The sequence below is a fragment of the Pelophylax lessonae genome (assembly GCF_965119305.1).
Source record: "Pelophylax lessonae genome assembly, chromosome: 4".
NCBI classification, from domain to species: domain Eukaryota; kingdom Metazoa; phylum Chordata; class Amphibia; order Anura; family Ranidae; genus Pelophylax; species Pelophylax lessonae.
Genome location: NC_138771.1, coordinates 551,220,288 through 551,292,376, shown reverse-complemented (window position 1 = coordinate 551,292,376; position 72,089 = coordinate 551,220,288). Strand labels below are relative to the sequence as shown.

The 72,089-nt window shown below is 40.6% G+C and overlaps 1 protein-coding gene across 7 annotated transcripts; it reads right to left on the bottom strand.

The window, feature by feature from the left end:
- Positions 1–21,345: 21,345 nt before the first annotated feature.
- On the bottom strand, positions 21,346–62,046 carry PAX8 (paired box 8). Of its 7 annotated transcripts, none has more exons than XM_082255587.1 (13): positions 61,967–62,046; positions 60,040–60,146; positions 46,434–46,484; positions 45,228–45,393; positions 41,784–41,984; positions 40,223–40,305; positions 39,554–39,679; positions 36,166–36,341; positions 35,962–36,082; positions 34,073–34,261; positions 29,422–29,520; positions 24,437–24,526; positions 21,346–21,577 (listed from the first exon to the last, which is right to left on the bottom strand). In XM_082255587.1, exons 2-13 carry the CDS (start codon positions 60,062–60,064, stop codon positions 21,501–21,503), a joined length of 1,404 nt encoding a protein of 467 aa, XP_082111713.1. In that variant the 5' UTR covers positions 60,065–60,146; positions 61,967–62,046; the 3' UTR covers positions 21,346–21,500. The 7 variants fall into 7 exon arrangements, with proteins under 7 accessions (XP_082111713.1, XP_082111715.1, XP_082111714.1 ...); XM_082255589.1 differs by having other exon boundaries at positions 24,437–24,523; XM_082255588.1 differs by having other exon boundaries at positions 41,784–41,981.
- Between the last annotated feature and the right edge of the window lie 10,043 nt (positions 62,047–72,089).

The window sequence follows — 72,089 nt, the reverse complement described above, 5'->3', positions numbered from 1 at the left end:
TCCCTTCAAGCCCGGGGCTCTTCCCACTGATCCTGGGGCTCTTTACTCTCGTTGCATGGCCTTTTATTATGGTCCCGCAGCAGGATCCTTTCACAAGTTCTGCAGTGGGCCCCCTTCCTGCAATCTTGGGGCCTCCCCACAGTGGTGCAATGCCAGGGCCCGGTCGCAAGTGTGACCTTTGAGATCCTGGAAGTTCACCCACTGGTTTGCTACCGGGCCCCCTGGAGCATGGGGCCCGGTAGCAATTGCAACCCCTGTAGTTACGCCCCTGCTGGGCACACCCCCTAGGTGTACACCAATAACCCTATCCAACTCTATGAGACCTCCATCTTTTGCTTGTGTCCTTTGGCAATAGACCTCTTTACCTCTATGGATAATTTTTCTGATGAACCAGTGCTATTTTATTTTGGATTCTTCAATCAATTGTTCACTGTCATTTACTATAATAATAGAAGCAGCACATCCGGATCAGTGTAACCTCATTAATCCCTTTTTTTTAAAATATGTACCTACAGGTAAGCAGGGCTTCTGATAGAAATTGCAGTGCCTCGTACAGGCTACCTGACAGCCCCCCCCCCCTCCCCCATCCAAAGAAAATATTAAAGCTATATTTTGATAAAAATACAATAAAATCATTATTAGCAGACACAAATACAACATAACTCACAGAATTCCTGCTAAATCTAAAAGATGAAACTGAGTTGATAAATAAATCAGTGTGTGTGTGAATGAGATCTTGGGGCTCATGTACAAGGGTGCTGAGTCGACCCGAATATAAGCCGAGGCACCTAATTTTACCACAAAAAACTGGGAAAACGTATTGACTCGAGTATAAGCCTAGGGTGGGAAATGCAGCAGCTACTTGACCACCACGAGACCCAAAACAGTGGCTGCGGGCACGGTGCAGGGGCTGCGAACATGGAACAGGAGATGCAGGGCTGTGGGCATGGTACAGGAGATGGTACAGGCATGGCACATATATAGCACTGATGGTATAGGAGATGCAGTGCTGCGGGCATGGTACAGGAGTCTCACTTACCTTTACCTGCAGTGCTGCAGAGGAGTCTCACTTACCTTCCCTCCTTACATTTAAAAATGGCGCCAACACATCACTGCGCATGCGCCGTCTGCCTGGGAATAACCAAACATATATGGGCTTTCCCAAGTGGCAGCAGCGCATGCGCAGTGACGTGTTGGCGCCGGGTGGCTCCATTTTTAAATGTAAGGCAGAAAACCGGGGAAAAGGTAAGTGAGACCGTGACTCGAGTATAAGCCGAGGGGGCCTTTTTCAGCATGAAAAACATGCTGAAAAACTCGGCTTATACTCGAATATATATCGGTATTTAGGTTTCCCCTAAATATCATTTGCCTTTTGTTAAAATGTCTTTAATATTTTTAGGAAGCAAGTCATTTAATGCACAACAGAATACTTTAAAATTGTAAGGAGATAGATGTGTGCAGTGTGGCAAAATAAAATCCTTAGACACAACTTATTACAGCATGTTTAAATATATCAAAGCCCAGTAATAGGATTTAATAAAATCACTTGTTATCCTAACGACTGTGCAGAGGATAAGGGGACAGATTGGTGTGGATGAGAGAAGACTTCACCTTCAATTTGGGGAGGGGTTCTTTACAGTAAATGTGGTTAAGCTGTAAAGTACCCTACCACATGAAACAATGAGGATAATAAGTTAGGAAGCAGGTTTTCTAGCTACAGCTGAAGGGTGCAGAGCATGGGGCAAGACAAAAAAGTAGTAAGCTTAAAAAATGACCCAAACCACCCTAAAACGTGTTATCCTAACGACTGTGCAGAGGATAAGGGGACAGATTGGTGTGGATGAGAGAAGACCTCACCTTCAATTTGGGGAGGGGTTCTTTACAGTATATGTGGTTAAGCTGTAAAGTACCATACCACATGAAACATTGAGGATAATAAGTTAGGAAGCAGGTTTACTAGCTAGAGCTGAAGGGTGCAGGGCATGGGGCAAGACAAGAAAGTAGCAAGCTTAAAAAAATGACCCAAACCACCCTAAAACTTGTTATTGATGAGAGTGCTCAGAAAAACAAGAAAGCACATCGGGAAACCAGATTATCTGGTTCAAAAGCAGATGGGTGGTAACGCATTTGAGAAATCCTCCTTTTCCTAAATATTATGTATATTTGGTAATCTTTATCTAACTGAAACTGTAACATGCCATTCTATCCATCATTCAGATTGTTTTTGCCACTGCGGTTATGTTATCAGTGCCCGAAATGACTGTTATACATGTAATCACAAAGATGTTGACACGCTGAGTTCTTATGAAAATGTCTCGATACTGACACTTGCATTTTTTGGAACATATGCTTGTGTGTTAACCCCTGCACTGCTTGCAGTACATGGCAGATGAATGTTTGGTAGCAGAGGAACGTCTGTGCCCTTACACTTCTGTCTAGTGACAGGGAGAAGAAGTCATGACGAGAGACAAAGGAAGGCTTTGTTTTTGAGCATCCAAGCGGGTGACAAAAGCTCCAGGAGGTGAAAGCAGTTGTACAGAGATGCTGAGTGATGTTTTGCGGTATTTGGAGGAGTAAGCGTTCCTGGGCCCATCCGTGGCATACAGCAGAGACACTGGGGAGACTTACGCTATTCACCATGGCTATGCTGTTATTTAGCAATTGGGGAAAATTTAAAATCACATTTGCTCATTTTACTACAATGTGTATCATTTACAATAGCAATTGTGTAAGGATTAAACACTTTGTACATTAGAAATAAGGCATTTTTTTTTTTATTGACAAATTGTTAAACTCTGTTGGAATTATTCCCTTTACCCATAAAAATCTCATATACATTATTACTAGTTATATTACAGGCTGTTTGATCCTTGCTCTATCTCACACATATCATGTTGTTTTGGCAGAGCCAAGGGTATTCTTTCATCTGTATGCACCATCATATTCTGCAGTGCTTTGCAGAGATAATTGAAGCACTCTGCTCATTACTTGTCCATAGGCGCTCACAGGCCAGTGCCCAAAACAAAGGGACCCTTTACTCCGATGGGCTTGCCTTGCGTCAACACATATTGTAATATCTTTGCTTATTTATTTTCTATGGGTTCCCAATGAGCATCCACACACTAGAAAACCTACCTGAGTCTTTTCTTCTTATCCCGACACTAAACGGTGCGTGCTCTTTTGTTTCTTAATTTTGTTTTTTTTACAATCATTTTTATTAGAGTTTTTGCATTTATGCAAACAAACTAGGGATAGACCGATTATCTGCAAGGCCAATATATCGGTGGCCGATATGCACTTTCCCCGATATATCGGTATCGGCTCTGAAACTGGCCGATATTGCCAATATTTTTGTGACATCATTCTTAGGCCGCCTCCCTCGCCTTAGACAACCTTGTCTGGAGTTGGGACTAGTCTCGCGGGAGTGTATCACAGCCATACACCCACCCACAGCAGCCCGGTGCCAGCCAGCCACCCACATCCACAGGCCCTGTACTAGCCAGCCACCCACAGGCACTGTACCATCGAGCCAGCCAGCCAGCCACCCACAGGCTCTGTACCAGTCAGCCAGCCAGCCACCCACATGCACTGTACAAGCCAGCTAGCCACCCACAGGCCCTGTACCAGCCAGCCACCCACAGGCACTGTACCAGCTAGCCACCCACAGGCCCTGTACCAGCCAGCCACCCATAGGCCCTGTACCAGCCAGCCACCCACCACAGGGTGCCAAACAGCCAGCCACCCACCACAGGGTGCCAGACAGCCAGCCACCCACAGACAGGGTGCCAGACAGCAAGCCACCCACAGGCCCTGTGCCAGCCACCCACCTACCACAGGGTGCCAGCCAGCCACCCACCACAGGGTGCCAGCCAGCCACCCACCACAGGGTGCCAGCCAGCTACCCACCACAGGGTGCCAGCCAGCTACCCACCACAGGGTGCCAGCAAGCCAGCCATTATGCATTAAACAAAAATGAACATGTTCAGCACCAGATTTGTGTCAAAAATTGTCTTTATTTTTCAAAACTTTAAATGTACAAAATATCGGCCGATACCGATACGTTGTGACCAAAATATCAGTATCGGTATCCGCTCTGAAAAAACCATATCGGTCTATCCCTATAACAAAGAGTAGAACAAAAACTAAGTTAAAAAAAATAGCAAAAGTGGAAGAAAACATTGTTCATGGTCAGACCACTCGCAAAATATTCACATACATGTGGACTTCCAGCCCTACAGTAGCTATGTTTGACTTAAACGGTTAACTATACCAAACTCAAAGAGGAGTTTTTTTCTCTTAGATGTATGGTTGTTGTAGGCCAGGTGCATTATTTACTAAAGGGCAGTGCATTTGGACCCACCAGATATGAAGGGGAATGCCCTAAAAACTAATTCAAAACAGGTTTGACCTACACACATTAGGTATGAACCCATCCTAATTCCAGGTCTACATTTTTAGGCCTAAGCCTAATTAATGGGTGAACAAAAAGGGGGGGTACCCACGCGCTATCACACTCCAAAAGATAACAATCTCTATGGAACAGCTGCAAACACCGAGAATGGCAAATTCCCAATGCCAAAATATGCAAATGAATAGAGAGGGGATGGTGCTGCGCTATTCAAAATATTGTGCTGAATATCCAATTTTTATTGGATATTCAGCACAATATTTTGACTAGCGCAGCACCATCCCTTCTCGAATTAATGGGTATTTTGTCAAAAAAAGTTTGAGGAGGAAACAAATGAAGATACAACGAGAACATAGGAAATATATGTGTACAAGGCCAAGAATGTTAGAATTGCAAGACTGGCCAGTGAGGAAATGCTATCCAATGCCATGTGTTCAGAATGATTACTGGCAAAGCTCACGTTTATACCTACTCTGTAGACAATGAGCCTGATGTATGGACTGGTAACAACTTTTTAGGCCAGTAGATATTTATTCAGGATCAAAAGGCTGGAACAAAAGATGAGATCTGTTAGGTTGAGTGGTTGGCCTTGTTTGACCTATGCGGGGGTTCTTATTGCTGAAAGAGCCAATGAAGGGGTCTTACATTACATTACAGTTGTATCTTCCATCTGAGGGCTTATCTGTCAAACTTAAAAATCAGTAATGGCCCACAGATAGGCTAATTATCATCACAGTTGGTTTAAAACTGTCTCTTTCTGCAGGTGTATGGCACCTTAGGGCATCCATAATTAAAAATAATACAACTTTCAGCTCTGTAACTGAATGAGAAGTCTGCTTTATAATATGGGGACATTCCTTGTTTTGCTGCCAAGGGTCCCAGGAGACTCACCCTTTCACCACAGAGAGAGGGCGGACGGAGCAATGATCCTGAAAATTGGCACATCTGTATGATTTGCTTTTTTATTTTCTGCTTCGTGAACTTTTATTTGCAAATCCTCACCCTCCCCAACCTTTCCTCTTTATCCTACTCTCCTGGGACCCCCGGATCCCCGTACCCAGCCTCTGACTGGCTGTGCAGGTACTCTGCTGCCATGTATCATTTGGCGTCTGTCTATTCGGTGAATACAGTTAACTGATGTCTCTCTCTCTCTGTTTGACCAGCAATCTATTTCAGAAACTGCTGGAAAGGATAGAGTTAAAGGTGTTCTTTTCCTGTGCAGTTTCCCTGCAAATGAGAGGCAGTGAGAAGGAGCAATTTGGCTTGTGTGCATTCATCCTCCCCATCATGATCTAGGAGGAGGTAGAATATTCAGGGTCTTAGGAGAAGTGGGAGGCACTGGGGTATGGGAGGGAGAGGGGGGGGGGGACATTGCTGAACACTGGGTGTACTGTTTCTGTTTCCTGCTGTTACTGGTTTGATTTATCCCTAATGAGTTCTGAGCACTTGAATGATCACAGCTCTCCAAGGAGTCTGGCCCATAATGCAGCATCCTGAGGCTGGCAGACACCTCCCTGAAACCGGCTGCTTGCACTCTATTCCTGACACGCAGCGCCTACTGCTGGTGTAGCACAAACATGGCCAATGCTTGCTGTTTTCTCCACAGTAGGAGCTATTACAGTATAAATACGACTCCTACTTCTTCGCCACCACAAACCGATACATCGTCTGCTGTTTAGATAGAGACATTACATAGGCACAACTCTTTTGCTAACCATATGGTTGGCAGTTTGTGGCAGCCTTCCAACACTTTCAATCTTCCATTTTTGAACTAGCAAATGACGCCGGTAAAAAAAGGAATGTTTTCCATTGAATTCCACTCCAGTGTTGATTGGTTTCTCAAAACCAGGAAAAAAAACTAACCCCCTAGGTCAGGGGTATCCAAACTATGGCCCTCCAGCTGTTCAGGAACTACAATTCCCATCATGCCTAGTTTAGTCTGTGAATGTCAGAGATTTACAATGCCTCATGGGATGTGTAGTTCCGCAACAGCTGGAAGGCCGTAGTTTGGACATCCCTGCCCTAGGTGAAAGATTGCTGTAGATGTTGAATCCAATGTCATACATTTTAATGGAATACTTCCAAATTTGCCATAAATTTGTACAGTATATGGTCAACATCAGTTCTATGATCCCATAAACAAATGTGGTCTTATGTTACAACTAGCACCTTGCTGGGATACAGGAGACCCCAGAGGCAGTACATGTAGAGTGAAGGTGCTGAGATGGGAATACTGCTTGAGTATTGAAAGAACAGGATCTGTCTTCAGATGAGAGAGAGAATGTCCTTGGCTATTCAACATATTGAAGATATTCACAGTGTCCTGTCTGGCATGCAAAGAACTTCAGAGTATTCCATATAATCCAAGTCACTCCGCTTTTTTTGTGTCCAGCACATCTCAGTACCCACATAAAGCGCTCAGGAAATTGAAGTTTTGGCTATCTACTTTTGTAAAATCAAAATTTTTAACCATTTCAATACCGGGCACTTTCACCCCCTTCCTACCCAGGCCAATTTTCAGCTTTTAGCGCGTTGCATTTGGAATGACAATTGCGCGGTCATGCACCACTGTACCTAAATCAAATTTTTGTCATTTGTTCCCCACAAATAGAGCTTTCTTTTGGTGGTATTTGGTCCCCTGCAAGGTTTTTTCTTTTTTGCTAAACAAACAAATAAAGACCGAAAAGTTTAAAAAACAAAAAAGTTTTTTTGTTTGTTATAAAATTTTGTAAATAAATATGTTTTTTCCTGCACTGACAGGCACTGATGGGGTGGCACTGATGATGAGGCACTAATATGCAGCACTGATGGGCACTGATATGCAGCACTGATGGGCACTGATATGCAGCATTGATGGGCACTGATGGGCACTTATAGGCGGCACTGATGGGCACTGATAGGTGGCACTGATGGACACTGATAGGCGGCAATGAGGGGCACTGGTGGGTGGCACTGTCAGATGGCAATTATGGGCAGCACTAATGAGGAGGGCACTGACAGGCTCCCTGAGCACTGATTGGCATCCCTGGTGCCCATGGGTGGGCAATCCCTGGTGGCTCTAGTGGCATCCCCCAAGGGCCTGCACTGGTAATCGATGCTCTGATTACCAGCACAGAAACCCCTCGTCCCCCGTCAGGCACAAACTGAAGAAAGCTGATCAATGGCACTTCCTATTTACTATGTGACCAGCTGTGATTGGACACAGCTGATCACATGGTAAAGAGCCTACGTCATAGGCTCTTTACCGGAATCAGAGATGCGGTGTGTCAGAGAAACGCCTGGGAGAAGTGCCCGGGGGTGCGCAGAGCGGCCTATCCTGCTGGACCTCATATGACGCCGAGTAAGGATGGGACAACCACTTTGCGGCCGTCGTTTTGCTATATGACGGGCAGGAAGTGGTTAAGATAACATTTTTTTTAATTTTATTAACATGCAACAAATAAACATGGCGACAAGCGTTCCAATTTAGAACAGCAAATAACATCAAGGTACACAGTACAGCATACAAGAAGATAAGTACATAATAAGGAACAGGAGGATAGAATCATATGTACCGCCATACATAGCCATGGGAAATAATAAAAAGGGATACCAATGGCTGCTAACAAAGCCAAAACTGAAAAGGAGGCATCAACTACACATTGCTGGTAATAACAAAACACAAATCTGAGCTATGTTCACAGGAAGTGATCAAGAGCATATATATTGCCTTGAAAAAGTATTCATACCCCTTGAATTTCCACATTTTGTCACGTTACAACCAAAAACGTAAATGTATTTCATTGGGATTTTATGTGGTAGACCAACACAAAGTGGCACAGACTTGTGAAGTGGAAGGAAAATGATACATGGTTTTCCCATTTTTTTACAAATAAATATTTGAAAAGTGTGGTGAGCATTTGTATTCAGCCCCCTTTACTCTGATACCCCTAACTAAAATCTAGTGGAAACAATTGCCTTCAGAAATCACCTAATTATTAAATAGAGTCCACCTGTGTGTAATTTAATCTCTAATTTAATCTCAGTATAAATACAGCTGTTCTGTGAAGCCCTCAGAGGAATGTTAGAGAACCTTAGTGAACAAACAGCATCATGAAGGCCAAAGAACACACCAGACAGGTCAGGGATAAAGTTGTGGAGAAGTTCAAAGCAAGGTTAGGTTATAAAAAAATATTCCATGCTTTGAACATCTCACAGCACACTGTTCAATCCATCAATCGAAAGTGGAAAGAGTATGGCACAACTGAAAATCTACCAAGACATGACCGTTCCCCTAAACTGGCAGGCCAGGCAAGGAGAGCATTAATTATAGAAGCAGCCAAGAGGCCCATGGTAATTCTGAAGGAGCTGCAGAGATCCACAGCTTAGGTGGGAGAATCTCTCCACAGGACAACTATTAGTTGTGGACTCCACAAATCTGGCCTTTATGGAAGAAAACCATTGTTGAGAAAAAGCCATAAGAAGTTCCGTTCGCAGTTTGCGAGAAGCCATGTGGGAAACACAGCAAACATGGAAGAAGGTGCTAAATGTGTGACAGAATGCAATGTGTGACAGAAAACTAAAACTGTACATCACCCTGAACACACCATCCCCACTGTAAAACATGGTGGTGGCAGCATCATTATTGTGTGGGGATGCTTTTCTTCAGCAGATACAGGAAAGCTGGTCAGAGTTGATGGAAAGATGAATGGAGCCAAATACAGGGCAATCTTAAAAAAAAAAAAAAATCTGTTAGAATCTGCAAAAGACTTGAGACTGGTACTGAGGTTCACCTTCCAGCAGAACAACGACCCTAAACATACAGCCAAAGATACAATGGAATGTGTTCAAATAGCCAAGTCAAAGTCCAGACCTAAATCCAATTGGGAATCTGTGGCAAGACTTGAATATTGTTGTTCACAGACGCTCTCCATCCAGTCTGACAGAGCTTGAGCTTTTTTTGCAAAGAAGAATAGGCAAAAATGTCACTCTCTAGATGTGCAAAGCTGGTAGAGACATCCCCAAAAAGACTTGCAGCTGTAATTGCAATGAAATGTGGTTCTACAAAGTATTGACTCAGGGGGCTGAATACAAATGCACGCCACACTTTTCAGATATTTATTTGTAAAAAATGTTAAAAAGAAATGTATCGTTTTCATTACACTTCGCAATTATATGCCACTTTGTGTTGGTCTATCACATAAAATCCCAATAAAATACATTTACCTTTTTGGTTGTAACATGGCAAAATTTGAAACATTTCAAGGGGTATAAATACTTTTACAGGGCACTGTAAAAGAAAGAACATACGCATAGGAAAACTTCAGTGCATCAAAGCAAGGCTTAAGGGAGGCGTCAGGTCAACATCAAAAGAAGAATATACTCAATTGTTAAGTAATCAAATAGAGTCACAAGTCAAATCATACAGTATATCAATTTCTCCAGAGACCAAAGTGAGCCACCCAGACCAAATTTTGCCAAACGTCTTTGGACAACCTCTAGAAGTATAGGTCAATTTAGACATAGGTAAAGACATATTAATTAGGTCAATCCAAAACTGAAGAGTGGGAGGTGAAGAATCTTTCCTTTGAAAGTGTTAAAGCTTTTTTAGCATTAAAAAAAAACAATATCTAAAGCAACGTTTTCTGTGAGCCACTCATATCCTCCTCAGCAATATCATTCAGCAGGCACCTAGATGGAGTGCCAATATTTGGAAGTGCTAGTTTTTCCTCCAAGAAGCAAAGAATAGCTGAATAAAAAAAAAAAACAACTCTGGGACATGCCCAAATTCTATGAAAAAAATCTCCCACACCCTGATGCCAACGTAGGCTTTTCGGGGAATCCAGTTTCCCCATTTTAAATAACCTTTTAGGGGTATATTAAATTCTATGAAAATATTTTAGTTCAATTCTCTTTTGTCCCTGACTGACTGCAATTTAACTATATCTGTCTACACCTCTTCAATCTAGAAAGGAATATCAGCTTGCCATCGCCTAGAGCAGTGGTCCTCAACCCTGGCCTACAGGGCCCACTAACAGGCCAGGTTTGCAAGATAACTGAAATACATCACAGGTGATATAATTTGCTGCTCAGTGATTGCAGTATTCTAGTCTGCATCCCCCAAGGTAATACTTAAAATCTGGCCTGTTAGTGGGCCCTGAGGACCGGAGTTGAGGACCACTGGCCTAGAGGTTTTCTCCATTCTAGTGGATGAGGAAGAAAGCAACATTAAGTAATATCTGGAGACTATCTTAGAGTGATCATCTTATTCCCCGTACACACGCATCGATTATTGGCCGGGAATTTTCGGCCAATGTCCGATCGGCCGATTTTCGGCTTGTTAGTATGATGCTTTCGACAACCGACTCCGACTTTTCGGCCGAATAAAATCTGGTGTGCAGGCTATAAAATTTTTGTTGGCCGTCAACACAACGGCCGATTTTTCGTCAGTCAGTACAGATTTCGTCAGACAAAAATCTGATGAGCAAAACTGGGCATGCTCAGAGAAGAAAAAACACACGGAAAGTAAACCAGCACATGACATCACTTCTGAAGTAGATTTTTGTTGGCCGAGAAAATTTGTGTGCAGTCTAGGCACATTCCAACCAACAAAACACCACTCTGGACAAAAGTCGGACGATCGGTCGGCCGATAATCGTTGCGTGTGTACGAGGCATTAGAGTGATCATCTTCTATCAGAAGAGCCTCCAATTTTGACAGTTGTAGAGATACTGTACATCTTTCATCCCAAACTGTGCCGTTATTGCATGGCGTAGCTGTATATAAGGTAACAAAAAAGTATTGGGAATACTTTTGTACATCTTTAAACCTTTTACTTGGACGTATTCAATTGTTGTGGCATTCTTTGTCCTTTGAAAACCTTATCGATTTTTCCAGGGGCCCTTGTGCATTATACAATGTTGATGAAGAGCAGCCTCCAATAGTCTTACCCTTGTATCATTGAATCTTGGTCTCCCTGGAGCCCAATGTTCCTACAACACACATCTACTTATGTCACAACTGAGGAATAGAAAATCTGTCGCACACTTCACGCTCAGAAAATAGAAGAAACATTGTACAACTGTCAGATTTCATGTGACCTCTGACCTCTAGTAGTGGCAGATACATATTTTTAGCTCAGCAGATTCCTTTGAATTCAATGTCACCCAGCAGAGCATTTTTGTATTCTATTGCCAGCGCACTAATATAAGTGATATCTACTCCCTACATCATTTTTATTTCCCAATCTTTTGCTTTTATGCTATGATTGTATCCAGTGTTTGTAGCCCTCCTCTTCCTGTATGGTGTTTATGGTATTCGGTTATGGGGGTTGTGCTGTGGTCCTATGGTCTAGCTCCTAGCACTGGCTTTACACATAAAAGTCAACTTTGTTGACTTTTAATTTTAAAAAAAAGTAAAAAAAAGTATTTTAGGCTTGTAGGTTATGTTTTTGTCTTTTTGACAAATGGCAGCACTAAGGTCAGTTTTCTAGGTTCTAAGTAAAAATGAATGACCATATTTCCTTATTAAGCTAGGATATCATGAGAATCTGTATTATTTAGATGGGCATTGGTCTTTGATTCTCCCTTTGAAATCTAGCAGAGTCCAAAATGTGCAAATATCCACCTGTCATGCGAATCTTCACCTTCAAATCAGCAGTTGAATTTTCTGAAAATGTATTCTTCAAGCTTTTACACTTAGCTCTTGCTCTCTATCCTCCCTATAGGTTCTTTCATGAGATGTGTAGCCTTATTAGCTAATAGCAGGGCTGCTGATAGGGGGGGGGGGGGGACCACCAGTCCTCGTGTAGGGGGCCCAGGCACACAGGGGGACCCAAACTGCATGGTGAATTGGTGCGGTTGGGCAAATACAGAAGGAAGCCCTGTGCACCTCTCTGCAGCAACTAAAAGCCAGTTTCTCCCCCTTCCTGCCAGCTTTCACCTGCTGCAGGGAGAGACACATGGCATCATTCCTGTAATTGTTTCTCCGACACCGATCCCCCTCCATGTTCTGCCTGCTTCTGATCTCCCCTTCCAGTGTGCCCCCCTTTCACTGTGCTGCCCCCCTCCCGCAGCGCTGCAGGCTTCCCTGTCCTGTAAAAAAATTAAAAATAAAATAAAAAATAATTAAACATTAATAAATCATTTAAAAAATTTGTAAAATAATTGTTAACATTTTTTACATTAAAATAAAGTTATACTGTACATTTAAAAAAAAAATGAAAAAACAATTAAAAAAGGGCTAATTCACACAGGTTCTCTGTTATGTTTGCGTCCGCTAATAATGATTTTAGTGTAAGACCCCGTTCACACTGGGGCGATCCGACTTGCCGGGGCGACCTCACAGGTCGCGGCGTGCAGCTCGCACCGCGACCTCGGAGCGGCAGGCACGGACTTCATAACATTGAAGTCAATGCAGGTCGCCGCAAAGAAGCTCCGGACCCTTTTTCTAAGTCGGAGCGACTAGTGTTGCTCCTATTAGAACGGGTCCACAGCTTCTCTATGGCAGGCAACCTACGGCGACCTGTCAGGCGACCAGGTCGCCTGACAGGTCGCCCTAGTGTGAACGGGGTCTTAATTTTGTGAAAATATTGTCTTGATAAATTCGGGGAAGGGAAGCCCTGCCAGGTAGGCTGTACGGGACACCGTGATTCCTAACAGCAACCCTGGCTAATAGCAAAGCGCAGACTGCTATATCTCTGGATCCACCGATCGTTTTAGCATGTGGTGTTGAATGAAGGGAACCTCTGCTTAGGTATTACTATTTCATATGCTCAGTTTGCAATTCCCAGGTTTATAACAGGTTTACTTTTGTATTAATATCATATATTTTTGTTATGTTTAATTTCGGAGTATATGTATGTTATCCTAAACTCTTCCAGCCCAAGGACGTCATATGATGTCCTGGAATTTGAGAGGGGATATCTGAATGATGCCTGTAGGCGGCGATTCCCTTCACCATAAGAACAATCATAGCTGCAATTCAGCCGCTTGATCATTCTTACAGACAGCGGGAGGGAACGCCCCCTCCCACCACCCTCCCGCTGCCACCCTAATACTGAGGACCAGATGGTACCCGGTAGTCTCTATGACTTTCGGAGGCCGGGCGCAATGTTATGACGTCACGCCCAGCCTGGCAGTTGTAAATACTGCCGAGATCTCGGCTGGAAAGGCTGAGATGTTTTTTTTTTTTTATCTCAGTCTTTCCTGCCTAGAGGAGAGATGTGGGGACTTAAAGACCCCACATCTCCCCATAAAGAGGACCTGTCATGCCCTATTCTTATTACAAGGGATCTTTACATTCCTTGTAATAAGAATAAATTGATCAGAAAAAAAAAAAAATGTAAAAGGAAAGTGTAAAATTATGAAAATTAAAATAAAATAGACAATTAAAAAATTTTTGTAAAGAGCAATCGTCCCCACGTCCTCGGACGCAGAAGCGAACACATACATTCATCGCCCCCACATATGTAAACGGCGTTCAAACCACCCATTGAGGTATCACCCAAGACCTCCCCTGTAACTCTAAACTGGTAACCTGTAAACATTTTTAAAGCGTCACCTATGGAGATGTTTAAGTACCGACATTTCCACGAGTGTGCACAATTTTAAGCATGACATGTTAGGTATCTATTTACTCGGCGTGACATCATCTTTCACGCTATAGAAAAAAATTAGGCTAACTTTAGTGTCTTGGTTTTTTTTTATTCATGAAACTGCTTTTTTTCCCCCCAAAAACGCATATGAATAATTGCTGCCCAAATACCGTGTAACAAAAAAAGTTGCAATGACCGCTATTTTATTTCCTAGGGTCTCTGCTAAAAAAAAGCATATTTAATGTTTAGGAGTTCTGAGTAATTTTCTAGCAAAGAAATTATGATTTTTATATGTAGGAGAGGTGTGCCAAAATAGGCCCGGTATGAAAGTGGTTGAAAGGTATTTAATATTGATATCTGTATATGGATAGGTTAAGTAGAGTAGGTAGGAGCTAGGACCCCTGTCAGGTCTTTATTGCCATCTGTATCCCTTTTGCAAAATTTACATCACATCCTGTCTGCTGAAGCCATTGTCACTGAGAAAGAAAAGCCAGGTACACATGTACTGAGCTGAACCAGTCAAATTTTGCTCTGTTCAACAGAAGCCAGTCTAACAACCGACTTCTGTGGAGCGTTTCTTCTAGAAAACCAGAATTCTGAACTGAGAATTTGTCAACAAGGTACATGGATTCAACTCAAAGCAAGAAGATGTTGTTTTATGATTTATATATGGTGATTTATGATGTCACATCCTTCTTCACTTGTAAAGCAACTGCAGAGGCTATTGAGATTCTTGGCAGTCAAACAGAGGTCGAACCATACCAAGTATGTTCCTTGCTGGATCTTGGTCGTAACATCACCTATTCAAGTACAAGTATAACTTCTACAGAAAGAAACATGGGTGTCTTGTGGGATTGCCTGTAGCTAACCTGTACATGGAGGAGGTAGAGAAGAGAGCCTTGAAGTCTTTTAGGGGAATAATACCAAGCAATTGGTTTAGGTAAGTGAAAAAAAAGTGGGTCAAGTTTATAACATCAGATATACCACATTTAGGCCCCGTTCACACTGGGGGCGACGCTACTTCCCGGGGCGACCTCACAGGTCGCGGCGCGCTGCTCGCACCGCGACCTCGGTCCAGGTCGCCTGACAGGTCGCCCCAGTGTGAACGGGGGCTGAGTGAACAGATTAACTCCTGTGGACCAATACAAAACATTTATACAGTAAATAATAATAACAAACTACTATATTTGGACTTCCTGTCACCTAGAGGAGTGACTTGGACATTGAGGTCTACGGAAAACCTACCCACACAGACCAGCATCTGCTTTTTGATTCCCGCTGCCCACTGGAAGACAAACTGGGGATAATAATTGGACTCTGCAACAGGGGGCTGAGATGGTAACAACACATAGAAAGTCTAAAGACAAAGAGCAGAAACATCTCAGGAGTGCTTTGAACATTTGTGGGACATCCACAAGGTCAAACAAAAACACAGGATCTTCAAACAAAGGGGAGATGCAGAACACATGGAGTATTATAGCCATCCTATAGATAGCTGGAGTTTAAGAAAAACTCTTTAAGAAATTACTGTGTCCTTCAAGCCTAACAATACACTTAATCCAGCAATAGGTTGCTCGAAATTCGGCTGAATTTTGATTGATCTATGGGCAGGCTGGTTGTACAGAAGTCTATCTCTCTTTCAATCTACTTCTGTACATCCAGCCTGTTGGAAATCTTTTGCTTGATCAGTGCCGCTGATGACAGTATTCTGACAGCGGGAAGCCTCTATGCTATCAAAATACATTAGCTTCTTGGGAGGGATTCCCACTTCTACTCACTGGTTGAACAAAAGAAAATGAATCAGGTATGGCCTTAGACAGAAGCTTGTACATCCTAAAGAACCAACACCCAAACACAAGAAAAGTGCCTTGGTGTATGCAGGACAGTTTAGTGAGAAATGCAAAGAACTGTACATTGCGGATAGAGAACAACCTCTCCATAAATGAATGGCCAAATATATGAGGGCAAGTTCTACAAGCCAAGATTCAGTGATCTTCAAGTGGTTGTAAATCCCATTGATCAAAGTTGAACTAAGCATATATATTTGAAGTGTTTACTCATCTCTCTCCAAAGCTCTAAGTGTCATTTCTCTCTGGTGCTCCGTTCCTCTGTTATCAGCATGAGTCACTTCTGACAAGTTCACAGACACATGAGATAACAGTAACTGACAATTTGTGTCAGGGAGGGTGCTTAGAGGGAAATTTGCAGGGAGCTTGTCTATTCAGACTACAGCTCTGCCTATGTGTAGGAGGTGCGTCCCTTTCCTCCAATCAGCTCTCACATAGTGTAAGTCCAGTATCCCCACCCACCCCTATGTACTGCTGAAAGAGGAAGAAAGATTTTTAACACAATCTGCACTTTCCAAAGAGTGTAGAAAGGGAAAGACAGCAGATATACAAGTAAAACGTATGTAGGAGGATTTGTATAATCTCTGAGTATCATCTGAGGCTATTCACGTCACCAGGTATATGTGAGGATTTACAACCACTTTAAAGAAAAGGGGCATTTTTTGGAGGACAGTGAGGTGCACATTTTAAACAGACCGGTAGACTAGTTCGCAAGAGGTATGAAATAAGCCATTTAAGTAAAAATGGAACAACCATCTCAGAATAGGGGTAAGGGCTTTTATACCATCTGTATACCACATAAAATGCTATTTCATCATCTCTACCCCAGTTATTTAAAAATATTTCACACCTTTAGCCATGTACTGTACATTATATCGAGAAACTAACACCTATGAAGCCTTCATGGCATCAACAGTGGGGTTATGTATTTGGAACAAGGTGATACCACAACTTTCACACCTCCCATCCGGTTCTTAGACAATGAACATCTACACATTCCATGGTGATTGGATTAAGGCATTTTAAGATGTGAATTTGAATGCCGGGGTATTTTCTTGACACTCATTGCAACTAAAGAAGTGGCTTGGATAAGGTCTTCAATATTACAGATACAAACAAATACAACAAATACAGTTGAACGCAACTAACTACTACTAGCTATAGAAACTTTAACGTGTATGTAAAGCCTAACCATTTACTTTTCTTTCTTGCCTTTAGCCTGTTATATACCATTGGAAGAATTTGTTTTATCTGTTTGATATGTGCAAAAGAAACCTGTTGATCGCGTCAGAAATTCAGGGCTGCCCCGTGTCCTCCTGTATGTTTCCTTTGCTATCTCAAACATTCCTACTTGTTCATAGCTTGGACTACAGCATTTATGTTGTAGAAATCTGATAGTGAGAGTGGTTAAGTAGTTTAGCAAAAGACACTCAGGGGTTAATTTACTGAAGGCAAATAGGAAGTTGCACTTTGCACAGGAATTAACCTGAGAGCTTGGTAATGGGATGAAGTTTCAGTTTTTGAAGAATACCCGATCAAAGAAAAAAAAGAAGCAATTTGGCTTGCCCGAGTTTGGGTGTTGGAAGTCAGCAGAGCTACATCTCATTCTCTTCCTTTGCAAAGTGAACAGTCTATTTGCCTTTATAAAATTAACCCCTCAGTCCACAAAAATGCTGTGTGTTGTCACAACAGGGCTTAAAGTGTTACTAAACCCAGGAGCCTGCATTCACCATATCTGGTTCCCCACAGTACAGAACATGGAAATGCAATTATTTTAGTAAATATAAACTGCTAAATACCTTTTCTCGTCACAGGTATATAGTAGTCTTGTGACTTCTGTAAGTGTCTAGGTAAAGCTTGCAGGTGGCGTTTTTACTCTACTTTGTGCGTCCCATGAGGCCGCAGGACCCCTGACTCTCTGTCTGGACAGTGCTGATTGGCCCTGTGCTGACATGCACCCTCCCAAGAAAAAAAAAAAACTCTCTAGCTATACACGCCAAACTGAGCATGTGCAGAGTGACTTCAAAGGCGCTGTCTTATCAGGAGATGGTTTGGGTACTGTGGGAGAAGGGGAGGATCAGAGAAGACAGCCTTTTTACACAATGTGGAGGATTACCCTCTTAGGTTCCACAGTGAGTATAACAAGCATGCTTTACTGAATATACTGTACAGACTGATTTTACTGTTGTGGTTTTAGTAACACTTTAAGAGCTGAGTGATTTTAGATTTAAGATTTCTGGCAGATCAACGGGTAGTTTTCTGTACTCTTAGGGTCAATAAAGAGATTAGACATGGGAAAATGTGCATGTATTGCAAATATGTGCTGCATAAGCTGTTTTTTATTCCTCCTCAACATGTGTTTTTTAATATAAGGTATCACTGATGCTGGATTTAGTACTTTAATTTATCAGTACTTTAAAGATTAAGCCAGTGGCGTAACTAGAACCTTCAGGGCCCCGATGCAAGAAACCATAAAGGGCCCCCCGGACGGGGCACTTCCCTCCCAGCCTGGTGGCGGAACGCCAGGGCCAGTTGCAAGTGCAATGTTCGTGCCCCCTTTCAATGCAGACTGACCACAGCGTGCCCCCTTTCAATGCAGACTGACCACAGCATGCCCCCTTTCAATGCAGACTGACCACAGCGTGCCCCCTTTCAATGCAGACTGACCACAGCGTGCCCCCTTTCAATGCAGACTGACCACTGCGTGCCCCCTTTCAATGCAAACTGACCACAGCGTGCCCCCTTTCAATGCAGACTGACTACTGCGTGCCCCCTTTCAATGCAGACTGACCACAGCGTGCCCCCTTTCAATGCAGAGAGACCACAGCATGCCCCCTTTCAATGCAGACTGACCACAGCGTGCCCCCTTTCAATGCAGAAAGCCAGTGCACTTACCTGCAGCAGCGGCTTCTCCTCGAGTCCTCCCGCCTCCTCCTCGACCAATGGCATGTGTTTGTTTGTCTTGGACCCGCTTCCTGATTGGTTAGGAGGAGGATCTGTGTGACAATAGTGAATTTTCATTCGCTATTGTCACACAAATGGGTGGGCCCGGGGCGCACTGCTCTGCGTCCCGGGTCCACCCTTTTCTGAAGCTTTTCTGTGACTCACACTGTCAGGAGGGAGCCATTGGCTCCTTCTGACAGCTCCACTGGCATACACAGGCTCAGCGGCACGGGGGCGGCGGGGGGGGGGGGTGTTCGGACGCAATGATTGTGCGGGCCGCAGGTTCCCCACCCCTGCATTAGGGGGTTAAAGCAGGCAGTGAGGAAGCAACATATTGCCTTTTCACCGCCTGTCAAATGCCTCTGAAAGCGATATGAGTATGGATCGTTTTTCAGAGGAATAGCATTTTCTTGCTGGTACTATGAACAACCTGAAAAAAAAAAATTACTTCTGATTGTACACATATATGGGGTCAGGATTAAAAGTAATGTGCACACACACACATAAACGCACATGTACACACATACACACACATATACATACTCATATATAAGCACATATACACACACACACACATACTCATATATAAGCACATATACACACACATATATATATATAAAAGCATACACTTCCCAGTTGATGTGTCCCACAAAGCTGACAGGCATCTCCCAGCTGATACGCGTTACCCACACACAGCCCCCCTCATATAACAAGCAACCCACACACAGATAATAAGCACCCCACACAAGGCACTCCACAGTTGACAAGCTCCCCACTCAGAGCACCCCCCAGGATTGGTGCCCGCACACACAACGCCTCCCAGATGACAAGCACACCACACATTGCTTCCTAGATGATAAGTGTCCACCACACAACTGGCATGTAAGCACACACACGTACATATATCCATACACATATAAACACACAAACATACAAACATACAAACATGCACACACATACATATATAGATGCACATATGCAGACACATATAAACACAGTCACACATGCATACACACATACATACATACATACACACACATACATACATACATAATGCACATACATACAGAAAGCCTTTTAAAAACGGCAGAGAGAGGACTGTACCGACCTGTAACCTCCTGCCGGGTATTGCACTGTAGGGGGAGGCAGAGAGCACAGCACACACTGTGGTTTGCTTTTACTTTCCATTCCAATTTCCAATGTGATCACGATCAGCTCTTTCGGGAGGATCGGGGGAGCTCGATCTCAGCTGCGGTTGCCGATCCTAGTCTCTATACATACAGGGGGCCCTCTCAGGCCCCCTGCAGCATGGGGCCCGGTCGCCATGGCAACCCCTGCGACCCCTGTACGTCCGCCCCTGGATTAAGCACTGAAGCTGTTTAATTTCAGACTGTCTCTCTCTGATTGAAACTCTGTAGGGCCTTATCCAAACACAGTAGTGAGGGGGATACTGATCTGACTCATTCAGCGGTGTGTGCATAGATTTGGTACCAAGCTATGCAACTCTGTAAACATTTTTCTTTTCTACATTTTAGCAAAGCAGTGCCTATTAAACACAGAAAGAAACCTGCTGGACAGAAAAGAACATTTCAATCCATATGCAATATTCCTCTACAATAGACACAGTGCACAACCAAGTGTAGTTCATGCTTATTTATTTAAAATATTTTATTATACAAATAATTTATGTACACAGTATTTGTAACTCAGGTATGTACACAGATTGTGGAGAAAGTACAGTAGTGCAGAGGAAGCACCACCCTGTCTGTATCCCTGTGGTCCTGTAGGTGATTCCATGCATTGGCATTAGGTGAGAACTAGGGGTACAGTGCACTGGCACTGACCTCTGAGATCCCAAGTTTATTGCAGAGGGAGAGCTAAAGCACACATGATGCCCAGCTTCAGGCATGAGGTAAACATTGTGACAGAAGATTGTGTGTACACATGCGCACACAATGTGCCCTGCAATTTTGATCTTTGCACACTAGGTGGGGATGTTTTATGGCACCTGCATTCTACTCCCGTATACAAACCTTATTCTAGTTTAAATAGATTGCATATACAGAACCTTTCATAGGTTCCTATGCTGTGCACAGTATATGTCCTTGTATTATCAATCCTGATTGTGTTTCCAAATCCAGAAAGGTGCAGGGATTGTCCAAAATAGAAGCAATGTCAGCAAACATAGTTTGAGTAGACCAGAGACTTCCGTAGTGGGCCACATTTTTTTTTTTTTTTTAATTTTAAAAGGCAGGGATGTATGCTTGAAAAAAAAAATGAAAAAAACAAAAGGGAACTTCAGACAAAACCCAACAACCAGTAAATGCATATACTGTGTCAATAATTATATACTCTTTTTTGCAGGCTTGCTGTTTGACAGGAACTCAACCTTTGGTGACAGATATGAGCAAACAGCTGCTCCAAAAGCTTTCATTGACACCGACTCCCCTGTACTTGTCCTTGTGCACAGTGCAATGTAGGATTTGGGGTAAAGCATACAAAACTGTTGAGCGATGGAAAGTACGGCTCTGGTCCTGCTGTGTAACTTTGCCAGCCAGCTTTCTAAAAGTATGTTTGTTTTTTTGTTCTTCTCAGGAGTAGTATTAATGGATAACTGATAACTGAAGATTTGTCCATAGTACCATTGTCACTGTGCCTCCATGTTGGCATCTTTTTTGGTCACTTTCCCAGGGCCTGGCTATGGTGAAAGGCGTAATCTTTAATCAAACTACAGGAGGTCGTATGCTCCAGCAGTGGCTGCGGTGGGTGCAGTTCTTGCAGCAGAGCTGTAGTAATAGGGAGAACCTGAAAAGTATCATAAGGGGAGAAATCTGTTATTTAGTGCATTATTCATTGGTCAACCATCTACACATAGTATGAAGACCACATGACAAAAAGCCAAAAGCACATAAAAATGGGTCAGTCAAAGCTATTGATCTGGAAATTGCTAGACACAGCCCGGCAGTGTTATATTTCTAAAGGATAAGCTTACATTTAAGAAAAAAAAGAATAAATGCACATATACTGAACAAAATTATAAATGCAACACTTGTTTTTGCCCCCATTTTTCATGATCTGAACTCAAAGGTCTAAGAAAACCGGGATTCATCCGTGAAGAGAACACCTCTCCAAAGTGCCAGACACCATTGAATGTGAGCATTTGTCCACTCAAGTCGGTTACGATGACGAACTGCAGTCAGGTCGAGACCCTGATGAGGACGACTAGCATGCAGATGAGCTTCCCTGAGATGTTTCTGACAGTTTTTGCGGAAGTTCGTTGGTTATGCAAACCGATTGTTGCAGCAGCTGTCTGGGTGGCTGGTCTTAGACAATCTTGGAGGTGAAGATGCTGGATGTCGATATCCTGGGCTGGTGTAGTTACACGTGGTCTGTGGATGTGAGGCCGGTTTGATGTACTGCCAAATTCTCTGAAACGCCTTTGGAGACGGCTTATAGTAGAGAAATGAACATTCAATTCACAGGCAACAGCTCTGGTGGACATTCCTGCAGTCAGCATGCCAACTGCACGCTCCCTCAAAACTTGCGACATCTGTGGCATTGTGCTGTGTGATAAAACTGCACATTTTAGAATGGCCTTTATTGTGGCCAGCCTAAGGCACACCTGTGCAATAATCATGCTGTCTAATCAGCATCTTGATATGCCACACCTGTGAGGTGGATGGATTATCTCAGCAAAGGAGAAGTGCTCACTAACACAGATTAATATTTGAGAGAAATAGGCCTTTTGTGTACATAGAAAATGTCTTAGAACTTTGAGTTCAGCTCATGAAATGAATGGCGCGGCTGTGTGGGTGGGCAATTTTAAATGTGACGGCACCTGTGCAGAAAAAGGGGGGGCGCGGGGGGGGGTAGCTGGAACAAGTTACATGTTACACCCTAAATACAGGGTCTAAAGGTGATTTTATCCTTTAATCCCATCTGATTTGTAGAGAAAAACCTTTGTTTGAGGGAAAGCAGTGGTCTTTCGGCAGTAGTCTGAACCCACCCCCCTTCCTTCCCCGCTGAGTCAGAGCTAGACCCCTGTAATCAGCAGGGAGCATTGGATTTTCTAAACACAGAGCTATAGGACTGACTCTACAGATAGATCACGGCTTTCACAGAGAACAAGGTTCCTGCTTGAAAGTATGCTGGCAGGGGACAGGCTTCACTACTCAGACTGTGGCTACTTCCCAAAGAAAAGGAACAGTAAGGCTGAAAACAGTAAAGGTGGCCATACATTAAATAATTTTCTTATTCAATTTCCCCTAGATTTACCTATAGCTATGTAGTGCAAGGGCCTGCCTGACTGCATACAAGTTGAAAGTGTTCAGGTTTGACCACATATTATATGTTTTTGGTAAATCTAAAGGAAAATTGTTCAAGAGAATTGTATAATGTATGATTTGTATACTGTATGTATTTTACTGAATATATAGATTTGATAAATTGTAGCACAAATATTACGTGACAAAAAAAATTGCAACTACCACCATTTTATTTTACAGGATCCCTGCTTTCAGAACATACATATTATTTGGGGATTTTAAATGCATTTTTATGTACACATTTTTTGTATGTTTGTGCAAAATGAAAAAAATACTGTTGCTAGCTCGGGCAGTAAAGAGTTAAAGAACCAGAATTGATTATACATGGAACCTGGTGGTATAAATAGCACTATAGGCATTAATATATAACAAAGACTTCAGTGGAGAGATCTTGCTGGTTGTGTACATTTAAATGCTGGGTGCTTGGCCCACTTTTGGCATGTTCCCCCACCTTGGGCATTCTCCACAATATGAAATGGAATATAAATACAGCAGAGAAACTAGGACTTTCCTACACCTTCATTTTTATTTAAAGGTGTGGATCCTGGGAACTTACTGTAAATACAGAAGTCTTGCCACTGAAGTCCCTCAAGAGATTTGAAGATCCTTGGTGATAAAATCTTTCAGACAACACAAACTTTGCAGTGTACTGGCTGTCTTATAGGTAGTTTATACTAAACAATGAAGATTCTTTTGTGCTGGTCAGAGCTAAGTCTATAAAAAAATGCCTTTTTTATAAATGTCAGTTCTGGGGCCCTGTAACACACAATAGGCCATTTTCTTGCTGGAGTGATAGAACCAACAGCCATGTCTCTTTTTGTATGGCATATAGGTTTCCTGGGTTTCAGAATTAACAATTGTTGGCAAAGTAGTCAACTAGTGATTTAGGAGTAGTATTAGCAGGCTTTTTTTTTTTTTTTAATAATTATTTTTATTTTATGATAGTAAGACTTTTGACATCTGTCTGAAATGGGGGCATTTTGACGAAGAAATGAATGGTTAGGAATACATTGCTGTACTTTTTTTTTTTTTACCAATCTACCTAATTCTGAGATATTAGATAGGACAGTGTAAACTGTAACAACAAATCACGTTTCAGTATGGTTAACAGAATGTTAAAACATGATTATTGGTTGCTTTGGGTTACCACATATTGTCTTCCTGAATAAGCCTGTATATAGTGTAGCCAACATATACCTGGATATTAGATACAGTCAGTACCGGGAAGTGAGGAAAGCTGGTAGAAAGAGCATTGTGCTTGAAAAATAATGTCACTGCTTCTCCTTTTTTTTCTCTCGAATAAATGTGCTACAAAACCTATTATTTCCAATGTACTTACTTAGCAGGCTGGAACCAGGGAATCGCCAGCTGTCTCCGTATGCAGCGTAAGCCCCGTGGCTATATGCATTACCAGAGTAATCGCTTCCTGCTGGGAAAACAAGAGCTGTCAGGTCACACAGAACAGCGGGTAGAAGATCTTACCTTAACAGTGTGACTATGCAATGCGGCTGATAACTCACTCATAGGACAACTTGCACACCCATCTGCAGACCCCTGCAAAAGTCTAGTAGGAACTATTTTTATGATACAGGAAGTCACCTGATGGCAGGAGCAAGGCTTATATTTTATCTGAGCCCAAGAACACAAAATGTAATAAATTGCAGCTTACTAGTCCTTTAAAGCTGTGGCTGCATTCCTTTTCTTTCTTTAGGATTTCTTGTCCTATATTTTCATATGGCGATGCTGATGGTAACACACTTCCTGTTTTAGGGCGACTATGTTCACTCACTGTACTGTATTTGTGTAGGAGCACTGTTGTCACCCTAGACTGCTTGCTTCTGATTTGGACTACAGAACATCTCTCCTTCTCCTTGTTTCCATAACATAAGGGGGAGACGTTCTGTAGTCCACATATAAGAACTGGGCAGGGCAAATACCACTGCTTGGGATTTCAGTGCAGCAGATGCAGCATTCTCAGGTTACCTAAAGAAGTCATTGGATTTCCGGCAGGACCAACAGGTGTTACCGAACATATATATCAAAATGTTTTATTATAATATTTGGCAGAAAAAAGGAGGCAAATTAGGGAATTTCATTGTTATGATTTAGATACACTTTATTATCTAATTCTTAACTAAATACAGTATTCACGGAAAACAGAAATTTTCCAAAACCACTGTAAAGGCTACTATATGTAAACAGATGAAATCTGTCTTATCGTCCAATCCTCTGTCCCATTATGTGTATATACTGAAGGGTAAGAAGAGCAGAATACTGGAACACCTGCTAGGGTCTTATATCTCCTTGCTGGAATTCCTAGGTCCACTCCTGCCATAGCCATAAGAAGTCAGTCCACCCAAACCTGACATTTTGTTTTTTTGGTAAATGCTGAAGACTTACACCACAAGCTTGTTTTCCTTAAAATCCCAGGCCCTCCTGTGGTAAGCTATCTGTACTAGAATCCCAAGGTCTGCACATCTGCCATAGCTATTACTAGAAGGTTCTACTCTTCCTGGTTGGGTTTCTAATGTATTTTACATTGTATGCATTTAACATGCAACAGGAGGATTGGGAATGCCATAATGTGGATGGGACCACCAGGGCCACGGTTCCATTACTGAAGCCCTGTGGCATCAAATATTTGGTTTCCTGTGCAACACTACTGAGACCACTTCTTTTTCCAGGAACATTTTCTTGTCACACGAATCCTAATTTGTCCTCTGATGTGTAAAAAAGGTTATGTTAGATGAGTGAACATCTACTGATGATGGGGAAAAAATAGTAAATGTAATTTTAGGAACACCTAAAACTGTAAAATGTGTAGTAACAGAGCTAAAAACTAGATGCAGGAAGATCTGCTTTGTCCAGTAGATGTGAAAAGCCAGTATGTTGAGCAGCCCAATAGATTTCAAAATTTCATTTGCGCGGACAGACCATTTAGAATTACTGCTCAGATTAAAGGCCCGTACACACGATAAGAAAATCTGTAGGGAAAATTTGTCCGACGACCGATCTGCCGATTTTCGGATTCTTAGTATGGTGCTTTCGACAGCCAACTCTGACTTTTTGGCTGACAAAATCCTGATGTGCAGGCTTTAAAATTTTTGACGTCCGTAATACAACGTCCGATTTTCATCTGATTAGTACAGATTTAGACGGAAAAAAATCTTAAGAACAAGACTAGGCATGCTCAGAGATGAAAGAACACATACAAAGCAATCCAACACATGACATCACTTCTGAAGTAGAATTCTGTCGTACGGGAAAATTCGTATGAAAATAACCTCTTCACTTTCCACATCAGACTAGCATGCCACAAAAAACGGACGACAGATCGTTCGATAATCTGATTGTGTGTACGGGGCTTTAGTCTGATCAATTCTGTCCCTGTCAAATACTTCATATGAATTATTGATGAATTTGTCTGGGGTCACAGAATAAATAAAAGCTTGAATTATTGTTTTGGGTTGAAACTTAGAACAAGAAATCCTAGTGGGATTCAAATTATGTAAAAAGCGCTGCTATCAACTTAGGGTGGCTTGGTATTCCAAAATACAAACAACGACATGATTAATCATGGACATTCCTGCTAATAATAGACAGTTTTCAACTCTAAAGGTGAAGCACCTATACTGTAAAATAATTCTACCAAACACCAAAATGACATTGTTTATGTTGCAAGACCAATACATAAATAGTATACCACACAGTAGAACCTGTATAAATGTAGATTAATACAATATATGAGCCTTACTAAATCTTTGTACAAAAAAATGATATATTAAAACGATTAAAAAAAATTTACATTATTTTTCCCAAAGAATCCTGAGTAGACGAATCTAACATGCCTACGTGAAGGATAAATGGATAAAATGTCTCCAACGTAAAGGAATTCCCCTCTTAGACAGTTGTAGTTGTCACCAGAACAAGTGACCCCAGACAAGACTTCATACTCCACATTTAAGTTCTCAGTAAAGTTAAGAACCAGCACACCACTCCTCGTCCCATAATTCAGTGTGGACATGGTGGAAAGTGGGGTGCTTGTGTTGGCACTTGACTTTGTGAAAAGTCGAGTATTGCTTCCTAAGGGGCCAAGCAACTCCTGGTTCGCTCTTATTTAGAAGAACTGGGCAACATTATTATTTCAATATAATGGATATTCCTGCTGATGATAGACAACTTTCAACTCTAAAGGTGAAGCATATATACTTGAAATTAATTATATTCAACACCGAAACAACATTGTTCATGTTGCCAGACCAATACATACGCAGCATAACATGTACTGTAGTTGAACCTATATTTAATGTAGATTTTTATAATATATGACTCTTACTAAATCTTTGAGTAATATATTAAAATAGTTAAAAAATGTATTCATTATTTTTCCCAAGGCAACTTGCACCCTAAGTGGATTAACCTAACATGCCTACATGAAGGATAAATGGCTATGCAGATTACTGGGAGCTGAGAACAGTTCTGTCTCATATACACACAGAGTTAAACTATAACTGCTTCTCTTTATTTATCTTGACCAATCTCATTTCACGCTCCAGGAGAGGAAGGAGTGTGTGCGTGCGGGTGTGTGTGGCTGGGGAGGGGGCATAAGTACTTTATATTTTTAACGCTGCATTAAGCGCATCTCCGTGGTAACACAGTAACACGCTGGCTCAGCAGGTTCCGGAGCTGTGAGCTGTGTGGGTGGGGGGAAATCAGCATTCTGCATTTCTCTTTCATTTAAATATACCTGTAGAGGTCACCTGGGGTCAGCCATATTCTCAATGACTCATTTTATAGATATGCGTTGATGACATCTGGTAACTAGATATCCCCATGAATATAAACCCCGCTAAATGTGGGGCATCTAATAACAGTAAAGGAATTCAGTACCAGTGAGATAAAGCTTAAATACAAAACGATTAAGACTGCCAAACAATTTTATTTTTGCTAAGTGGTGTGTCCATGTACAGGCATGTTAGTATCACCTGAGCATCCATAGGGTCCAGTGTGTAGATGTCTCCAGTGCCAGTTTTATCTTGACAAAAAACAATAGCGACTGGCTGGAGAAAATCTAACCCAGCTAAATTGTTCCCTGGGGTACATTTGTCAGGAGTGCCTGCTGGTATTCCTTGATAGAGCAATTATTTCCTAGTCTGGCTGAAACTGGCTGATTTGGGTAGATATCATCATCATATGTCTATGGATACATTTACACGTACTCATGGTAGTTGTATGTTAGGAAAAATATCTGACTGCGCATAATCCCCTCACTCCAATATTTTCATGAGCATGTTCATTTGTGAGAATAGTAGACCCCATCAGAGCTAATCTTAGGATTCGGTCTTTGTATATGGGCTTTTATTTGCATTGGGATCGCTTTTTCTCTTCATGCAAGTCAAGGGAAATGCTCATGCAACTCGATGCAGCATAGAGGGAGGTCAACTGAAGGCCAAAAAATGGTCAGCTGTATGTCAAAGGAAATTAACTGCAATCCAGAAGGAGGTCGACTGCAGGCCAGAAGCACCTGTGAAGGAACTTTTATGGATCTCAGAAATATCTCGAACTAATCTCAAAAACAAACTGAATCCACCTGAAAGCAAGCTGTCCATCTGCACATGCACTAAGTCCCGGTTCACACTGATGTGGTGCCAATTCGCAATGAATTCTGTGCAGATTCCGCACCGTATACTGTAGTGTGAACCAGCAATGACTCCCCCAAGAGCTGTTCCTGTAGCAGAATAGAACCATTGGCAGCTGCTGAAGTTACAGGGCCCTAGAACTGCAGGTATGGAGAAACAATCACCAATGGTTCTTTCAATGTGGGTCTCTTGTATATACAGTTTGACCAGACTGCTGCAAAGGTCTAACAATATTACTTATTTCCATACTGAATAGAGTTATCTAGTCCACATTACTAATACTGTTTCAGCTGTCAAAGAAGTTTCAGGTGCAAAAATTCCGAAATGTTAGTAAATGGAACTTTTACAAGAAAGTGGATTGTAGTCTATATCAGTGGTCCTCAACCCTGGCCTACAGGGCCCACTAACAGGCCAGATTTGCAAGATAACTGAAATACATCCCAGGTGATATCATTTGCTGCTCAGTGATTGCAGTACTCTAGTCTGCATCTCCTCAAGGTAATACCTAAAATCTGGCCTGTTAGTGGGCCCTGTAGGCCAGGGTTGAGGACCACTGGTCTATATGGAGGGGCATTATTTTCTACATTTTCTATTTGGCACAGACATTACATTCTCCATATTGGAAAGCATTAGCTTGGCAGGGATGAAGTGAGAGGAAGCTGTGAGAATGACATCCATAACATACCTGCAACCATTCCAGCAATGGCAGATGAAGCATAGTTTCCTTGGCCACTAGGTATATGTGGTGGATACCCTGGCAGAGTTGACCCCACAACTTCACGCCCTGTAAGAGATTGAAGAGTCAATATTGATGTTCCTTGTAGCAACCCAGATTAACACATAAGACAAAGTATACCTATCATGGGAAAAATCTTGGGGCTGCCATTGTTTGTAATTTTCTAGAACTGCTAATTGACTGGCTGTGTCTGGCTGGTCATAGACCAGGAGCAAACATGCAGCAGATGAACTCCAAAGAAAATTCAGAAATTCTCTTTTTACTTGTTTAGGTCAGTGACTCAATGTATTGAAGCCAAAGGATCTTTATAACAACCAGGGAACTAGCATTTTCAGTGGGAGAGGTCAGCAATGGAAGGCTGTATTTTTTGTTTCTTGTAACATGGACAAAGATGATAAAATGTAAAACCTTGTTTCTTCATAATAAAACAGACTTTTTATTCTTCTTAATAGCCTTAATTTATATATATACGCCCAAAGTTTTCAGCTTTGGATAAAATATGAATAATGAGTAAAGCCAGCATTAGATGATGCGATTTTCTTTCCTGCAACCACGAGTTGTAGGAAAGAAAATCGCTCCAAACTTTTCAAAGAAAGAGCCAGTTTACTTCAGACGGCTAGGGGGCTGGATTGTGGCCAGTGAGGGTATAAAACGTCCCAGGCCCAGCATTAGTGAGAATAATAAAAATCAAAAAGATCCTGCGCTAAAAACAAAAATATAGTGATGAATAAATGACTGTGAAAGCAGCTGATACACTTGATCTATAGAAAATCAGAATAATATTAAAGGCAAATAGTGCAGCGCTAACATATATAGTGTAAACCATATAATATATAAATTATTTAACATAAATCGTGCATCTATGTGGAAAGAAAGTCCATTCAAAAAACCATAAAACTCCAACGATAGTACACAAGTCTAGTAAGAATAAACATGGTCTCGGGGTGTGGTTAGTAAAGGAACAAGTAGTGCCTCATCATTGGTATTAGTGGGAGTAGTAGTACCTCATCATCTGTATCAGTGGAAGAAATAATGCCTAATTGTTGGGATCAGTGGGAGGAATATTGCCTCATATCATTGGCAGGAATAGCACCCCAAGGGCCAGATAGAGGCAAGCAAAGGGCAACCACGGGCCACAATTTGGAGACCCCTTGGTTTAATCTAAAGCTATATTAATTTTGAATCCATTAATCCTTGGCATACATTTTCTTGCTTTTATTCTTCCAAAAGCTTATAATAAACCAAAACTGAGCCATTAATAGCTATGTTGCTAATATATATTTTTGCCAGAGATAGACAGAGTGAATAATAGGACAGCCTAGGTTATTATTGCAGTCTCCACAAAAAGTATTGTCCACACGTGAAGGAAGTGGCCTGTCTAAAGCTGGACATGCGGCAGTAGTATTTAGTTTGAAAATTTTGGTTTTCAGAAGATTTGTTGGATTTTCTAATGGTTAGCAGGGTCAAATGGCAATCATTTTAAAACGCTGTGACAAGAAAATTCGAAATAGCAGGATGGATTTCTTGAATAAAGGATATTCGAACTGTGAATGTGGTTCTTGTTTGGGAAAATTATGCATATTATACACATGCTAACAAACCCACTTATTATGCCTGGGATTCCATTCAAGTAGCAGGTCTGGATGAAATCTGAAGGGCTTTCAAACTTAGTTGACTGATTTTTTTAAATTGCTGGTTGAACTTTCAAATGAAAATCTACTGGTGTTTGGTAAGCTTAACTCCCTGCAGGAGAACACCAGCTCATTTCCTTCCCCTCATGTACTGTATGCTGCAGCAGCAGGAGTGCTGTGTGTCCTTGCCTTGATGCTCCAGCAAGGGACACGGCTTCACAGACAGGTGACAGGACTTTGCCGTATTATGAATATGGAACATTCTTAGCTCAGTTCATGTAAAAGCAGACCTATTCCCTTCAAACACAACCTTTTCTAGTGTTTTAAAAAATAAAATATATAAAATAAAATAAATATATTATATTTGGGAAGGCATTATTCTGATTTTAGAAGGAAATATTATACTGATTTGTCCTTGGCCTTTTTGCCTTCAAATAAACGGTAACTAAGAAAAGTCAACAAACTAATATTTCAGAAACACCATTAAGGCATAGATTAGAAAAAGAACAACTAGGTGTTTAACATCAGTCATCAATCATTTTTTTCCCCTGAGATTTGAGTTGCTATTACATTTTTTTAACTGTTTAAAATCAGAATTGCGAGTATGAAGTTTTTCTTGATGAATAATAGTAAATTTTTTTACATTAATTCCCAATTTGCATTACTGTTTAAATATCGTTTTCTGAGTTACAGGTCTTAGATGTGTAGGAATATTAAAAAATATAATTTTAGCAAATATATTTTTGTATTTTTTAAAAAATATAGATTGGGAAAAGGAAAATAAACTAGGCAGAAGTGTACTTTCTAGATTTCAAGATTTGCATGGAAATGGACATCCCCATACTGAACCAATTCAGACACCCCTGCTGTGTTGTGTGACTAAGCAGGATAAGTACGGTAATTTATGGACACTTTTCAGAGTCAATAGTTTTAAACTCGTGCCACTGCCCCGCTCCCACTTTTACTGGTGAAAATATTGATTGGCACACCCATCTTTTTTTCTCATCAACCTAAACTTCTCCCCCGCTTCCCCTCGGTTTGCAGTCTGGGACCTCCTACCACATTCCTGCTTTCAAATTTCAGTTAATGTGTGAAAACCTTGTAAGATATTAAGTTTCGAAAAATGTCACCAGCTAATTTAAAAAAAATTTTTATGAGTTTTGAGGAGAAGGATAAGAGTTATTAGGTAAAGTGTTGTGTGGTGTTGGCATGACAGCTGAAGTTCTGGTTTTATGACTTGGATGTTTCATATCCAAGGATCACTAAGTTTGCCATTAATAAAGTGGGGATATATGATACTGTGGATGGCTACATGCCCAAAGACCCATAGACAATTGATTGTTTCTGGTTCGGCCATTTTTGGATTTTTACTGAAAGGTGTGAGAAGGCCAGAAGATAATCGTACATCTAAATTATAGACTGCCATCCAACATTCTATTGTCTATTTACTGTTCTGTTGAGCTCCATGAGACAATTATAACATGTTTTGTGCATCATGTGCCTACAAAATGTAACTAAAAACATGGCAACGAGTTTAGCACTGTCTATAGCTTGGTTATTGGAAATTTCCTTTAAGTGGAAGAAAAGCCAGACTATATCTATTGTTAAAAATATTACCTACCTATCCTGCCTAATCTGCATAGTTCTGTATACTTATTAAAAAATGTAAATTTGGGTCCAGGCGCATGATTCCACAGCCCCTGCTCCCCTGTGTCAGTGAGTGGCTGCTGCAGGGGGGAGTAGGGAGCTCTGACAACGGCTGGACTATGGGAGCCTATAGGTGACATCACATCTCCCAGAATTCAGAACTGTTGTCAAGCGCTCCATTAGCTGCACACAGAGCTACGGGAACACATGACTGGACCAGAGCTGACTAAAAATAAAAAAGTATACACATCTTTTTAATACAGGTTAGGCAGGATGGGTGAGGGGAGAGGGGGAGGGAACATTTTTAAGAATAGATATATTTTAGGTTTATCTTTCTCTTTGACCACTTGCCGTTAGTATAACATACTTATACACCGGTGGCACTGTTCCGCTGGTACTTCTGGGTCTGGGGTGCGCATGCGCACTGTCGGTGGCACACTCCCACTATGATTATACTATGAATATACACAGCTGTAGCTAATCTGCAGGTACTGCTGACTCAATGTCTGCCGGCACCCACCGTGCCACAATGGTGATCTGCCTATGTAAACAAGGCAGATCGCCGTTCTGTCAGTAGGGAAGGCATTGATCCTGTGTTCCTGCAAAGCAGGGACATCGATCTATGCCTTCCCCTAGTAAAAGCACCTTCCACAATACACAAACACACAAGCTAGGCACACAGGCAACCCTTTGATTGCCCCTGATGTTTAACCCCTTCCCAGACAGTGTTATTAGTACAGTGACAGTGCATATTTTTAGCACTGATCACTGTATTAGTGTCACTGGTCCCTAAAAAGTGTCAGTTATTGTCCAATTGTCCGGCGCAATATCCTGCTATAAATCACTGATCACTGCCATTACTAATAAACACTCTATAACTTTTGTGCGAACCAATCAATATACGCTTATTGGGATTTTCTTTGTACCAAAAATATGTAGCAGAATACATATTGGCCTAAATTTATGAAGAAATTACATTTTTTTACATTTTTTATTGGATGTGTTTTATAGCAGAAAAAATTGTCTGTCTTTTTTGTTTATAGCACAAAAAAATAAAAACCTCAGAGGTGGTGATCAAATACCACCAAAAGAAAGCTCTATTTGTAGGAAAAAAGGACAGAATTTTTATTTGGTCACAGCGTTGTGAGACACACACAATTGTTAGTTAAAGTAACGCAGTGCTGTTTTGCAAAAAATGGCCTGGTCATGAAGCGGGGTAAATCTTAAAGTGGTTAACTGTATTACAAAAGAATTGTAAAATATCTTTCAGGTAACATACTGCAGCATTTGTAAATACTGTAGCATCTATCCATCATCCATACCTGTAACTGCCTGACTGGTGAACTGTCCATACACAGAAGCTGCAGGAGAAAATGCGCTGAAGGGTGTGGCTGCAGCTGTTGAACCAATTGACTGCAGATCCAAAAAGGCAGGACTATATATTGATGGAGGGGTGGAGCCTGCACTGGAACTGTCAGATGGCTCTTGTTTAATGCTAAATGGTGACAGCTCTGTAATGATGAAATGAGATGAAGATGGAAACTTAAAATACCAAAACAAAATAGGTGCGAGGTGCATGATTGGTTAATGGAGCCGTGTGTAAAATAACAAATCCCACTGTGAATATAATGACATTGTATTTCCTAATGACTTATAATGGTTCTGCAAAATTAATTTTTTGTCCTGAATTTATAGGAGTCCAAATCTGTGAAAAATAATGTTTTTCCATAAAAACCACACGCAAATCTGTCTACATTTAAATTATATGTGCTGATGAATGAATATTTTCTGGGTTGAATTTTGGCAGTTTCATGGCTTTCATGGCTATAGGCATCTAGTAAAATGTAACCCAATCAAAAGTCATCCCTGTTTTTTTTTTTTCATGGTGTAACAATTATAGAAAGTGAAGTCAAACAGCAAAGAAAATCCTGTGGCTAAAGTTGGGCCTTTAAAAGTCAATGCAATCACAATGGATATTTTACTCATACTTAGACCCTGGCTAAAGCCCCGTACACACGCGTGGAAAATTGGCAGGGAATTTTCGTCCAGCGACCGATCTGACGATTTTCGGCTTGTTAGTATGATGCTTCCGACAACCGACTCCGACTTTTTGGGCGAAAAAAATCTGGTGTGCAGACTATAAAATTTTTGTTGGCCGTCAACACAACGGGCAATTTTCGTGCAGTCAGTACAGATTTCGACAGGGAAAAATCTGATGAGCAGGTCTGGGCATGCTCAGAGAAGAAAGAACACAAAGAAATCAATCCAGCACATGACATCACTTCTGAAGTAGAATTTTGTTGGGCGAGAAAATTCGTGTGCAGTCTAGGCACATTCCAACCAACACAACAACACTGGACAAAAGACGGCCGATCAGTTGGCCGATAATCGTTGCGTGTGTACGGGGCTTTAGATAGCCCAACACTGAGATCTCTCTACCATCATTGGGTGTTTGGGTGTGTCAAAAACTCCTTACAAAATAAATTTAAAAAATCCTACAGAGGATGGAATCCTCTAGTGATGGTCACTTTGGGTGTGCAGACCCAGGAACACATATGTACAGATCTTACCAATATCGTCATTAAGAGATATAACCTTTTTTAAGGTGGTTTCCCCTCCTAAACCTAACGAAACGGAAATATAATTTTTTTTGTGTGAACTGACTTTTTACCACTCAGGGTATTATTGTGTATCGTTTGCGTTATATACTTATCTAATTCTAAATATTATGTTTATAACCCTATTATATAAGTCTTTGCTTTCCTTTTATTGCAATTTGGTAATGCAGAAGCTTACCTCTGGGTAAACAGCTAAATTTACAGTTGATATACATCTATGGAATCTTCATACGAAATATTTGTATATCTGACCATCTATTTATGAGATTTACAAATCCTTACAAGATGATAGAGACAAGTTGGTGACCAGAATTTTCTTTTCTGCAGTAAATAAAACAGTATGGTCAGCTCCCCGCCCCCAGCCTCTGATTGGACAGTGAAGGAGCAGTAGCAGACTGGTGATTTGTCCCTCTCCTCTCTTCTCAAGTACTTACATAAGCTACTTAAATAGATTTAAATATTTTTATTAATATGTAACTGCATTATTGTTTTTTTTAAATACCTGTCATGAGTTCAGCTTTATTTCAAGAATGAAAAGACAAGAGGACTTTAATTTGAACATGACAAGCTCCAGCCTTGGCCAGAGTACTTACCTGAGAGAGTGGAGTACCCTTGGTGTGAGGACAGGTTCCTGCTGAGTGTGGCATTAGAAGAGGCCAATGCTGATTTCCCATCATCCATTGCATTGTTGAGTAGGTTTAGAGGATAGAGAGCCTTTACATGTAAAGAAAGTTAGTTAACCTTTGGTAAAGTGTGTATAAGATGACAGCAATGACATGATCTTTGGCTGCACTCACTTGCTCGGCCTTGCTGTGACTAGCTGAAGGGTAGGAGTCAGGAAAGTGTTGCCTCTGGAAGGGGCACTCCAACCCATCTAAAGGGTGCTGAATGTAGCCTTCTGTCCGTAGATGTTTCCGGCTCAGTCCACCACTACCCTGAGAGTCAATGCTGAGCCTGCAGCTGTCCTGATCACCTGAGAGCAACAAACAAAATAAGGGTTATTTAATCATTTTGTGTAGAAAAAAAGAAGGATATTGTCTGATCGATAGCTATTTGAAAATTAGTAGAAGTTTAGAACTAGGGTGATGTCATTTATTGACTAAATAGATAGTAGCGCAAGCCTTCTTCTACTTTTGTGGATGGATAACATGGTACAACACTCTACTGGTGTATCTGAAAATCAGAAAAGGGATGTTTATGTCTAGCAATGGAGATAGAAATGAAAATTCAACCCGTGAAACAGCGCAAAACGAGTGGCTATTGGCTCATACAACAAAATGTTTTAGAAAGGGGATGATTTTTGAAAAGCAGGGCTAAAGTGGAGCTATTATCCATTCCAACCAAACAGAGTCCTTGTTTTCCAGTGATTAAAAGCGTAAACTGGATTGGCTGGTATAGGGCTTGTTGAGAGATGCTTTGATTTCCATTTTATTTATTCATGGAGTAAACATGGAGTTACTTCAAGTTGCCTCTGAGCCGCATCAAGCTGCTTGGAGTTTTTGTATTCAATTTGACTAAAACCATTTTCTTGGCTTCAGATTTTCTAAATCATCCACATGAATAATGCTGAATTATGAAACCTGCAGCAATGTAAAACTGCTGCCCATAGCAGCAAATTGAAATGATTGTACAGTATAGTTTTTTTTTTTTTGTTTTGTTTTTTAAATAACAAACATATTATACTTACCTCCTCTGTGCAGTTGGTTTTGCACAGAGCAGCCCGGATCCTCCTCTTCTCCGGTCCCTCTTCGGCTCTCCTGGCCTCTCCCTCCTATCGAGTGCCCCCACAGCAAGTAGCTTTCTTCGGGGGCACCCGAGCCGAACTGCAGATCTCTGTGTCCATTCAGACACAGAGCTGATATTTGGCCCCACCCCCTCTCTTTCCTGATTGGCTAAATTATTTTAATTGACAGCCGCAGGAGCTAATTGCGCCACGGCTGTGTCTTAGCCAATCAGGATACTGATGGGGCTCAGGTATGTATTAGGGGGTGCTGGGGAGGCTGTTACACCCAGAAGGTTTTTTATCTTAATACATAGAATGCATTAAGATAAAAAAACATTCTGACTTTACAACTCCTTTGGGCCTAGTACATACCGCTAGTTGTTTTACTCAACCCTGCGGACAGAACGAAAAAAACTGACAGCTCCCCTGCTGTTCTATTGTTGTCTGACAGGGGGAAAGCCCTTTTTTGGTCATGCCTCTTCCAGACCGACTGCAGTACACATGGGCCGAATATCGGCCAGTTTCTATTGAACCAGTTGATGGCACCTGACATCCGGCTCATGTGTACGGGGCTTTAGGAATAACCTCTCATGCTTAGCAAGGAAAATGGTTGGCTGGATGCCATTATCAGTCACTCTAATTTGGTTTCAGTAGGCTTTTCTTCTGTTCTCATTAATCATCTTTGGTGTATATTTACAGATTCAGGTTTATTTACTTGTTAATCATCTTTATGCCTTTCTTCGATAGCAGTTTACTATATTTTGTATATTATGAAAGTCTACAGTGACAATAAAAAAAATAAGCTCTGTAAATCATTAACACCAATTAGAAATTAGTTTTTGACAATTTAGTACAGCCTAATGGAATCAGATTTTTGATAAATCATATTGATTACAGCAGTGGTGTTATTTAATCAATATACAACATATTATACACTGCTCAAAAAAATTAAAGGAACACTTTGAAAACACAACTGATCTCAATGGGGAAAAATATCATGCTGGATATTCATACTGATAGGGACTGGGTAATGTGTTAGAAATGAAAGGATGCCACATTGTTTGATGGAAATAAAAATATTCAACCTAGAGGGGGCCGAAAATCATAGTGAACATATGATGCAGCAGGCTAGTCCATTTTGCTGACATTTCATTGCAGCAAAAATGGTACTGAGAACTTCTATGGCCCCCACGTGCTTGTATGCATGCCTAACAATGTCAGGGCATGCTCCTAATTAGACGACGGGTGGTGTCCTGGGCTATTTCCTCACAGATTTGGACCAGGGTATCACTGAGCTCCTAAACAGACTGAGGTGCAACCTGGCATCGGATGTACAGAAACATAATGTCCCAGAGGTGTTCTTTTGGATTTAGGTCAGGTTAGCGTGGGGGCCATTCAATGGTATCAATTTCTTCATTCTCCAGGAACTGGCTGCATACTCGCCACATAAGGCCGGGCATTGTTGTGCACCAGGAGGAACCCAGGACTCACTGCACCAGCGTAGGGTCTGACAATGAGTCCAAGGATTTCATCCCGATTCTTAATGGCAGTCAGGGTGTCATTGTCTAGCCTGTAGAGGTCTGTGCTTCCCCCCATTGATATGCCTCCCCAGACCATCACTGACCCACCACCAAACCGGTCATGCTGAACGATGTTACAGGCAGCATAACCTTCTCCAGACCATTTCACATCTGTCACATGTGTTCAGGGTGAACCTGCTCTCATATGTGAAAAGCACAGGGTGCCAGTGGCGGACCTGCCAATTCTGGTGTTCAATGGCAAATGCCAATCGAGCTCCATGGTGCCGAGCAGTGAGCACAGGGCCAGCTGTAGGACGTGGGGCCCTTAGGCCACCCTCATGAAGTCTGTTTCTGATTGTTTGGTCAGAAACATTCACACCAATGGCCTGCTGGAGGTAATTTCGTAGGCCTCTGTCAGTGCTCATCCTGTTCCTCCATGCACAAAAGAACAGATACCAGTCCTGCTGATGGGTTAAGGACCTTTGATGGCCCTGCCCAGCTCTCCTAGAGTAACTTCCTGTCTCCAGGAATCTCCACCATGTTCTTATGACTGCTGAGAGATACAGTAAACCTTCTGGCAATGGCTGCCTGTACAACCTCTATAGGGTTCAGCTATCGCCTCCTGCTATCGGTAGTGACACTGACCCTAGCCAAATGCAAAACTAGTAAAAAAACAGTCAGAAAAAATGAGTAGGGAAAAAGAAATTCAGTGGCCTCCACCTGTAAAACCATTTCTATTTTTGTAGGTTGTCTTGTCTGCTGCACCTGTTGTTAATTTAATTAACACCAAAGCAGCTGAAACTCTTTAACAACCCCCTCCGCTACTTAACTGACCAGATCAATATCCCAGGAGTTTATTTGACTTGATGCTGTACTCTAATTTTTTGGAGCAGTGTAGAACAAGTCATAGCGAATATGGAAGGAATCAGTCCTTGAACTCACTATCATCCAGTTTGTGTTTTCCATCAGAACTTGGCTGTGTTATTCCCAACAATCCACTGATTGAGTATGTAGAACCAAGGGAGTCAGAATGGGGTGACTGCGGAGGAGTCACAGCTGAACTGGGGACTGTCAAAAAGAAGACAAATCATAAATCCATGTATATTAAGAAGATAATAACACTTTTACCTCAAACTTGGATAAAAAAAAACCCATAACTTTCCAAACCCAGAACAGATCCCTATGTTGGCCTTTTGGTGTTACTTCCCTTCTGCAGATATCCATCCCAAGTGTTATGGCCTTTTTATCTGATTTGAAGCTTGAATGTGAGCTCCCTGCAGTGCTAAACATGAACCATTCCTGGTGTAGATGGAATACCTGGCAAAAATAACTACCACCTTGACCAAACGCACTACGTGCCCAGGTCCAAGGAACTATTGCAGAAAATAAATAGGTGGTGGGTGCTTAGCTTTGAGCTTATGTTTTACAAACTTGATATACAAATGTGAACACACTAATAGTCTAAGAACTGAACATGAGCATTATATTTTTATTCTCTGTAGAAACCACACCTACTTACTCTATAAGAGTGTAGGACACTACATCTCCCATTATGACCTCCCCATCAGACATGCTCATTACACATTTCTACTACAAGGTAGGCTGACTTACTCAGAGTTTGTCCTGGACTTAAAGATTTCACACAGGTCTCCATGGGTAAGTTAAATAACTGCTGAACTTTGGTGCGTATTATTCTGTAGAGACATATACGGACATTCGTTAATAGCAATGTTATTACCAAATATGTCATCATTACCTCTTCCTTCAACACAATTTTCCTGATCATTGACTGTATCCAGAGCTGTTATTATAATTTAAAGCAATATTACAGTGGTCATATGCAGATACAAAGCAATTTAAAGGCAGCTTTTAAATTATTTTTAACACATTTCCTAAGCGCACAGTGCTCGAAAAGGTTTAGGCGTTGTGTACTTACTGTGCAACATATTGTTGCTATAAGCAAGGAAAAAATATATAGTTGTCTGATAAGAGCATTCCATTAGACACCATGGTACTTATGTGTCAACATTACTGCTTTTATGAATTGCAGTGAGATACATACAAGTCAAAGATAATTAAGGCCTATTTGTACTCTATTATTGACCAGTTGGCTCAAATTGGATGTAACAATAGGACTGAACATTTTACTTTAGCTCTACAATAACTATGCTTAGGTAGGCCCTCTCATTGTGTTATTTTGACAAATCTAAAGGAAACTGCATAATTTAACTGTCACATGCATGACCAGTTTTAAGTGTATGTAAAGTCAAAACTTTTGGTTAAAATGTCTATTAGTTTATTGTTTGCTTCTGTGTCCTATTGTGTCAATTTCCCTTCACTGTCTGTCAAGAAGGTGCAACAAGAAGTGAAGAAAAATTATCTTCTGGATAAATTCTGAAATTTTAGATTTTCTAGCACTTTAAATACAGAGGGAAAATCTACCCACCAGGGACACAGACAGCAACAAAAATATATATATATATTACAAGGGGTTTTTACCTACTTTATCCAAAAAAATAAATTAAATTAAATAAAAAAGACATTTTTGGTATACCTACACTATAAGGAAGAACAGAATCAGTGACACTAGCACTTGTGTGCAATGTATAATATCACTTTTTAAAGTAAAATAATGACTGCAAGGCATATTATATATTAATAATACTCCATCAATCAAATGTACGCTACTTCCTAAACCGATATACACATTGGACATTAAAGTGGTTGTAAACAATCACCTTGTAAAACAACCCACTCAGTTTAAAATAGAAATGAAAGGCAGAACATTTGTGTATAGATTTGAAAAAAAAATATTAATACATTTTTTTATAAGTGATCTGCATAAGAGCTGGGGGAGGAGAAGTAGCAGCACACTGAGCTTCTCAGTGAAAGGCTGTGTGTGTGCATGGGGGGGTGGGCTGTCAGGACAAGTGGAGGAGAGCAGAGCAGGCTGAGTTCCCAGCACAGCTAGAGAACTAACCACAGTGTGCTCTCATGCTTATAGTGTGGTCAGTGTTTAATAGGAAAGCAGAGGGGCTGGCGGGAACACCAGGGATTTCACACAAAGGAAGTTACACAAAGAGAGCAGGATACTTTTTCATACAAGTAAATGGTATCATAGACACATATCATGAATATGAAATGCTGGGGTTACAGTGTAACCTTACTATACCTGTTGATGGAGCTGACACTGGGTACGGTGTCATTGTCACATACTCCCTCTGCCAGCAGCCGGTCCCTGATTTCCCAGGCAAACATGGTGGGGTTTTGCCTTTTATAATCGCCGATCTTCTCCACTACTTTTGGGGTGGCAACTTTGGGCTTCGAGCCACCAATGACTCCTGGCCGGATACTGCCTGTTTCATAGTACCTACTCCAATGCAAAAAAAAGGTATAATTATCCAAAATCATCAGTCTCCCCCTGCCCCATTACTGCAATAGTTAAGGTAAGTCAGACTTGTAATCACAAATACTGTAAATAGAAGAAAAAGTAAAATGTAGAGCGTATTCAAATTACGCCATGAGTGCTGACCAGATTTATTCCCTACAAGGTACAAAAATATTGAAAATTGAAGCCCAACTTTTTATTTTATTTTTTTGGATGGAGTTGGAGAGGATCAGAGCCTCTGATGGTTTTTTATTGCTACTCATTCATGAATAAATATGTTTTTAACAATGTCATTTCTATTGAGGCAGTTTGTATGACAGCACTGTTCTAGGTCATTGCTTTGTGTATTGCCCAGATAGGGACATAGAGTAACTATGTGGGATGTGTATGTGTGGGAGAGCATTTGTTTGTCTTATCTAGTAAAGGGAATATTGAAAAAACATCCGATGTCCTGGCTGCAGTGTAATTAGCGTTGTACAATTGTCTGACTTCTTAGGCGACAAATCATTCCTATATTTATTAATGTGCCTCACATAAGAACTTTCTACATTGCCACAACATAACCAATCAGATTCATGTCTGCAGAGGACAGTGGGAGTTGGAGGAGGAATGTTCACTGCGAGGCAGCACAAATAAATCTTATTTAGTATATTTTTAAAAAATAAAACCCCTCATAAGGCCTTACATATTATATCATTATAAATAATAATGCACTTGTTCAATTAATAACTAGAATAATAAATCAATTTAATAAATATAATAATAATGAATGAACAAATACATTCAATTTGGTAAAATGTATTTGTTTAACTAATAATTAAATTAGCTCAATACATTAAATAAATATGATCAATTAACAACTACATTTATTGGTTACATTTACTTGAAGTAAAAGTTTATGAACTCAATGGATGAAATTTTAAAGATGTCACCCAATGTTTCCCAGTAAGCTAATTGTCAACATAAGATTACCACTTAAGGACCAAGACTATTTCTGACACATGTTGTTTACAAGTTAAAATCAGTATTTTTTGGTAGGAAATTACTTAGAACCCCCAAACATTATATATGTATGTTTTTTTTTAATAAAGACTCTGGATAATAAAATGGCTGTCATTGCATTATTTTTTGTCACACAATATTTGCGCAGTGGTCTTGTAAACATAATTTTCTGTGAAAAAATACACTTAACTGAATTAAAAAAAAAACGAAACAGTAAAGTTAGCCCAATTTTTTTGTGTATTGTGAAAGATGATGTCACGCAGAGTAAATAGAAACCTAACATGTTACAATTTAAAATTGCGCACACTCGTGGAATGGCAACAAACTACAGTATTTAAAAAACCTCCATAGGCGACATTATAAAAATTATAAAAAAATTGTAACAGTTAATAGCACTTAATAATACTTAAAAGTATTCAAAATGGCAAAATCTGCATTTTTGAATACTGTTACTATTTTAAAATCGGCGCCATTGACAGCCGAGTGAACCGGAAGTGACGTTGTGATTTCGCATCCGGTTTACTTCATCAGGGACCCAAAAGAAGCCAAATCCCAGTGGGACAAGAGACCCGGGAAAAGCGGCGGGAGCGGCCGGGAGGGGGAGACGTCCCCTCCCGCTCCCTGTGATGACGGCAGAGTGGCTGCTGAGCCACATCGGTAGATATCATTAGAAAGCCGACCGCCGGCTCTAAATAACGGTACCGGTACGGGTACATCAGTTTGCGGGAAGTGGTTAATCTCATGCTACTGAGTAATAGACAAAAACCTTTTCACCAATCCCAGCTGTAAAAAATAGTTTTTGGGTCACCTTGAAGTTTCGTAGCCGAACTGTAAAGAAATCTTTTCTTTCATAGAGCCCCCTTGTTGTACAAGGGTGGGGGCACATTCTAAAAACGGGATTGTAATCTTTTTCTAGATTATTTAAAGTATAAATAAAGAGAACCTTTCTTTTAGATATAAAGTGGTGGGGATTTAGGACTACTGTCAGGTTTTTATTGCTGTCTGTGTTCTCGTAAAATGTTCTCTCTCTAATTGTCCTCAGCACCAATGTCACCAGGAATGAAAGTGAGGGTAAATCTAGAATTTTGAATTGTCACCAGAACAGGAATAGATTGGGGACACCTGTTCCCATGACAACTAAGAGGGTATTTCCTTCAGATATCCTCTCACGTGTTGAGTCAAAAAGGACAGGAAGTGAAGGGAAATCTCCCTAATACAGGTGGCAAAAAAATAAAAAACCCCTTCTTTTACTCTATCCAAAAAAAAAAAAAAAACTTGTGGTCTTAGATAGTGGTCTGATATCCAAATACATTTTATCTATACCCCGTTCAAGACATGGCCCCCGGTTTACCTGGCATAAAAAGGGTATCTATCACCCCACAGATTATACATCCCTGACCCTCGGAGTGTTGAGAGGGTATTATTAAATCAGTGAACCACTTGTACACCAGTAAGGTTCTGTTTTGTTGTTATAACCTGTTAAATCTTTCTTTATTGGTTCTTGTAATTTCTACTGTCTTCCAGAAAAGAGCCTTGGTACCTTTTATCTCCCTATTATAATCTATAGTGGATTATGGTAAGGTCCTATGTGGTATGGTTTCTACCTCCACTGCTCTATAAATATTATACTTCATGTTTGATACACCAGGAAGTTCTGTTTATTATTTGAGTTCATTTACACCTACTTATATGTTCATATGAATGCATGGTATAGAGAATTTACGGTGTGTAACCCATGGTATTTCTGTTGTATCTTCTACTACTGAAGACAGTCTTTTTCTATCTTTTATTTTATACAGTGCTGTTTTCTATGTGTATTTTGTTTTTTTGAATACAAAATGTCAATAAAAACTGATTATACAAATGCATTTTACCTTTACTAAAAATCAAAATTTGTTTTTTACTTAAAAAAGCAATTTCATTGGGTGAATGCCATCTCTTGGATCTTTGCCAAACCTTTTACTTGCCAGGGCACTGGAACAATCTTCCCCCTAGTTTATTAAATGTGTAGATGTAGCATTCAGGTCTATTTTCTTTTTTCCATATAACTGGAGAATTTGTGATTTTTGTAACCCCTACACAGTCTGATCCACTTCCAGCCATCACAAATGATGCTTACATCCTCACATTGCTTACTGCACCTTGTATGGGCACTATACACACATAAGATACAAATACTAGTACTACTAGTAACACTAGTAGATGACTTACTCCCTGGCTCCTTACCTGCCAAGAATCTTGCTGACACATCCATGACTGACCCTCAGCTGCCGAGAGATGTCACAGGGACGCACACCTTGGTGTGCCAAGTCCACAATGCGCTGCCTCACCACTTCTGGGAGGGGACGCCCATTCACAAATGCTCCTCCTAATTGATTTAGGCCACCATGACCTAGAGAAAGAAAATCATGGGTTATATTAGTCTGAAGCACATATTAGGATCAATCTTCACACAGAGTAAGGGATAACATTTTGTGTTCTTTGTTTAGTATTAGACTGTTGCCTAGACTCTGTTAAGACACTTTATGATAACGTGTTTTATGATAACGTGTATACTAGGCATTCAAAAGATGGCTGAAAACTTCCAAGCTACACGTGTGCTTTAATTAGTCTAACTTACCAAGGCTAAAGCATATAAATTGACAGGAAAAGCATGTGGCCCCCAGAAATAGTTTTCTCTAGTACGACCAATAAATTGAACTACCTGACACTCACAAAGGATCTTTTATTGGTTGCAGAATAAAATGACTGAGTAAACAAATATATATGGAAAGGATGTAAGAGGAAGGAGATAAGAAGATCAGGTTTGGGCAATTGAAAATTGATCAAATAAGATGTTCCTCAACATCAAAACAGGTAACAGAAGCCTGAAAGGCCTTCACGTTAGAAATCGATGATCTTGGAACATATAACATCCAAGCATGTGACTAAGAGCCTACACAACTTATTACATGATCTTCGGCCAATCCGAGCTATAAAACCCAATTTCAGTAATGATCATGTGACTACATTTCTAGAAATATAATCCAAGAGATGCAATTATTAGATGTGTCTTTTCATCTGTTACCTTTTTGGACTTTAAGCCTGTCCAGCCACTGGATGGGGGAATTACTATAGCTGCACAATAAGGGGGACAAGAGCTTCTGTTGACAAGAATGTTTTAGTGGCATTGGCTGCCTCATTCCTGAAGTCTATCCAGCCCCAAAAGATCATACAAATGTCCAAATTGTATAATTATACTTTATTTTAAGTCTTTGCCAATAAGTACCTTTCCATAAATTCTACATGATAACAAATGCTCCCTATAATCGTTATTGTGAATGGATAAAAGTACAGAACATCTAAAGATTTATCTACATGTGTGCCACCAATGCTTTAGGTGGGTTATCCTGTATTACGATGCACATAGCATTAAGAGATGTAACTGCTGACCTATATGCAGTGAGCTGGCAGGTCCTGTACGGCCTCCCTCTGTGATGAGCTCTGTGGACAAACGAGGTGTTTAGATACAATAAAACTCGACTTAATACAGTTTTTGTGGGGTAATGGGAGACTAGGATGCCTTAATACAATTCTTAGATTATATACACAAGTATCCAAAGGAAGCACTTAGTCCGTATTCCTGCTACACTCTCCTCAGTCCCCACTACTCAGTCTTAAACAGCGTTTCTCAACTCCGATCCTTAATTATCCCCAACGACTCACAAATTTAGGATATCCTTCAGATGACACAGCTCTGCCAATTGCTGAGTCAACAACCTGAGTTTAGTCATCAGTACATGATGAAGGGATACTTGAAAACATGACCTGTTGGGGGTACTTGAAGTTGAGGAATACTGCTCTTGATGATTAATACTCAGCCTGATGGCTCAGTGTAAATGAGTGCTCAGTGAAGCATTTGCTTATGTTGCACTGCATGACATTATAGTGGAAATCCAGAATTTGCTATGTTTTGCATAAGAAATGGCTGGATCCTATGTCAGAGTTTTAATGCTGTCCATGGTCCTGTTGAGATTTGCCTTTACTTCCTGTCCCAATGAAATTCTTGTTGCTGGCAGTGGAATTAAGGTGAAATCTCTCCAATGGGGACACAAGACAGCTACAGAAAAATAGAAAAAGATTTTGGCAAAAGTTCCACCTTGCAATGTCTGGCTGTGCCCCCCCCTTCCCCTAGTGGGGCGTTGAAGTGTAGAGGCATGCAAGTCACTGGATGTGCACCTGCTTCAAGGGTTTATTTTTTTTTATACCAACCATCACGTATCTGATTTATAAGCCCTCTGATATATAAGGAACTTAGAGGTTTGCCACAGTATATTGTTACCTTTTAGCAACAATACCAGAATTATTTAACTAAATTCCAGTTCTGGAAATCTTTTACCACATCACCACCCCATGCAGAACATTATTGTCTTTGTAGTGTACATAAAAAATACAGGAATGGTCTTCTGAAGAGAATAGTTAGAGAGGCTATGATGGTATTTTCTGTCCCCACTTTGACAACCTTTTCGGACACCTAAACAGAAAAATCTGTGCAATGGGGCCAATCCTTTTTTATTTTAAGACAAGATCACAGTATTGTATAGCAGTGTTCGATACTACAGAAATCGGTATACTTATAAAAATTCATATTGTTTTATTGTGGGTAATCAGAATAGATATTGGTTGGTTTTGGTGCCTTTTCTTCGCCGTTGCAGTGTATCATCTGCATATAAGCTCCATGGAGTCAAAGCATTCGGTACTATTCCTGGCAGATCATTTTATCAAGGGTAATTATTAATATCACAATTTCTTCTTTTTATCCAATTCTGTCACAAAATACATATGTAAGGATTAACATATTGTAATAGCCAATAAATATTGGGAGGGTCGTACCTGCAAGTGTTCACAATTACAAAGATATAAAGATGATGACAGTGAAAACGAATAACAATAAAAAAGCAGCCCCACAGATCTTGCCAGTTAGAGACATGTGACGGGGATGTCTTATTATTTGCACAGATAATAGTTAAAGCGTTGTTTAGGATTTTCATGATACAGCTCCAGATGTTATACATAAACTAATGGTGTGAAGGGTACATAAAACAGACTGGTTCAAACATTTCATTAGTAAGTGGATCATTGCAAGCTTGCATTGTAGAAGACCCTGAAGATGAAGTCCAATTTATGGTCCTGAAGGTCAGCTCATTTCTCCCTCTGAGAAGACTGCATCAGTGATTTTTTTTTTGCTTTTTAAATCAAAAATATACAGTAAGTGCAAGCAGTATTAGACTACCTTCACCCATAGATATTAGCTTCAATCTCCAGATCTAATTTCTTTTTGACATCCTGTTATTCTTGGCTCACTCATCAATGGATCAATAAGCCCTAAATCTACAGCTTATCTAACAGCGAAAAAAAGCACCTTATACATTATAGCACCCCATAATACCCCTTCCCCCCCCTATATGAACACTTGAACATCCACTAAAATAAGCCTTAACATTTAAGTAGCCCAACACTAAACACTTAAAACTTAATCTACTTCTCTACAAATAACCCACCCACTCTAACCCTAATACGAGACCCCTAAAACACTGAACCCCTAAGCTTAACAAAAACCCATCCCCTAAATAAAGCCCTAACATTAATAAACCCCTATTCTGCTGCATAAACAATCTTCACCTAAGACTGGAATCCACTGTAATGACAGCATGCAGGTCTAATGTTAAAATCGCTGAGATTACAAATATCCTACTTCACTGCCAGTGCCAGGTAGCCAGGTAGGACTTATCATGTGAAATAGTGATCAGATAGGTTGGAAATACTGTTGGCTTTTGTTGCTTTTCTTCTATAAGGTTGCACATCTGGTATGTGTACAGTGCCTACATATTTAAGCCTAAACACTCTCCAGTAAAGGCTTGGGCATCCTTGGAACTCCAGCTGCGGTGAAACTACAAATCCCTTTATGCTTCTACCTTTTGGAGTCATGCCTATGGCTGTCGGAGTCTTGCAATGCCTTATGGGACTTATAGTTCCAAACCAGCTGGAGTGCTGAGGTTGCCTACCCCTGAATTTCTTTTTTTTTCCAAAAAAACCCTGAATTTCTACAATCAGCTTTAGAATAGGCTGAGGTGATGGTCTTGTTTTTTGTAATCCCTATTTATCATGTTACCATATATGTTTTAGGAGGGCTTCAGATGAAAACCAGCAGCTATGCCCCTAATAATCATTCAATTAACTTGCATTTATTTTATAACCAGAACTATACGGAAATTAGATGGAGACCATCTGGGATACATGAACAATTTAATTAAACAATGCAATGACTCATTGCCATAGTTTGTGCACATCCCTGTGTGGATTGAAGATAACACAACTCCATACATTTTCCTGCATGCTGCAAGTCTCCTGTAATTTTTTAATGATTTTTGCACAATATTCATACACTCACCTAAATAGCCCAAGCATTGTTACCCTGATCACATTCAGGAGTTGTTAAATTGTTAAAAAAAAAAAACCCCTGAAAGTAGTGGGCAATCAAAAATCTGATTTTAAAGTTTTATGGCAACAAAAAGGCACTTTTATTCATGTAAAATCTGAAAATGGTTACCTATCTTGTTTCCTTAAAAGTTATAGGAAATGGAAAAAGGTAAATCTGATCACCACCATTCACCCAATATCCGGATTTACCATTCTTTATTAGAAAAAAAAACAACTCTCATTTGCCATATTTATAATACAATGAATATTATATATTTGCTGGGCCCAATTGCTTTTTAGATTTCCCCATTTTTAAATGACCAAATATTGATTTTATAAATACACCACATTCTATGCTTAAAGTGATACTAAAAAATATTTTTATTCTTCAAAAATAATCCATACCCATGTACTATTCAATCACCCATCAACTTGTTTCTTACGTTATTTTTCTGCTTCCTAGTAGCATCCTCCATAAACCCCATAAACCCCCAAACTTCCCACACACACACTTGTGTTTTTTTGGAACATGCTGTACAGGCTAGTTGTGGTCCTGTGCACTGCTCTATGCACACTACAAATCCCAGTAATCCATCTCGTAGCAAACAAGGGAGGGTGGCTACATTCCTATACACAGAGGGACCATGGATGACAAGCATAGCCACATTCTAACAGAAAGTCAGATCACAGCAGGAAAAAAAAGGAATTTGGAAATTTGGAGGAGGCTTAGAGCAATATAAGCTACTTTTTTATTGAGTATATATTGAATAGAATATATTTTTTATACCAGAGTTTGGTATCATTGTAACACAATCAATGCACATTCCATGGCTGAAATCCTCCTATACATACCCTGATATTCACCAACCACAATTTAGAGGGAAACTTTAATTGCTGCTGTATAACTTACTATCTTTAATATCTCTAATCTCTTAACTTGTTCACTTCCATCTCTCCTTCTCTCTTTCCTTTGTTAATATTCCATTGATGTTTTTCTATACAGCTTTCAATTTTTTCTTGAACTAAATTTTCTTTTGCCATAAACCACACCCTACATGTTTCACCACTATTTTCATGGCTTCTTCAGGGGTGTATATTGATCTGTATTTAAATATAGTGACAGTGGTCAAGGAGCCATTTTGCAAACACTTTTAATATTCAAATATGTGTCAGTAAGCAAAATTTATTTATTTTTATTTTTTTTTTAGTTACCTTGCACAAGATTGGTTTCTCTTTTCTGGCTAAAAGTCATGTTGCTAAGCAAACAGCCTCTGATACATTTAGATAAGTGTAGACTCACACAAGCCCTATCTGCTTTAAGTTCCATTTCAAGCAGTGAAAGTTCATTTAGGTATCTGTAGGCTTCACAGAAACCTAAAGGAAGTATGCCCACCATGTACGCTGGTGTAAAAAAACTGAGGCTGATGCAAGTGAATAGGCAAATCACCTGTATGTGTGCCAAAAATAAACAAACCTGGTAACAGGACACAAAAGCCAAATAAAAGGTTGATGTTCCGGTGATATGGTTAATAAAGTCATAAAAAACACATCCATCAAGCTAAACCTCTCCCAATGTCCATCAAGGGGAAGACGAAACAAATCCCCATGCTGGAAGAGTTCTTCTGATTCTACATTATTTGTGAAGATGAAGAATTGATCACAACACAAGAAACCCTGCTATGAAGCATCATGGATGTTACAGTGCGAAGCTAAAGGCCCACACTGAGAAAAACAGTCACATAATAGTGTGACATGCAAAATCATCTTTAACACCATAAATAAACCATAATGGGCCTATGCAAGCAATCAAGATCCTTATTGAGATGTTCTGCTTCAGTAAAGTTAAATCTAATTGGTTGCTCTAGACGACTGAACTTGGCTCTTGCAATGGACATGCACTCTTCTGTAACACTTGCCTGGCAATGACCCATCTTTAATATATTTCAGAGTAATTTACATCCTTTACTTAAAGAAAGTTCACTTCACACCTTCTACCGATTCCCTAACAAAGCTGATAACTGCTCAACTGGAAATACCAACAACGCAATCAATATATCCGCTAAAAAACTACAAGTAGCATCATGCTGATGAGGCCCTGGCTAGCTGACCATGCTGGGACTATAATGAGCCTTCTTGATGATGGCATCTATGAAAGGGCTCACTATTTCCAACTGGCCCTTATTTACTAAATTACTAATTTAGTAATTTATTATTTTTTATTATTTCATCATTTAGTAAATACATTCAAGTATCAGATTAAGGTTTAATGAGAAAATATAGTGCACTTCCACTCATTCCATATTTTATGCTAAAATTTAAGAGTTTAGATGAAAGTGACCCCCCTGATTTACCTAATGTAGGGAAAAGTAAAAGTTTCAGTTATTTCCCTTCTCTAGGGTTAATGTTGCTTCCAGTAGGATACACACAAAGATCACACATAAGGAGTGGACACATGTAAGTATAACACCTGGGGTGTTGATGGGGAGGGAGGTGTACTTATTTACAACTTACTCACCTATATTTCATGGTATTATATTATATATAGAGATTTGTAGATTAGCCGCTAGAGGGAGCTCTTAGTGGCTCAGCAGCATAACTCTATTTCTCCTGAAGGGAGCTTGTATTGAGGAGGTATGGAGGCCGCCATTTCTCCAATGACTTCAGTATTGGTAAATATACTGGTAAAGAGTTTTAAACTTAAGCTGACCATACATGGATTGAAATTTTGGTCCATGCATGGGCACTGTGGTTTTATATAAGATGATCTACTGATCCACTTCTGTACAACCACCCTGATTTTCCCTGCCTGATCAGCGCTGCTGGCTATAGCCTGCAACACAGATCAGTGTATTCTAACGGCGGGGAGATCTCCCCATTGTCAGAATACAATACCCCAGCAGGAGTATTCCCTCACCCAACTCAAGTGTGTGGATATGGGAATTGGGTTCACTTTTTTTCGTTTTAACCTGCTGGTTGAACAAAAAGCAAAAAATGACTAATGTATGGGCTGCTTTAACTTAGATTTCTTATTTTTGCATACCTTTTGCACGTCAATGACCGAGAAAGTCCTGCCCCAAAGTCAGCCAGGCCATTAGCAATATCAGACAGCTATGACCAGTAGCAGACCCCATGTTTATCTCGGTACAGGTTTCCTTTAACAAGTGATAAGATTAGATTGGCCACACAGGGAATGCTTCACTTCTAAAGGGTTACCCGACTCACTGGCAAATAGGCTGTTCCCTTTACAAGTAAATTTTCCCCAGAGGTTAGTGAGTGTGGTGACATTTTACATTGTAAAGAATACCCAATCAGGTGCACAGAAAACAAAAAAACAACATTTTTGTGTGCACACGATTGGATGATGGAAGTCAGCAGAACTTCATCTCATTCTCTAAGCTCTTGGGAAAATTCCCTTGCAAGGTGCAACTTTTCTTGCAAAGTAAACAGCCTATTTGCCTTTAGTAAATCAAACCCAGCGATTTGCATTGTGAGAAGGAACCATTGTGAAGCACTACAAATCAGGAAAGAGAGACAGTGGGGGAGATTTACTAAAACTGGAGAGTGCAAAATCTAGTGCAGCTCTGTTTAGAAACCAATCAGCTTTCAGGTTTTATTGTCAAAGCCTAATTGAAGAAGCTGAAGTTAGAAGCTGATTGGCTACCATGCACAGCTGCACCAGATTCTGAGCGCTCCAGGTTAAAGTAAACCAACCCCTGTGTATATAAAGAACAAAAATGGTTGCCCATGCTGTATATAAATACAAACTACATGTAGAAATACAGGTTTAAAAACAATAACATATATTGATGATATTATTTGCATCTTAACATGTTTATTTTAATAATTACACAAGGACTATGCAAGCAATTTAATCCAGGGGTTCCTAATTGGGGGTATCTATATCCCTTGGGGGTGTGTGAACCAGGTGATGAGGGTATGGGACTGGGTCCCTGAAATATTTCTAAAACTGAAACAGGATTCTTTGCATTACTGAATGTGAAATTAAATCTGGAAAAAAAGTCTAGGGTACCTTTAAATTCAGTTGTACTTACCTTATCTCTCAGCAGGCTTCTTTCTCTGTGACTGGTCCCCTGAAACTGCTTTTCTTCTGTGCTCCATTGGTTTGTAGGTACTCTGATGTCATCACATACAATGCAGGTCTGGTGGCCCTGCATTGTAAGTGAGAACGCCAATGGCTCGTCCCCAACCCAGACTGAAGAAGAGAGTACTGACTTCCAGGAGGGCAAGGGACAGGGCCATCTTACCGAATGGGCATGCTGTTCAGTTGCCCAGGGGGCTCCACTTGCCAAGCGACCCAGTCCCAGCCAAGTATTAGTCCAGATCCCCATGTGTATCCCGCCGCCGAACTTAGCAGGTGGAAAGCGCCTGTCGCCACTGTGCTGCTGTCAGGCCACTTGGGCCATGGAAGGGGAGCCCACAAATGCAGGAATGCCTGTCCAACTCTATGGGAACAGGCACACACAGGACAGTCCAGGCTGACTTCCGTCCTTGTGTGTGTGTTCACCGGCCCCAGCCGCCACCCAACTTGAAAGCTGTCATTAGCCTGGCACTGCTGTACCAATAAATATCGCCTGATCGACAATTTGCATTTTTTTTTTCTCGTGGGTGATTGTATAGGCAGGGCCCCAGTGCACTGCATTGCCCGGGGCCCTTTAATGCCCTTAAGATGCCACTGGCAAGGGATAAGGTAAAGAAAGATGCTTTTTAATGGAATCCTAGACAAAATGAGCATTCGACTCTTTCAGTGTGGAAATAAATGGGGAGTGTTTGGGGATCTACAAGGGTAGCTTTTAATTTTCCCTGAAGATTAGCTTAAGCCTCAGTTCACACCAGTGCGGCTTTGAAATTGCGCTACTTCAGCAAGATTTCAAGGCCGCACATCAGTGCGATTTGGACTGCCGATTTCATACAACAGAAGTCAATGCAAGTCACAATGAAAGTACTGCACAAACCTTTTTCAAAGTTGCTGCGACATGAGTTGTGGCAACTTGAACAGTTCCATTGGGTGAGACTTGTCATGATTTGCAACTGCCAAATTGCATGACAAAATGCACCAGTGAGAACGGGGCCTAAAAATCAAATTGATGTGTTATATCACATGCATATAACATAAAATTGTATCTCCATTCCATGTATCGCTACACAAAAGCATCAAAAATCACTAGTTGTAGCTAGCCTTTGTGATTGGCCAAATATGATAAAATCTTCATGATTTTTCTTTCAGCTGTTGTGTTCCTTAGCTATCAATATAAAAAGAAAAGTTATTGACACTTTTTAAAATTCTATTGGTTTCTTATAAAACTGATGATAATGATGATTTTGACAGTCTGGCTAAGGAAATAGGGACATATTAAGCAATTTATGGTGGGTCTGTAATTGTAGGTTAAGAACCCAATAAATTATTATGACAATTTTTAAACATTCATAAATCCATTTATGAACAAATTTTCCCCAGAATGGATGTGCCTGCAGAAATATGTTTATGCATGTATTTTTTATCTGTATTTATTTTTAATCAGTAATCCGTAATTATATTGTGTATAGACCGTAGAGATCCTGGAGAGGGTGGATTATCATTCGGTGTCCTGCACAAGGTTGCCAGTGTAATCCTGCCTGCTCCCATTAGTACCCACTCTGCCATCAATGGGGGAATGACCATTTATATTTTTTATATTTTTTTGTGTTGTTATTGCTTTCTTTATTATTATAGTTACTAGCCTAAATATTAATGTTTTTATGATGATTATATTAATATAATAATAATAATAATAATAATAATAATAATAATAATAACAACAACAATAATAATAATAATTTTCCATTAGCTGCAAAATTTGGTAAAGAATTATCTAAACATACAGGACCCAGTTTACTGAAGTCATAAGCTTGGTTGCCAGATATTTTACCCTCTCAGAATACCCCCTCTCTGATTTTGTAAATGGGGGAAGCAATGTGCATGAATATTTGTATGTTAAATTTGTCCAAACAACTGTCTGAATTTAGGCAAATCCCCAAAGTCAGAGCAGCATATTTTCAAGCACATGTCCACAGGAACATACTGGCAAGGATTTTACAATTAGGGCCTATTTACACTTTTTTGCTTCTGTGCATGTATGCTGGCTAACATGCTTGTCTCATACTTAATGTCTCTTGCATTAAGTCAGGGCTGCAAATGTGTAAGAACAGACCAAAAAATTGACATGCAGCATTTTTTCAACACAGAGCACCATGATGCATCTGGTGTGTTAACATACATCTTGGTGCATTGTAATGTATGTGTGTTGGAGCAACATTGCCTCAGTGTGTTGGGGTGGCATTTACAATTAATTTAAGTGCAATGCGCTGGCACATGTAACTTGCGTTCACATGCCATGTGGTAACATGTGCATTACTGTAACACACTGCAGCACAAAGATGTGTTTCAGGTCTCAGAAAAATATATATTTTTTCTACTGCTTTTTTTTTTTTTTTTACTACAGTTTCCTGTAATGCATTTGTCTATTGCATTTTAAATAACTTCATTAATAATAAAAAAAAAAAATGAATAAATTGTATTTTGAATAAATATTTATTGATTGTATTTATGTATTGTATCTGCTTTACTATTGTATTTAATATTTAGGTGTAGAAATGTGTCAAATATACCAGCATCTCAAGTGTTGACTTTCTATTTATAAAATAAAGAAAAACAATATCTATCTTATCTTTTGCATTCTTGTTCTCAGAACAGAGAAAACCTGAAAACTGTAGTCATGCCACAATGTGATAATAGAAAAATATATTAAGGTATCATGAAATATTTATTTTTATTTCAGTGTTTTGAATAATAATAATAATAATAATAATAATAATAATAGCAATAAAATAATAATATAAATAATAATAACCATTCATTAAAATGTATGAAGTCACAATCTGCTTGCATACCACCAAACTTGAACCATTTCCATTCTTATAACCCCCTGGTATCTAACCTTCCTCTAAAATACACATGTGCTCAGTCCTGCTTGCAGGCATTTGTTTTGATGGACATACTATAAAATAGCGAATGGGAGAGAATGTGTACATGTACAGATGCAGTTTAAATGTTTAAATACCTTCTCCTGTTAAAATCTATTGATAGTAGATAGTTTAGCACTATATAAAAAAATGTTTTTTACTTGACTATTATAATCTTAGCGCATAGGATTATATAGCTATATATTCATATGTTAAATGGATTTAATTGACTTTTGATTTATTATTGTATTTGTAAACCAATTTACAATATTGATGTTCTGCAAATGATTTTGCCATTTTCCTTTTTTATCTTTTTTTTTTTTTTAATTCTGGCAGAAACTATCTAGAATGGATGATCCTTCACTGGGGCATTTGTGAATCCTTACCCTGATGTCGGTGTGAAATCGCATGTGTGTGTGTTGTGTATAGTGTGCAGAAAGACGCAGGAATTATTTATAGCTCTCCTTCTTTGCCTGCGGGAGGTTCTCTTTAGCAATTTAATACTATAAAGTATCTATTGGTAATCACGGTTGAAAAAAAAGAACAAAACGTATAGTTGTAACCACATCATTCTGATGAGTAGTTCTACACATTTGTAATATAAAGTGTATTGTTCAGTAATATATATCTATCTATATATATATAGATATATATATATATAGATAGATAGATAGATAGATAGATAGATAGATAGATAGATAGATAGATAGATAGATAGATAGATAGATAGATAGATAGATAGATAGATAGATAGATAGATATTTATATATATAATGTGTACAGCAATGCGCTATATTTTACCTAAATATAATAATGTAGAAGAATAGAACTTCAAATATCAAATGTATATCTTCTGTGTGTTAAATAATGTGAAATAAAGTAACCGATCCTAGTGCATAATAACGAATATATGTAAATAACACAGTTTACAATGATAGACAATATGAACCATAATGATGGGTGTAATAAATTGTATTATGCCATATACAATGATATTGACAGATTCGTGAATTCTTAGATATGAGTAGCGATGTACAAGTATGTAGAATATAACTATGTTAAAAACATTAAGTTTTATGTTACATAGAAAATATAATGCATTGTCTCTGGGTTTTTTTGGGGGGGTTTTTTTTTTAGTTTAGGATTGAAAAAAAGCTGACTGCTGACACAATTATAATGACCATTATACATCAATGGAATTGGGATGCAACTGAATAGATTAATTGCCGATTACTGGGAATGGGGTTCCCTACATAGATAGATAGATGACCATTCTAGACTATGATGTGTGGCACATTATAGATAGATATCGATAGATAGATAGATAGATAGATAGATAGATAGATAGATAGATAGATAGATAGATAGATAGATAGATAGATAGATAGATAGATAGATAGATAGATAGATAGATAGATAGATAGATAGATAGATAGATAGATAGATAGATAGATTGATTGTTTAGGACATATATTTATATATATAGATAGATAGATAGATAGATAGATAGATAGATAGATAGATAGATAGATAGATAGATAGATAGATAGATAGATAGATAGATAGATAGATAGATATAGTCACATGTTACAATTTCAGTAAAATCAGAGAAAGGGGAGAACAGGATACGATCAGGTATTATAGAATACAAAAAAGTAAATATATATATATATATATATATATATATATATATATATATATATATATATATATATATATATATATATATATATATATATGTCTTGATAATTATTCACGGATAAACTATGTATAAATCGGAGGGGATGTCTATCTCTTTGCATACACAGGGAGATGTGTATAGCTGTACCATGGCTGGTCTGTGAATTATGACCCCCCCTCCACCTCCCCACACAAAATAATACAAATATCCTCTTTAAAAGGGAGAAACCAAATCCACGGAGCTGAAATGACATAAAAACAAAGCGGTCCTCCCTGCTCTCCCCCTGAGCTGCATCCATCAGGAGGGCAGTTAAAGTGTCATTGTCAGGGGACACAACAAGGCTCGTCCCCTCCCGGCCACCCGGGCAAATTATCTGCTAATTAACTTGTGTTCTAATGGAGATCGCCAACCAATGTCTCCATCGGGTTCATATATATATATATATATATATATATATATATATATATATATATATATATCTACACAGATATAAATAGATATATACATTTATTTAGAATGCACCATTAGTATACCCGTATTCTCTGATTTTAGATGATATTAGTGAATGATAAGGCAGCTATACTTTGTCTATTATACAATTCACTGACAGTCAGGCTGGGTGTCAGTACGATCTGGTCTTTATGTGTGTGTTTATTACAGCACAGTGGTAGAGATTGAGCGGATGATAATGATTTTGTACTAATCGGAAATGGCCGTGCCTGGTACAGGGGGATATAGAGATACTGGAAATAATTGTAGATTTATAGAGGATGTGTACAGGAGAGGGGGCAGTGGATGCTTACAAAATGCTTAGATGCCAAGATGCTTAATAAATGAGGACAATGCAATTGTTAGGAATAAACAGAAGTGGATGGTGATAATTGAACAGTCATAGGACAGATTCTCCATACACCCCTCACCTACACACCAGCCCCCCTGTACTCTCACCCCTGCTCTCCTGCCACCTCTACATACACAGGAATACACTCCTATCTGTAGGTTCACCTGCAGGGGGTGACACTCCTACTGACTGATCTGATGGACACAAATCGTTTGATGTTCAATAGGATTGTAATTTAAGATCATTTGTTCATCCTTTATCATCCAGACATTTGAATGCCTTTCCTTATTTCTAAAGATATACATCGCCCGGATCTATTAAACATCGCTGGACATCTACACATTGGTCAGTGAACAGACAACTGCAATTGGTACGATTCAATTGGATAGAGCAAATATCCGCATCGTCCGATCTGAATTGTATATTAGATGAGCCGACATCCAGATTACATCCACAAATATTGACTTCATCAGGCAGATCACAATAAACCAGAAACATCCTTCCTCTAGATAGATAGATAGATAGATAGATAGATAGATAGATAGATAGATAGATAGATAGATAGATAGATAGATAGATAGATAGATAGATAGATAGATAGATAGATAGATAGATATGTAAATGCCAACATTTCATATAGAGAGATCGCTGTACAGTCACACTTCTTGCGATCTGAGCACACAAAGACCGATCAGCAGTCGGTGGTCCCTGTCATTATGATTATAAATGGATATCTACACAGATCCAGTAGTGACACAAGTTGTAGGGTGACCCCAGCACAGTGCAGAGTCTGCCAGCCACCCATATGTGACATCCACACCAAATAGACTGTCAGCTCTTTAGTACAAGTTGCTCCAATATTGTTCTAATGGGTCCAGTCTAGCTGGTGTTTACCCTGGAGAGCTGGGAGAGTTGTGCTGGAGAGCTTCCTATGATATAATAAGACGCTATATATACCCCATAATCTATACATCATTATTACAGAGAGCTCTATGTTTGGAGAGTGTATACAGCACCATAGACAGGGCTCTACTCACCGGATCGGAGGCTGGTATGAGGCATAGTCCTGAGCTGCCCTATGGACGATGTCCTGCTCAGATAAGTCCAATAGGGGGAGTGCAGGAGATCCACTGTGGCAGGCGACCTGTGGAGGAGACACCATTCACTCATTGTATAGGGCACATAGGTCTGGGGGTGCAGGAATCACATGTAGAGTAGGGGACATAGGAAACCTGGAAGGTAGGGGACAAAGAAGACCCATGGAGGTTAGGGGGTACAGGAACCACATTGAAGGTAGGGGACATAGAAGACCCATGGAGGTTAGGGGGTACAGGAACCACATGTAAGGTAGGGGACATAGAAGACCCATGGAGGTTAGGGGGTACAGGAACCACATGGAGGGTAGGAGGCATAGGAGATCCATGGAGGTTAAGGGGTACAGAAACCACATGGAGAGTAGGGTGCATAGGAGACCCATGGAGGTTAGGGTGTACACAGGAATTACAAGGACGGTAGGGGACATAGAAGACCCATGGAGGTTAGGGGGTACAGGAACCACATGGAGGGTAGGAGGCATAGGAGATCCATGTAGGTTAAGGGGTACAGAAACCACATGGAGAGTAGGGTGCATAGGAGACCCATGGAGGTTAGAATGTACACAGGAATCACAAGGAAGGTAGGGGACATAGAAGACCCATGGAGGCTAGGGGGTACAGGAACCGCATGGAAGGTAGGGGACATAAAAGACTCATGGAGGTTAGGGGGGTAAAGAAACAACATGAAGGGTGGGGGGCATAGGAGACCCATGGAGGGTAGGGTGTACAAAAACCACATGGTGGGTAGAGGCATAGGAGACTCATGGAAGTTAGGGGGTACAAGAACCACATGAAGGGTAGGGGGCATAGCAGACCCAGTGGAGGGTAGGGGAAACATGAATCACATGGAAGGGATTAAGCATAGGAACCCCATGGAAGGGAGTTGGAGTAATTCTCATGGTGGGGAGGGGGGGGGGGGTTGCAAGGGTCACAGAAATTCCATTGAGAGTAGAGTGCATAGGAACCTCATTGAGCGAGAAGGCACAAGAACCCTAATGTAGGGCAGAGAGCAGAGGAACCCCATAGGGGGCAGGGGGCACAGAAACCCCTGGGAGGGTAGAGTGCATAGGAATCCCATGGACGGCAGGGGGAACAGAATCCTTATAAATGACAGGGAACAGAGGGGCCACAGGGATTAAAGAGGGCAGAGGAACCCCAAGCAGGGCAAGTAGCACAGAACCACTATGTAGGGTATGGAGCAGAAGTAACCCCATAGCGGGAAGAGGGCAGAGGAACTCCATGGAGGGCGGGAGTAGAGTATGAATTGCAGGGGGCAGAGGAAACCCATGAAAGACAGAAAGTACAGGGAACTCGTGAAAGACAGGGGACACCTAGGAACCCTAAGGAGGGCATAGGGCACATGAACCTTAGGGAGGGCAGAGGGTACAGAAACTCCGTAAAGGGCTGGGGTCAAAGACACATTGAGTGGCCATGGGCACTGGTACACAGAGGGGTCAGGATGAACTGGCATTCAGTAAAGGGCATAGAGCACAGACACCCCAGGGAAGAGCACACATACTAAAAGCCAGAGTTGGTTACAATATTCGGATAGTGGTAACAACTCCATATATCATTCAGAAATCAAATACAGGGTCAGAACAGAGAAAACCTCCTCTTCCCACCACAGAAAACCAATTGTCTGCTCATTTGCAGCACATAAAGGTGCATTCCAAATCCAATACATAACAGCTATAGATAATTACAACATGAAACAATTAGATAAACTGGTACAAGATCAAACTAAATACCAATAGATAGAAAGAAGGAATGCAATAAACACAAATAGCCAGAGAGACAGAAAAAAAAACAGACAAACAAACAGACAGACAGACAAACAGACACATAGATAGTATATAGAGGCAGGACATACAGATGATGAAGACAGAGGATGCTCCCAGCTGTGTCTTGTCTCTGGAGGACCTCTCACCCTCACACTTTACACGAAGTTTGTCCACCAAGCAAAGGGTCTGGGGGAGGATTTATCCCATGGAGGGGGTCTCAGGGCTGCCTGGTACAACACACACACCACCGATTGGCTGCAGGTGCTTCAGGGGGGCTGGAAGGAGGGAACTGCACATGGATGGCTGATTTCAAAAGATTCCACATCCTACAATACAAGATTCTCAGGGACTATAGTATCAAATGATAGATAGATAGATAGATAGATAGATAGATAGATAGATAGATAGATAGATAGATAGATAGATAGATAGATAGATAGATAGATAGATAGATTATATATAGATAGATAGATAGATAGATAGATAGATAGATAGATAGATAGATAGATAGATAGATAGATAGATAGATTATATATAGATAGATAGATAGATAGATAGATAGATAGATAGATAGATAGATAGATAGATAGATTATATATAGATAGATAGATAGATAGATAGATAGATAGATAGATAGATAGATAGATAGATAGATAGATAGATAGATTATAGATAGATAGATAGATAGATAGATAGATAGATAGATAGATAGATAGATAGATAGATAGATTATATATAGATAGATAGATAGATAGATAGATAGATAGATAGATAGATAGATAGATAGATTATATATAGATAGATAGATAGATTATATATAGATTGATAGATAGATAGATTATATATAGATAGATAGATAGATAGATAGATAGATAGATAGATAGATAGATTATATATAGATAGATAGATAGATTATATATAGATTGATAGATAGATAGATAGATAGATAGATAGATAGATAGATAGATAGATAGATAGATAGATAGATAGATAGATAGATAGATTTTTGAAGATGGAATCACTGTTATTGTGTACAGACACTTCTTGCAATTTGACCATTCTAGACTATGATGTGTGGCACATTATAGATAGATAGCTAGATTCATAGACACATAGATACATAGATAGATAGATACCAATAGATAGATAGATAGATTCATAGACACATAGATAGATAGATAGATAGATAGATAGATAGATAGATAGATAGATAGATAGATAGATAGATAGATAGATAGATAGATAGATAGATAGATAGATAGATAGATAGATAGATAGATAGATAGATAGATAGACACATAGATACATAGATAGATGGATGGACATAGTTAAATAGTTAGCCAGGTTACGTCCTTTTTCCCCCACTAGTAGAGCTTTCTTTTGGTGGTATTTGATCACCTATGCGATGTTTATTTTTTGCACTATAAACAAAAAAATGCGACAATTGTGGAAAAAAACCAATATTTTTCACATTCTATTTCTCCCAAATTGGACATTCCCCCCCAAAAAATGTAAAAATCAAAATTTTTTAACATTTTAGGCCAGTTTGTTTTCTGCTACATATTTTTGGTAAAAAAAATTGCAATAAGCATATTTTGATTGGTTTGCGCAAAAGTTACTAACTACGGGAAAGATTTATTGTTTTTTTTTTACTAGTAATGGCAGCGATCTGTGATTTTTTGCAGGACTGCGACATAGTGGTGGACAGATCGGACCCCTAACTGACATTTTTGACACTTTTGGGGGTACCAGTGACATTACTACAGTAATCAGTGCTAAAAATATGCAGTTACTGTAATAATGCCATTGGCAGGGAAGGGGTTAACCCTGTGGGTGATCAAGGGGTTAAATGTGAGCCTAGGGGAGTGATTCTAACTGTATGGGGGTTGAGCTTCTGAAATGACCATAGAGACATGTGATCCTATATAGCAGGATCACATGGGCTCTATGATCATCCCAGGGAGAAGGACGGTCGGCAGTGCCATCTTAAGAGCCTTATAGGCCCCTGGGCAATGCAGTGCACTGGGGCCCCCTGCCTACAGAATCACCCACGAGAATATACTACAAGAGAGTACAACTACCTGAAGTATATACCTTACTATATACATATTACAGGGAACACTATATACTGCAAGAGAGTACAACTACCTGGAGTATATACCTTACTATATACATATTACAGGGACCAATATATACTACAAGAGCCCTAGACCACCAGGTAAACTAAGTAATCTGGATTCTGGCCTGTTGACAGTAATTGCCACCATGTGTGTGGGGCCCCTTGGCAAGTGGGGCCCCCGGGCAACCGCTGGACATGCCCATTGGAAAAGACGGCCCTGACGGTCGGCTGTGTTTACAACAGCCGCCCGTCCTTCTCTCTCAGCGGGGAATGATCGCGGGTGTCAGTCAGCAATCAGAGCTGCCTGCCCGCTGTATCGGCTTCCCCGCTGACGAGCGGGGGCAGGGGGCGTGCTGCCAGTGGCGCGCGATTGCCCCCTAGACTTCCGAGAGCGAGCGCCTTACATGTACGGCGATTTGCCTAGGAGCGGCTGCCTGCCGCAGTACATCTGCGGCGGGTGGTCGTTAACCGGTTAAGGTATAACATTTAACATGGTCGCATTCATCAATCTTGTCCCTTCAACTATCTTAATTTCAGGGTGCTTCTGTCTGCAGCATTCTGTTTTCTTTAAAATTTATCATAACTGTGCATGGCTCCGCCCACACCGCTGAATCATCGATTTCCAGGGATCTGTGAATGGGAAGACTAGAAGTCCCATCTGGAACTGCAGCAGTGTGACTCACAGATTGTGTCAGTAACAGGGAGGTGATGTCACTACACTTGTAGTAAATTGTTTACTTCCTCCAGATCCTTAACAGAATGTGTATTTCTCCATACCAACCTGTGGCTGGGGATGAAAAATGCCTGAGCCTGTGCATTGTACCTGCAACACACTGAACATTATTGCGCTGCTCTGCCGTAGTTCTATCAGAATACCGCTACTCATCAGAAAATGCAACGGAAGTGACGCCGTGAAAAAAAAATAGCTTATTGCGCATGCGCTATGTGTTCCAACATGGCCGCTATGCGTTCCAATAGGTTTCCTAATCTGACAGAACACAAAACATCTCCTTACACCCATACAAGTCTTCAATCTCACGCTTATTTCAGCAGGTAACTCCCATTATATACTGAAAAAGACTTTCACCACAACCAAGTGAAATGTTCTATTTCACTATATAATCAGTTTGCCGCTGAGCAGTGCGGGGTGTACCAAGATGGCCGTCGCTACCTTCTGTCTGCAGGCATGTCGCAGTATTTACTATAATAATAATACTAATAATACTATAATAATAAAAGTGTCATACTGTATTTCAGTATATACGTTGAGTTTACTGCTAAAAATAAGTGTGAAATTGAAGACTTCCCTGGGTGTAAGAAGATGTGCGCTGCTGCCTTTGTGTCCCGTCAGATTAGGAAACCTATTAGACCGCATGGTGCATGCGCAGTAAGCATTTTTTGCTCAGAACGTCACTTCCGTTACATTTTCTGATGGGTAGCGGTATTCTGACAGGACGCTGGCCTTAAAGAAAACATTTACTAAATGCACATTTTTTTATTATTCTAATGTGAGTGCATTTACTAACTTTTTATCAAAAAACTGAGTTTAAGATCGCTGTATACGGTAAAGCATGCTGTCAGACATATTGGAAAATAGGTTTAGATTTAGATTTTACCCTTCTGTTTGTTTAGATGACCATTGTAACTAAAATAGAAGGAGATGGAAAATCCAAAATGATACCTTTGTGACCAATGCCGGGACAAGGCCATCCAGCACCCATGGCAAAGATGCTAAACTGTGCCCCCCCCCCAACGACTTTACTCCATGCATGCACACGGAAGCCCTGAATGTGGCACAGCGCTCTGCAGGGATGGCATACTCAGCGTACTGTCCCTTTAGAGCGCAGTGCATATTCATTTTACCTCCAGGTAAGCTTTATTGTAAGCAAAGTAGAGTTTACTACCACTTTAACTTGATGAACACTATGCTCTGATGTGCCAGGTGTGGTGCCGATTCCCCTACTGCTTATATTTCCTAATGTTGAAAGCCCCCCCCCCCCAAGTGCTTCTGGCTTCCCTTCTCTTCCCTTGGCTGCGGGGAAATGTTTCAGGATAGGGAGCGGAGGAAAGGGCTAGTCAATATTTCATTGACCAGCCCCTCACTCACTGTGTTCATTCATAACTGAAGCATAGCAAAACTGTGTTTACTATGCTTCAGTTTGTGAATGCACAGGAAACCACTCAGCACAGAGCACTTCTCATTCAATCACTGTCCAGTGCAGCTGAGGCTGCAGAGAAAGGCATGTGTGTTTTTGAGCTTTGGGGTGCACACCCAAATGCAATAGGTCACTCACACCTATGCTTAATTTTACCTTAGGACTGCCAAGACCTGCCACACCTTGTCTGCCCAACCTGTACAATGGTTGCATTTGGTACTCAGTTAAAAGTATTCAGTTTTCTATGAAGAAGCAAGAAAAAATCACACACCTGCTACAAACTTTATTTAGCTGGTAGGGTGGCTCATATTGGGCAGTATACAGAGATGTATAGTAACTAAGTAGAACTACTTCACTACTGTACTTAAGTACCAAAAGACGGTATCTGTACTTTCCTAGAGTAGAATTTTTTTCTCCTACTTCTACTTTTACTTCACTACATTTTTTAGATGATTTCAATACTTCTACTCCGATATTTTTTTTTTGTGCTGCATAGTTACTCGTTACAATTATAAAAATTACCACTGCCAGAACAGTAGATGGCAGGTTTCATGAAGCTCAAAATATGTGTATTATCAGCGCATGCGAAAATAAATGCTACTGTATGTATAAATAAAAGCTGCATTTGAAATAATAAAAAACAATATGGTGTTCAAACTTTTGACTTCTTTCTTTAATAACTACATAACACAGTACTTGTACTTTTACTTTCAGTACTTGAGTAGCATTTTTTTTTTTCAAAACTACTGGTACTTTTACTTTCAGTACTTGAGTAGCAACATTTTTCAAAAAACTACTTGCAATACTTAAGTACAAAAAAGGTTGAATACTTTAGTACTTCTACTCAAGTCACTTTTTGATAGAGCACTTCCACTTCTACTCAAGTCACTTTTTGATTGAGCACTTGTACTTTTACTCAAGTATGGGTTTCGAGTACTTTATACAACTCTGACAGTATATGAGGCTACTCTAAAGTAGACCACACACTGTACCAACACAGTATGTAGTGTGAACAGGGGCATATCACCAATGTGTGCAGTGCTCATGGTGCATATTGGCCCCAGGGAGATGGGGCCCACCACTGACTGCACATATTGGGCTGCCTTTGGTCTTTGCCTTGCAGTCGCCAATACAATATCCCCCCCCCATCCCGTCCCGCCCTTGTCATCGGTTCCAAGCAAGCAATGACGCTGGCCTGCACAGGAGCTGCATGGCCCCGTCCAGCGCTTGCCCCAACCTTCAGAAGAGGACTGAACTTCCATCATGTAACAATCTGATTGTGTGTGGCCAATGTGAATGTGGCTGTAGATGACCAAATATTACGTGCGTTAAAGCCAAAGCTCTGCTATCTGCCTAAGGCTACTCATAATCAGGTATATGTCTCCCCAACATGATAGTAGTTCTTTCCTTCTCCGTCAGAAGAGGTAAGGGTCAGGAAAGTCACAGGGACATCCCAGATAATAAATGACCTGACATTGAAAGCACAAAATGTCACTTTGTAGAGGTACACCTAAATCAATCTATCCCTGCTTAAGTGTCATATTGGACCATCAGATCAGAATAGTATCAGGCTGGAGACATGAGATGATCCATAGGTCTGTAATGAGTCAGAATGGGGACTGCCTAATGCATGGCAGCTGGTCTTCCCCTTTCCCCCCCCAAATATAACTTAAAAGCTCATGCGACCAGAATCCCCCTGTTTATAGATGGGGTTGGGTCAGACCAGAATCCCCCTGTTTATAGATGGGGTTGGGTCAGACCAGAATCCCCCTGTTTATAGATGAGGTTGGGTCAGACCAGAATCCCCCTGTTTATAGATGAGGTTGGGTCATTAGCAGTAGACGGGCTGTACAACACACCTGGAAGGGTTGCATAGCAGCAGTGCCTGTAGCTATTAACATGAGCCAAGATTTTCTTTGCCCTCCAGAGGGACTCAAAAGTATTCAGCCTATTCTTTTACCAGGTGCCACTCATTCCGTTTCTTTTGGATAGCAACAAGGTTGTTTGAAGATTTGCCCTGTTTAGTGCTCACAATAGGGTTGATTTACTAAAGGAAAATTGACTGTGCACTCTGTTGCTCCAGAACTTAGTAAATGAGGTAAAGATCCACTTTGCAAAGAAGTAACCAATCACATGCAAGGAAAAAAAAACAAAAAAAAAAAAAAAAACTGCATTTTTGCTGGCACATGATTGAATGATGGAAGTCAGCAGAGCCTCTTCTTATTTACTAAGCTCAAGAGCAACTACTCTTGCAGAGTACAACTGCACTTTGCAAAGTGCACAGTCTATTTGGCTTTAGTAAATCAACCCCATGTCTAATTTATTACAGTCAGAGTTATTTCTAAGACTTAGCTCAAAAAAGAGGTAAAAACAGGTGGTTGATCATGATGCCCTGACCGCCTAACCCTAACTCAAACAACATGAACCCTGCTTAGGTCCATTCACAGTGCCACCACCACCACAATTCTTCATTTCCCAGGGTAGCAAATTTAGCTCTTCGAGTCACACTAGCCAAGTGGATCTACTAGCCAAGTGCACCCATTGAAGTCAGTAAGACTGGTGCAGTATTGCAATGCAAAATCTCCCTTGGGGATTTGGAAAGGTTATTTTTTGGTGGATTGCTTTTAAGAGGGTGGCAAATTCCACTGCCTGTGAGAAGAAGGCCTAACAATGCTCAAAGTTTGTGCATAGCTAGAAAAAAACAAGATCATGTACGCTCTCCATTATCCTAAATTACATGGTGTACATCAAACTAGCTCATGTACCAGTGATCACTTGGAGGGTGGAAGATCAGATAGACTTCCTAAGCTTGTATTTGGGCTCCCCAATGTTTAATAATTTAGTATCTTCTTCTGCAGGATATATTTCTAAATACACCTTCCACACCTCTGGGTAACTGAAAATTTGTATTTATTATTAGTGTATTATATTAGTATTAGCATCAAAATAAGTATTATATCCAGAGATCTGGGCTACGGATGTTATATACAAATTTTGACCTCTACTATAAAAGCCAAATGTGACGTCCTCTCCTATGTCTCCTAGGCACTCTTTTGGTTAGATAAAACTGTTTGTTCTGTTATAGGGCCAATAGGAAGACAGAGGAGGTTGAAGGAGACAAAGACAGGCTCAGGTTTACAGAAAAGGGCAACGTTTTACATTTAGCTACTTAAACCTCTAAATATTTCTTGCTGATGGTAGGCATTGTATAAATATTCACTAAATCATATACTCAGTTTAAAATTCATAGGTTATTCAGAAGGTTGGATGGATACCAGAGCTCCACAATTATTCGTTAAAAATCGCGATCTCAATTTTCACGATCTTAAAGCGGTTGTAAACCCACCTTTATAACTTGTACCTATAGGTACACCTTTAATAAGGCTTACCTATAGGTACTGTAAATATCTCCTAAACTTGCACCGTTTAGGAGATATTTACATTGCAAGCAGCCGATGACGTCATCGGCACATGCGCTCTGAAGAAACGGCCGCCCTGGCTTGCAGTCTCCGCTCTAATTCATCCCAAAGGTGTTCTATGAGGTTTAGGTCAGGACTCTGTGCAGGCCAGTCAAGTTCCTCCACCCCAAACTTTCTCATCCATGTCTTTATAAACCTTGCCTTGTCCAAATCATTTGGTGGAAGGGGTATTATGATGTGGGGTGGTTTTTCAGGTGTTAGCATACCAAGACATTTTGGACAATTTCATTCTCCCAACTTTGTGGGAACAGTTTGGGGATGTTTCCTTTTCCAGTATGACTGCGCACCAGTGTCCAAAGCAAGGTCCATAGAGACATGGATGAGCGAGTTTGGGGTGGAAGAACTTGACTGGCCTGCACAGAGCCCTGACCTCAACCTGATAGAACACTTTTGGGATAAATTAGTGCAGAGACTGCAAGCCTTGTCTTCTTGTCCAACATCAGTGCCTGACCTCACAAATGCTCTTCTGGAAGAATAGTTGAACATTCCCAAAGAAACACTGCTAAACCTTGTGGATAACCTTCCCAGAAGAGTTGAAGCATTTATAGCTGCAAAGAGAGGGCCAACCCAATATTGAACCCTACGGACTAAGACTGGGAAGCCATTAAAGTTCATGTGCATGTAAAGGCAGGTGTCTCAATACTTCTTGTAATATAGTGTGTGTGTATATATATATATATATATAAACACAGTATACTGTCATCTTTCTGAAGCAGCTACATCTTGAGCAGAAAAGCCTGTCCCCTGTCAGCAGCTTCGGCAGCTGTTTGTGGAATCAATGGTTTCTGATACCCCTACTACGGTGCAACATACCACTACTAAGTCTGACCTATAGCTCTGCAATCAGTGAGGCTCGTGCTGTTTGGAGATCTCTGACTCGTCAGGGGTGTGTAAGACCTCTGCAGAGAGATCCCTGCTTTAACACAGAGAACAAGGGTCCTATGTAGCGTGGTGGAAGTGTACAAGCTTCCCTGCTAAGGTTGTGGTTGCTTATGAAAGAGAAAAAAGTATATGATTTTGAATGTGTTTTGTTACACCTGGAATGTATTTAGCTTATTTAAACTGAAAGTTCAGTAAGGCTTTCAAGGCTAAGTTTGCCTTTTTCAGAAAATAGCCAATGCCGTCAAGGTGCTCCAGTATAAAATTCCATTAGGAAAAAATGTGTAGCTTTTTAAAATGTTCCCTAATTTTATTTCATACTTGGAGGCCATTTGGTCCTGGCTGAAAACCCCCTAGTTAGTAATCCCCACATCCTAACTTGTTGCTAGCAAGTAAAAACCATTGGACACTCACTCCCAACGCTGTATCTTGGCCTAGGCAGACTAGGCCTAGGGCGGCACTTTGCAGGGGGGCGGCAAAAAAGCTCCCCCACACAAAAAAAACAGCCTGCTCCTGATCAAAAATAGTCCCTGCCAGCAGTGGCATTGCTATGGGGGTGTGGGGTGTGCGGACCGCACCCGGGTGACACCCACCAGAGGGGGACACCCGTCCGCTGGGCTGCATGTCCTTACCACTGGTTGTGGTGTGTGTCACAAGCGCTGAGGGAGCCGTCCGCATGTTGACAGGATGGGCTAGACGGAATCTGATTGGCCAGCGTCGTCCATGTGATGGTGCTTACCAATCAGAATGCCTCTTCTGCTGAGAGTTACAGATGTAGGTGATGCCGCAGGATTTTCAAATCCTTGGACCTGTAAAGCAGCATCCTGAAAGTGGGGGATCACAGGACATTGGAACAGGGGGACTGAGGGGAAAGGGGAGAAGTGTCCAGTGAACTTACGCTTTAATGTCATGCTGAGATCTAAGGACATCGGGGAGGGGGGGGGACCTGGGACCCGCTCCATGAGTCCTTCTCATCTGACATTGACACCACTGACATGGATCTCATGGGGTTCCTATTTGGGTGACCCAGGATGTGTCCTCCCCATAGGAGAAGAAAAGAATGTAGGATGTCTGGTTTAGGGATGTGCTGTCATATTACATGGGCTCTCCTCTGCCTACCAGGAATAATACCATGTAACAGACCCCTCTCTCCTGGATCTTCCAGGATGTCTTCCAGCCTGTTGGGATCTTTCAGGACTTGGAGTGATGGGTAAGTCCTGAACCCTCTCCCCTCCATCATCCTGGAGAAGTGTATAGGGAGGACTCAGCACACCTGCAGCCTTCCCCACACCGACTATGGCTGCGGCTATAGCCAGCTCTCTCATCCGACAGAAGAGACAGGCAAGAGAATCCAACAGTGACCGGGTGTGTACCTCCAGGAGATGCAGCAGCCCCCAGCAAGGACGACCAGTCCCTGTGCGAGAGGTATGTCCGGGGGTGTTCACTAAAGTCCACTTCTGCATTGGGGAAAAGAAGCCGGTTCAGAGAAAACCAGGTCAGTGCGTGACAGCTACCTTCACTCCATACATCCCTCCATACATCTGTCCCCCCATCCACCCTTCCCTCCTTCCATTCCTTC

Coding starts and splice junctions, on each gene's coding strand:
- PAX8 (XM_082255587.1), bottom strand. CDS start 60,064: ATGCCTCATACCAGCCTCCGATCCG. Junction 46,485..60,039: donor TCATACCAGCCTCCGATCCG/GTGAGTAGAGCC, acceptor GTTTGTCCACAG/AGCTCATCACAGAGGGAGGC. Junction 29,521..34,072: donor CACCAGTCAGGCAGTTACAG/GTATGGATGATG, acceptor AATCTCTTACAG/GGCGTGAAGTTGTGGGGTCA.